Below are 72,089 nucleotides of genomic sequence, written 5' to 3'. Positions count from 1 at the left end.
AAGGTTGCCCAGGTTTCCAGGTCCCGCATCAGCACCTGGATCCTTCAATGTCAACGGCTTCAAAGCAGACAACACTTTCTTCAATAGCTCCAAGAACCCCTACTCAAGGGAAAGAATATCTTCTGATCGGTTCTGGAGCTATCCGCAGCGAAGCTATTACTCCTGCATTCTGTACAATCAAGGTCGCATCTTCCCACATAAGCGTCTTGACACCGAAGCAATAGCTGGTCTGCCCTGTCTGGAAGAAGCTCTGGATTGCTTCAAAGAGGTTGGACTGTTGCCGTTTGTCACCGACCAAGAGCACTGGAATGAAGAGTTGCTGCTCCAATTCTATGCCACACTTCACATCCGTGGGTACAACAGAGATCCGAAGACTTGGGTCCTGGAGTGGATGACAGGAAATGTTCATCATGAAGCCAAAGCCTTTGATATCATTGAGCTCACTGGTCTGCCCACTCCTGGCGATCTCTACGAACCTGGCTGTCAGCTTCACAGTGAAGCTATGGAGAGCATCTTTCAGAAGTCTGAACCAAACATGAGTCAGATGCTCAGTATGATGAAGCCCTTGCCACAAGATGCTACATATCCTAAGGAGTTCTTTGTTGAAGACCTTGAGTATCTTCCAAGGACTATTTATCACATCATAAGACGAACTCTCTGGCCCATCAAAGGACATTCTCCACATGCCAAGCTGGAAGGTGCAATGAAGACTTTGGTCTTCTATATTCTTCATGGCAAATGCTTCAATGCACAGGACTTCTTCATCCGCCAACTTGCTGCATCAGGCTCTGATCTTTTTGGCTTGAAGTTCTACACTCCATGGATAATGCTACTGATTAAACTCCACTCCGCTATCTCATATCAGCCATCTGCTCGCAATCATCGGATCTTTCTGCCTGATGTGGATATGTCCATTGAAGCCATTTATCTTGAGCCTGCCAAGGAGCCTCTTAGTCTTCAGAATGCGGAGCATCAAAGTTTCTCTTAGAACATTGAAGGAGTTGAAGTAGTCACTCGTGTTTATCCTCTGGCTGGAACTACACGTGCACCTCATCGTGCCCTTACTAAAGCCATCGAAAGCACTATTGCCCAACAACCCAAGAAGCGATCTCGTGTTCTCAATGACCGAGAGCTTCTGGTGGCTCTTCATCAGAAACAGGATAGGCATCATGACTGGCTGAAGCGCCAAATGCAAAGCCTCTTGGTGGATGTTAACCGAATTCGCAATCTTGCCACCAAGAATGCCTTTGTTGCCCATGAAACCTCTTGACGCACATGGAAAGGGCTGACGCTTATGTGCTCTGAAGATGATCTTCACGAGGATGGCTTCTCTGAACGCTTCAAGTTTGACTCAACACCTCCTCGAAGGGCAGTGCTGTGACGAACTCCATCTCTTGAAGACTCTGAGTTCTCTTCCTATGCGGCAACTGTGAATGCCAGAGTGATCGAGGATGAAGACGATGCTACTTCACCGCCCCCTCCTTCAGCACACTTCGACACTGCTCCAAGTTCTTCTGCACCGCCGAACACCACCGACGACCCTGCTGCTTCACCTACTCTTCATGGGAACGAGTAGATGCTCTATGTCTTCAAACCTTTTTGGTCTTTACTGACAAAAGGGGGAGAAGCATATGAGTTTGATAGTCTTCAAGCGGGTCCATATGGGCGGTTGCTTTATATTTTGCCTAGTGTTTACAACTCTCGTTTTGATACATTTGGTTCTTTGAGTTGTAACACTTAAACTCGATGGTCGTCTGCTACTTATTTGCCACTTTGTGATGCGATGATAAATTCCGCATGTGCGACAATAAATTCCGCACTTAGATCATTTTGCAGACGTCCATTTTCTTTTATGCATGTCATTATCTTCACATACCTTCACATGCATAATGAATTTTCATCATAAGTTGAAGAGGATCTCCACAGTACAACCTGCCATGTGCATTTGTATTCCAAAAGCAAATTACTCATATGCACATCTTCAGGGGGAGCCCTTGCAACTTATGAAGACAATTCCTTATCCTTTACAATTTCACATATTATATTCCCCGTTGAAAACTTCAACTAGTTTGTCATCAATCACCAAAAAGGGGAGATTGTAAGTGCATCTAGTGCCACCGCTAGTTGGTTTTGGAGTACTGACGACAAACCTAGTTGAGGGACTAATGTGTTTGTGAGAATTGCAGGATAACACAGGTAGAAGTCCCTCATTGATTCGTTTTTCCTATCAGAGATGACCCCTAAAAATATATGAAGACATTGAAGTCAAAGGTGGTATGTGAAGATATTCACATTGAAGACTATGACAAGAGAAGACATCGCATGAAGCCTATGGATCTCGAAGACTTAGATCTTTCGTAGTTCTTTTTCTTCTTTGTTGAGTCATAGGAACCACCGTACTGTTAAGTGGGGTCCAAGAGAACCAGTCAGAATGACTGAAGTGATGCTTAACCAAAACCTATGTCTTCGAGTGAAGACTATGAGAGCGAATCTTGTCCAGAGTCGGACAAGTCAGCTTTGCTTGTAGCCCAAGTAAAGTTGCCGTGTGTGTTTGAAATCTGACCGTTGGAATACGTGTTAGTTCCTTAGTGACACAGGGTCATTTCGGACAAATTAGGTCGGGTTGCCTAGTGGCTATAAATAGCCCACCCCCTACAACCATGAACGGTTGGCTACTCAGAGTTAAAGTACGGCTTTTGTCATGTGAGAGCAACCCACCTCGAAGCCTTTGAGAGAGAATTCCTTGCGAGGATAAAGCCCTAACCACCCAGAGCCAAAGAGTGTTAGGCATCACTTAAGTCTTCTTGTCTGTGTGATCTGAAGACTTATTACACTTGAGGACTGTGAATCCTCCAGCCGGTTAGGCATCACGTTCTGAGCATCCAAGAGTCATTGTGGATCGCCGGTGAACGAAGTCTGTGAAGGTTTGGGAGTCTACCTTGAAGACTTACCAAAGTGATTGGGCAAGGTCTATGTGACCTTAGCTCAAGGGGAATACGGTGAGGACTGGGTGTCCTGAGCCGCATGTTCAGGACTGGGTGTTCGGGATTGTGTCTCCTCAGGTTTAAATACCTAGCCTCCCTAACCAGACGTATAGTTGTCACACAAACTGGAACTGGTCCAACAAATCATTGTCTTCAACGAGTCACTGGTTTCATCCTTCCCTTCCCTTTACTTACTGTTGGTCCTTGTGAAGTCATCGTATGATTGCACTATCTTTTGTCTTCACTGAGTGACTTCTTGTTCTGATTAGCTTCTCAATATCTTCCTACCTGATCCTTACTACCTAGCTGCTATTAGTCATTGTGCTTTCACTTCATTGAATACTTGACTATGGTTTGCCTAGTGTAGTCTACCTTCCGCTGCATGGTAATAGGTTTATTTCTATCATTTGTCTTCGAAACTTCCACGTTTTAAAGACTTTCATAAAAATCGCCTATTCACCCCCCTCTAGTCGATATAACGCACTTTCACATTGCTTAGGTGCTTGCTTCAGGCCATATAAAGATTTCAGCAACCTACACACCTTTCTTTCCTAACCATCTATCACAAAGCCATCTGGCTATTGCATGTAGATTTCCTCGTTTAGCTCTCCATTCATAAAAGCCGTCTTAACATCCATCTGGTGGACGAGAAGACCATGCGAGGCAGCCAACGAGAGTAATACTCGAATGGTGGTCAGTCTAGCCACAACACTACTGGAATTAGCTTATTTGCCGTCTGCCAGTTCAAGCGAACGGCAAAGAAGGTCTTTTCCGTCATCTTAAGGAAAACGGACGGCAAAGAACTGGCAGACGGCAAAGAAGGTCTTTGCCATCAGCCTGTTCTTTGTCGTTCGTTGGCTGACGGCAAAGAGAGAGCTGGCCCCACTAAACGAGTTAATTGAGGAAAATTTAACGGCCCCCCTCTTTGCCGTCTGCTAGCAGACGACAAAGAGGAAACAAAGCAGACGATAAAGGGTGGACGGACGACAAAGATTCTTCCTAACTAACGGCCGAGCCCCACCCCGCCCCTTCTCTCTGTTTCTCTTCGTCTCTCCTCCCCGACGCCCCCGCCGCTCACCGCCACCCCCACTACCCGCTGCTGCCCCCATCACCCCGCCGTCCCCCACACGCCGACACCTCGTCGCCCCACCACCCCGGCGCCCGACCGCCCGACCGCCCCGGCGCCCCCACCACCTTGGCGCCCCCTCCACCCGCCCAACACCCGGCGCCACCGTCGCCCCCGACGCCACCGCGGCCCCATCGCCCCCGCCTCCCTGCCGGCTCGGCGCCGCCGCTCACCGCCCCGGCGCCACCGCTCGATCCGGTGAGTTATTTTTTTCTGTTTTTTCTTTTTTTTGCTGTTAGATTTAGTGTTAGATTCAGTTTAGTTTTAGTGCTAGAATATGTAGAAGGGGAAGAAGAAGAAGAAGAAGAGGGGAGAAGGGAAGAAGAGGAGGAGGGAGAAGAAGAAGAAAGATCCGATCGCTGTGTACTTGCATAACTATCGCATAGCTCCTGATTAGTTTGTCTCATCTTGCGCTCCATTCTCTTCTTTCTCCACAAATCTTTGAAGAACTCATTGTCACCTTAGAGGTGACTACGAACCGTGTATGTAAAACGAGGATCCACTTTCCGGCCAAATAAAATAATCCAGCCTGTAAACGACGTTTGCCGTATGTTCTAATTGCACCGTTTAACAGACGAGTCAGCCTTCCAATGGTTTCGACATTTCTCCTGAAAGCCTCCCATGTACGAACCTGATATACACGGTATGCCCACATGATCTTCCACTTCTCTGTACGAAGTTTTATTTCATGTCGTAGTGATGTTGATTTTAGTATAACTGTAGGTTTAGCCATTGTTCTCATGCCAAAGTCATCAAGAATACATAGCCTAAGCATCTTCTTTGGCCCAAAAACTTCGTCTTCTCCGTGACTAGAGATCCAACCTTCTGTTTGAAAAGAAAGAAAAACCTCCTCGGATTCTTTGGTTGCTTCATCCTAGGTTATGAGATGAGCTTCAAAAAGTTAACTCCTCAAAAAGTATCCAATAATAACACTACCACTATGTTGAATAAACCAAAAAGGGATAACTAGAGTTATACATATAACACAATAACGCATGATGCTGATGATATCACACACACACACACACACACTGCTGTCCTAACTTCTACACGACCAAAGGAAGCTAATCTATGCCCGACAACATTTTGATGCCTGCTTACATGAGTAATCGAACACTCCCTTTCACCAAGAAGCTCTTTGACTTCATTGATCACCATCGCGTTCAGCGATTTGTCCTCCGTCTACGCACGGATGGACTCCACTGCAAGGAGGCAGTCCAGCTCCACATCGACCGGAAGCTGGGACCATTGCATGGCAAACCGCAGGCCCTCTAAGCAGGCTAAGAGTTCAGCCTGGATCGGGCTCGCGTAGTTCGGAAGACTCCTACAGGCCGAGAAGATGATGTCCCCCCTGTCGTCCCGTAGCACCATGCCCGCCCCCGCTTCTCCCGATTCATGATAGAAAGATCCATCCACATTCAGCTTCACTCTACCTTGGACGGGCGGCTGCCACCAAGGCCTTGGGGTCTGGTCACCATCAGCATGCGGTAACGGCCTCTTTGGGCCTCCGGACAGCGGCATCTTCCCCTTAACGAGGTCGTCATTGGGGTGTATTTTGATGGCCAGAATTGATCCCTCGTAGCTGAGGAGGAAGCTAGTCGAGGCATCGGTCGGGGGAGGTTTTTTGTCATGTACAATCTCGTTCCTCACATGCCATGCACGCCAAAGAACCATAAGCATCCTCATACGATCATCCTCATTCATATTAGCCAACACATCGAAGATCCACTCCTCTCCTGTCGGCCGGACAGTAGCAGGATCCGGCAGGCTCTAGAAATTGCACATGTTACGCCAGAGTTCCACGGCCCGAGGGCATCGACAAAATGCATGGTAGGTGTCCTCCCGTTCCATTCCACATAGTGGGCACACATCAGTGATCTCCAAGGTCCTCGCCTTTTTGTTCGCCCAAGTAGCTAGAGAGTTAGATGCCAACTTCCACGCAAATATGTGTACCTTTGGGGAGTAGGGCATTTCCAAATGAAAGCCCAGGCGGCATGTTGCCCGTCCGGGGCCCTGCTTGCAGCGGCAGATGATGGTAAGAGACGTTCATCCAAGCCCAGATGATACACACTCTTCACAGAGAATGAGTCGTTTCGCTCGGCTGCCCATGCAACACAATCTTCATGCCGCGGGGAAGCCTTGATCTTGAGAATCTCCAAAACATCAATATGCAGGAAGTGTTGGTTCAGCAGCGCCACCCTCCAGTTACCATACTCATCCAGGAGCTGGCTCACCCGCCGAAGTCTGCACCGGCCCTAGACAGAGATCGGTCCACGGGCCAAAGGATGATGGATCCATTGATCTCTCCATGTATGTACCGAGGCCCCATCACCTATGCGCCAGATGAGCCCTTTCTTAAGCAGCTCCAAGCCATGCACAATGGATTGCCACGTAGTTGAGGCATTACCTGAAAATACGGTGTCTTCCAGTCAACCTTCCGGGTAGTACCTTGCCTTTAGCACCTGCACACACAGACTGTCAGGGTTAGAGATGAGGCACCAAGCTTGCCTTGTGAGCAAGGCTTGGTTGAAAATGCGGAAGTCACGGAACCCAAGCCCTCCTTTTTCCTTTGGTTTGATCATGGCATCCCATGCCCTCCAGTGTGTTTTCCTCTTGCCTTGCTTCGACCCCCACCAGTACTTTCTGACCATCCGTGTAAGATCATCACAGACGCTCCGGGGTAGGCGGAACACCCCCATGAGATAGGTCGGCAGGGATTGTGCAACCGCTTTGATCAAGATCTCCTTGCCTCCCTGCGATGCACTATCTCCCCATGCTAGAATCCTCTTGGTGAGCTGTTCCTGGAGGCTTTGAAAGTGTCCTTTCGACATGCGACCAGTAGGGGTTGGGAGCCTGAGGTAGCATTCCTCAAAGTTCAAATTCTGGACCTCTAGGACATGTGCAACAGAATTTTGGTCCGCCGGTGGGCATCTTTGTCCAAATAGGATAGAACATTTCTCTGTATTGATGAACTGTCCTGTACACCTCTCATAGGTAGAAAGAACATCACGGACCACCATTGCTTCGGCTGCCAAGGCGCGGAAGAAGAGGAGTGTGTCGTCCGCGAAGAGCAGATGGGAAATGCCCGGCGCCCTCGGGCATACCCGCAAGGGGGTGATCAAACCCTGCTGCACTTTCTGTTATAGCAATGCGCCTAACCCATCCACCACCAACAGGAATAGGAAAGGTGAGAGTGGGTCTCCCTACCATAGCCCTCGCGACGGGACGAACGAATCTGAGTTGGCTCCATTCACTTTGACAGAATATGTCACCGAGGTTACACAAGTCATGATCCACTGCACCCACCGGTGATCAAAGCCAAGTTGTTGCATCATCCGTCTTAGGAATTCCCAATCCACCCTATCATACGCCTTGGATAGGTCAACCTTATAAGCACAAGCAGTCCTGTCTGGATCCTTCTCCTGTTTTATAGAGTGAATACACTCAAAGGCAATGAACGCATTGTCTGTTATGAGCCTACCTGGTATGAAGGCACTCTGTTCCGATGCTATGATATCATCCAGGATCGGTCATAGCCGGTTGACAAGACATTTAGAGATTATATTGTAGACGATGTTGCATAGGCTAATGGGTCGAAATTCAGCAAGCCTTTTTGGGTCCTTCACCTCCGATATCAAAACTATAGATGTAGCATTCACCCCCTCTAGCATAATACCTGTCTCAAAAAATAGCTTAATTGCCGCGATTATCTCCTCTTTAAGAGTACCCCAATGTCGCTGAAAAAATCTTGCTGGAAAGCCATCCGGGCTTGGGGCCTTCAGAGGGCCTATCTAAAATAGCGCATCACTAATCTCTTTATCAGAGAAAGGAGAACACAGTTTATCATTCATATCACCAGTCACTTTTGGTTGAAACAATTGGATGATCTCCTCCGGGTCAATGCCAGGGTCAGCCGTAAACATGTGCTGAAAATATTCCTTGGCCATCTTCTCCATAGTCTGTTGCTCCTGTTGCCACACCCCTTGTGCATCCCTAAGCCCCTTGATTCTATGCTTCCTTACTCTCCAAACCGCCTTCCGGTGAAAGAATTTCATATTTCTATCCCCCTCTTTGAGCCATGCAATACGTTAGCGTTGGAGCCATAGCATCTCCTCCCAGTATAGCAACTCATTCATAGCATCCATCTCTTTCCGTATCTCCGCTCTGTCTGCATTCATATTCATCAACTCCTCGAGACATGACTTGGATTTTTCCAATTCTCTTGTGACTTTCCCATTAGCTTGCCAAGTGCTAAGTGAACATCTCTGAGGTTTCTCTTGCTACCCTCAGCTCTCCACGCCTCAGCGATCACCTCATCAAGTGCAGGCTCACGCTCCCACATAAGCTCATACCGTCGACAATGTTGTGGTTTGGGCGCCGTGTCCTAGACACACCGGACAAGGACTGGGCAATGGTTGGATCGTGGCGACACCAAATGAACCACCGCCGTATCCGCGAAGAAGTCACGCTATGCATTAGTGGCCACCTCCCGGTCCAGCCGCACTTGCACATTGGCCCGACTGACCCTCCTGTTATCATATGTGAAGGGGTACCCTGCAAAACCCAAATCAATAAGACCACAACTTTCAAGAGCATCTATGAAAATAAGCATTTGCCCTGGGGCTCTCGGGGTTTCTGATAAATGCTCGTAGTCCCACATTGCTTCGTTGAAATCTCCGACAATCATCGACGGAAGATCACTAATTCCATGGCGGCGACGCAAAGAGTCCCACATGAGATGCTTGTTCTCAACCCTAGGTTCACCATAAACAAAGGTAACCCGCCATTGCGGATCATTATTTGACACCCTGACATACACATCAATCCATCTTTTATTGACTTCTTGGACTTGAACTGATACAGACTCGTCCCAAAATAAAGCAAGACCTCCACTCATGCCTTCACTACTAATTCCCTCAAAATCCGAAAGACCTAAACGAGAACAAAGACGAAACATTTTATCTCTAGGATGTCTAGTTTCACACAAAAAAACAAATTTCAGGGAATGGGCGGCCACAAGGGCCGCAAGATCGCGAACTTTTTGAGGGTTCCCCGCCCCTCGACAATTCCAACTTAAGCAATTCATTGCTCTTGACGGGGCACCACACTTGGCCCCGTCGGTTCACCGGTGGCCCCATGGCCGGTTGCCTCCTTATTGTGGTCCTCCTCCCTGTTAAGCATGTCCTCCACCTCAATCACATCTCCTTGCTTGTCCTGAGATGCAGCTTCCAGCCTCCCTTTTTTCTGCACTCCTTCACTTGGCCTATCCACAAAAGGCACAAGGGCCTTATTGCCATTCACCACTTTGGTCTATTGATACATCAGCTCACCTTGCCTCTTCCCAAGAACGGAATCATTGAAGTCCATGGATTCTGAGACCGAACTCAAGGAGTCCCCGGATGCACTAAGGTCTCGCAATGCCAGAATCATATCCTTTTGGCTTGGGGTATTGTCATGGATAACTAGCGGCCCAGCCTTCCTACTAGCCGGTTTCTTCGCAATTGCCGCCCCCTTCTTCCTCAGCTGTTTCTGTGCCGACGCTACCCCCTTCCCAGCAAAGTTGGCTTCAAACTTACTTGTCATTTCCTTCACTTTGCTTGATTCCGGCTTCTCTCCTGATAGCTTCATTTGAAGGCTCGCTATTTCAGCTGCAAGTGCATTATCATCCTTTGGAGCCGCTTGTTTCTCCTCATCCTTGAACCCATCATTAGCATCCACCCTCGGTGGAATCATGTCATGGTGTTGTACCGGGGTATTGTAAGAGCTCGTGTGGCTAGTTGCACTTCTTGTATCGGGTGCCGCTGTTCCAGTGCTTCCCAAATTGAAATTCAGGTCCCTTCTGGCCCTTGACTGCCCCGGGGAGGGGTATAAGCAGCCCTGAACTCGAACTTTTTAAAAGGTGAACATCTCATAGTCGAGTCATACCCCTTCGATGCAATCCCATAGATCTTCTTCTCACAGACATCCTTATCATGCCCCATGAAACTGCAATGAAAACAAAAGTGTGGCACTCGTTCATATCTAATTTTAAACGTGGCCTGCTTGATCACACCCTTAACCGAATATTCCAACGTCACCTCCTTTTGCAATCTCCTGTTGTAAGGCAGCATCACCCGCACCCTCAAGAATTCTCTGGTTCCATGTCCGCCCTCCGGTACATCTACAGCAAGTACCTCTCCCAAAGTGCTACCCAAAGCCTGGCCATAGGCCTTGTTCTGCTTTTTGTATGGGACATCAAACACCCTAGCCCAGACCGGAACTGCATCCAGGGTTGATTCTGAAGGCCTCGCCTCATCATCAAAAGGTTTAACCAGCAGGGCATCACCATTGAAAATCCATGGGCCTCCACGAGCGACAAAACGGTAATCTCCCTCTGATCCAAAAGTGATCGTGAAGTAATTCTTCCCCATGGGTTTGAACTCGACTCCAGTCCGTAGCCGCCAGACACCCTCAAAGTGACCCCACAACATTTTCGCAGAGGGTTTCTTCTGAGATCTATAGAGCCCCATAAGCCGCCAGAGAGGCGAGGCTGGCACCTCCTCCTCGTCATCATCACTGAAATCTACCGCCAACGCAACATCATCCACATCCACTTCACCTCCAAGCTGTGAATCAACCGCATCCGGCAATCCATCCTCCGAGTCCTTTGCGTCCCAGTTACCTGCCGATGGTGTATCCTCCTCCCACCCGTTCTCCAGAGTCGCTTCACGTGCATGCACTAACACCCCGCCGCCGGGACGCTTGGGGTGGGCAAGAACCTCATCGGTTCCCCCATAATCACCCCCACCTCCGGTGACGGATTGTGAGCGCTGCATCCTTGGCTTCTCCAGTTACAGGCTAGGGTTTCTCACGTTGGGCTGCTGGCGAGGGGTGTGATCCCGAGTCACAGCGCCCCCGCTATTTGTAGATCTGTTCCCAGCCGACCAGACTCCCAGATCGCCCTGGGTGGCAACCCTAGACGTCCTACCAAGACTCGTAGACATCAGAGACTTCGCCGGCGTAGCCAGGAGGGACTCCTTGGCACTTGCCGATGGACTCGCGCGGTGGGTTTTTGGCGGCGGAGCAGGGTCGCCCATGGTCGCTGCTAAAACCCTGACCCTAGCGCAGCCAGACCTCCTCCTGACTTTGTTCCGTTTATATAGATTTTCATACGATGCAAAATCCAGCGGTCGCTGCACTTTGAGTCCAACTCACGTAGGAATCTCCACGCGAGACACCGTTTTGTCCGGCCGCGTCTATTTGAGGCCAAATGAACAGACGTCAATCTATTTTTTTGTCCGTTATCAATCCATTTTCGGTTCAAATTTAGGTCGTGTTTGTGCCGAAATGAACAACGGGCGGAGACACATGGGCCCTTTTTTGTCCTCCCGTGGCTTGCCCATCCGTAAAACAGTCCCCTTTTTTCCTTGCCCTGCGAGGCTCGCCCCTCCACCCCCCCTCACCCCCCGCCCCCATCATAGCCGTCACTGCCCGTTTACCGGCCACTCTGTCATTGTCCAGGTCGGCCGCCCAAGCCCCGACGCATCCACACAAATCCCACCGCCCCCCGTCCGTTTTTGGAGTTCTTGTCGGCGTTTGTGGGCTTTTGTCACCGCCTCTCGTACTAGAGAAACCACGGCCGTCGGCGACGCCCATCGACTCCAACACCGTTCGCCTAGCGCCGGCCGACAACGCTTCTACACGCCTACTGTCTGTGCGGGGAGGCAGAGGTGCTCTTCACCAGTTGCGTCTCCACCATGACTGCAAGGTCTTTATCACTTTTCTCGCAAGGTACCATGGATAGTGGAGATGAGTATTTTTTTTCCAACAACTTCATTTGTTCATCCGATGATTCATCATCGGATGACAAAGAAGCTATGCCGAGGGTGCTGAGGTTGTTATACAGGCTTGCGACGGCCGGCACACAGATGGCGACCGACGCGGTGGGGGCGACGGCCACCGGAGGCCGCCGGCTCCTGGTGAGCACGAGGTTGAGGTGGCACAGCGCGTACTGCGCAAAGCAGTTGAGGTGGAGCAGCAGGACGATGATCGCCATGTGCTTCCTCTCGCGGGGCTTGACGGTGCCACCCTTGCAGTACGTCTCCCAGAGCGCGGGCATGTCACTGCCATTTGGCGGGTAAGGAGCGCTACGACCTTCTCTGTCTCCTGCTCCCCCGTTCTGGTATTTTAAGCTAACAGAATCACAAGTAGCGTAACAATGACATGAGACCTATTTGATGTGACATTATCTTCCACAGTTCGTTGTGTTATTTAATCCGCCAGAAAAGGTATGGATGCGGCACAAAGACTCCAACGATACACAGGAATACTCGATGATCACCGATGATTTGTTAACAAAAATCCATGAGAGAAAAAGGTGATCTCAGCCAATTTTCCTTTTCTTAAGTTCTTTGTCTTTTTCGGTTAGATTTATGTTCTCAAGAACAAGAAATATATTTGTCGGTTTTTTTAATGAAGACTAAAAAACCCATAAATATAGCCGTGCATGTCTGACAAATATGTAACTGCAGTTGCACACGGCCGGTAGACATGTTGTTGCACAAGTTTGACAGACATGCAAATGCAGTTGCACATGATCGGTTGCATGTCCATCGGTGATCGTGCAACCATAGTTGCCATCGATGGATGTGCAACTCACCGGCGGAGCTATGTTGAGGCCAGGTGGCGCTGCCCCAGTTTTAGGAAAAACACTGAAGAAAAATATATTTGAAGGGTCTATATAATGAAAAAATTAGCCTTTTGCCCCCATAGATTTTTGTTTAGCTCCGCCATTGGTGCAACTGTAATTGCATATCACCGATGAAGATGTGAATATAGTTGCGTGCAGGTGCGCGGGCATGCAATTGCAGCCGAGTGCGGAGCGGTTCACATGGAAATATAATTTGCGCGCCCTTGCATCAACCTTGCACATGTCAGTTGGCAACTGCGCTGTCGACAAGTGTTTGGCTACGCAACTATAGTCAACATGTAGAGTGAAAAAAATCATAAAAAAGCTAAAACATATAAAAATGATAAGTAGAAATAGAAAATGAAACTAAAAACAAAAGGAAAAAAATATCAACACAGATATCCGCATAAAATCTGACCGGTATAGTAAGGAAGCCCTTCCTTTTGCCCGACTGATTTTTACCAGAAATTAGCCTTGTCAAGGGATCGCCACGCGTCCCCGTGTGGGCATAGGAACCGCACAACCTCCTCTACCTTATCTCATGCAGCGAAACACATTCACTCGTTCTTCTTCCACCCCCACGCGTTGACTTTTTCTTTTTGAATCTCATCCGTATGTCTTCATCTCTACTTCGGCACTCCCTCCACGACGCCCCGCGCACCCCTCCGCCACCACTCCCCACTCTGACCGGCGTGCATGCATGTACCACAACGAGACTTCCGCTGCTACAAACCACATTACGGTGCTTTTGAGTGGAGGAAACCCACTTTTGCGAGCGTTGTGACACCGCTGTGAGCCGACGGTTGGCGGTGCTGACCGGGAGTGATGGCTGGAGCCTGGAGGTGAGACGTCACGGTGAGATGCTGCTGCGAACGAACGGGTGTTGCAACCAGGGGCTCGCGATGCTACCATGAAGCATCCCCGGTCCGCCGTTTTGCTGTGATGGAGCATCGCCGGGCCGCCAGAACATCGTCATCGCTGCAATGGAGTTTTGCGGAGCATCACCGGTGTTGTTATGGAGCGTCTTGGGGCTACCGGAGCATCATCAGTGCTGCGATGGAGCATTGTCGGGTCCGTCGAAACATCACCGTTGCTGCAATGGAGCATCTCTGGGCTGCCGGAGAATCGCCGATGCTGCAACAAAGCATCAGCGGTGTTGTTTTGGAGTATGGCTGGGCCGCCGGAGCATCGTTAGTGCGTCAATGGAGCATCACTAGTGCTTCAAGGGATGGTCGTAGCAGCGCCCTTCTTGCAACCCGGCGCTATAGCCGTGGCCGTGCATGGTGAGCTCGTCGGCGTTTTCATGTGAGATGTGTTGGAAATATGCCCTAGAGGCAATAATAAATTGGTTATTATTATATTTCCTTGTTCATGATAATCGTTTATTATCCATGCTATAATTGTATTGATAGGAAACTCAGATACATGTGTGGATACATAGACAACACCATGTCCCTAGTAAGCCTCTAGTTGACTAGCTCGTTGATCAATAGATGGTTACGGTTTCCTAACCATGGACATTGGATGTCGTTGATAACGGGATCACATCATTAGGAGAATGATGTGATGGACAAGACCCAATCCTAAGCATGGCACTAGATCGTGTAGTTCATATGCTATAGCTTTTCTAATGTCAAGTATCATTTCCTTAGACCATGAGATTGTGCAACTCCCGGATACCGTAGGAGTGCTTTGGGTGTATCAAACGTCACAACGTAACTGGGTGACTATAAAGGTGCATTACAGGTATCTCCGAAAGTGTCTGTTGGGTTGGCACGAATCGAGACTGGGATTTGTCACTCCGTGTAAGCGGAGAGGTATCTCTGGGCCCACTCGGTAGGACATCATCATATGCGCAATGTGACCAAGGAGTTGATCACGGGATGATGTGTTACGGAACGAGTAAAGAGACTTGCCGGTAACGAGATTGAACAAGGTATAAAGATACCGACGATCGAATCTCGGGCAAGTACAATACCGCTAGACAAAGGGAATTGAATACGGGATTGATTAAGTCCTTGACATCGTGGTTCATCCGATGAGATCATCGTGGAACATGTGGGAGCCAACATGGGTATCCAGATCCCGCTGTTGGTTATTGACCGGAGAGTCGTCTCGGTCATGTCTGCATGTCTCCCGAACCCGTAGGGTCTACACACTTAAGGTTCGGTGACGCTAGGGTTATAGAGATATTAGTATGCGGTAACCCGAAAGTTGTTCGGAGTCCCGGATGAGATCCCGGACGTCACGAGGAGTTCCGGAATGGTCCGGAGGTAAAGAATTATATATAGGAAGTGCTATTTCGGCCATCGGGACAAGTTTCGGGGTCATCGGTATTGTACCGGTACCACCGGAAGGGTCCCGGGGGTCCACCGGGTGGGGCCACCTGCCCCGGGGGGCCACATGGGCTGTAGGGGGTGTGCCTTGGCCTATATGGGCCAAGGGCACCAGCCCCAAGAGGCCCATGCGCCAAGAGAGAGGAAAAAGGGGAGAGTCCTAAAGGGGGAAGGCACCTCCGAGGTGCCTTGGGGAGGATGGACTCCTCCCCACCCTTGGCCGCACCCTTCCTTGGAGGAAGGGGCAAGGGCTGCGCCTCCCCCTCTCCCTTGGCCCTATATATAGTGGGGAAAAGGAGGAGCAAACCAATCTAAGGCCTGGCGCCTCCCTCTCCCTCCCGTGACACATCTTCCTCCTCCCGCAGCGCTTAGCGAAGCCCTGTTGGAATCCCGCTACTTCCACCACGCCGTCGTGCTGCTGGATCTCCATCAACCTCTCCCTCCTCCTTGCTGGAACAAGGCATGGGAGACGTCTCCATTCCGTACGTGTGTTGAACGCGGAGGTGCCATCCGTTCGGCACTAGGATCATCGGTGATTTGAATCACGACGAGTACGACTCCATCAACCCCGTTCTCTTGAACGCTTCCGCGCGCGATCTACAAGGGTATGTAGATCCAATCCTCCCTCGTTGCTAGATGACTCCATAGATTGATCTTGGTGACACGTAGGAAAATTTTGAATTTATGCTACGTTCCCCAACAGTGGTATCAGAGCTAGGTCTATTGCGTAGATTCTATGCACGAGTAGAACACAAAGAAGTTGTGGGCGTTGATTTTGTTCAATATGCTTGCCGTTACTAGTCTTATCCTGATTCAGCGGCATCGTGGGATGAAGCGGCCTGGACCAACCTTACACGTACTCTTACGTGAGACCGGTTCCACCGACAAACATGCACTAGATGCATAAGGTGGCTGGCGGGTGTCTGTCTCTCCTACTTTAGTCAGATCGGATTAGATGAAAAGGGTCCTTATGAAGGGTAAATAGCAATTGGCATATCACGTTGTGGTCTTTGCGTAGGTAAGAAACGTTCTTGCTAGAAACCCATAGCAGCCACGTAAAACATGCAAACAACAATTAGAGGACGTCTAACTTGTTTTTGCAGGGTATGCTATGTGATGTGATATGGCCAAAAGGATGTGATGAATGATATATGTGATGTATGAGATTGATCATGTTCTTGTCAAGGGAATCACGACTTGCATGTCGATGACGAGACAACTTCAAGAAGACACAATGATGGAGATCATGATGATGGAGATCATGGTGTCATACCGGTGACAACATGATCATGGAGCCCCAAGATGGAGATCAAAGGAGCTATATGATATTGGCCATATCATGTCACTATTATTTGATTGCATATGATGTTTATCATGTTTATACATCTTATTTGCTTAGATCGACGGTAGTAAATAAGATGATCCCTCATTAAAATTTCAAGAAGTGTTCTCCCCTAACTGTGCACCGTTGCTACAGTTCGTCGCTTCGAAGCATCACGTGTTAATCGGGTGTGATAGATCCTTTCGTTCACATACAACGGGTGTAAGCAAGATTTACACGTGCAAAAACACTTAGGGTTAACTTGACGAGCCTAAGCATGTGAAGACATGGCCTCGGAACACAGAGACCGAAAGGTCGAACACGAGTCGTATGGAAGATACGATCAACATGAAGATGTTCACCGACGTTGACTAGTCCGTCTCACGTGTTAATCGGACATGGCCTGGTCGACTCGGATCGTGTAATACTTAGATGACTAGAGGGATGTCTAATCTAAGTGGGAGTTCATAAGATGAACTTAATTATTCTGAACATAGTCAAAAGGATTTTGCAAATTATGTCGTAGCTCGCGCTTTAGTTCTACTGTTTAGTTGTGTTCCTAGAGAAAAAAATTAGTTGAAAGTTGATAGTAGCAATTATGTGGACTAGGTCCGTAAACTGAGGATTGTCCTCATTGCTTCATAGAAGGCTTATGTCCTTAATGCACCGCTCAGTGTGCTGAACCTCGAACGTTGTCTGTGGATGTTGCGAACATCTGACATACACGTTTTGATAACTACGTGATAGTTCAGTTAAACGGTTTAGAGTTGAGGCACCAAAGACGTTTTTGAAACATCACAAAACATATGAGATGTTTTGAGGGCTGAAATTGGAATTTCAGGCTCGTGCCCACGTCAAGAGGTATAAGACCTCCGACGATTTTCTTAACCTGCAAACTAAGGAGAAAAGCTCAATTGTTGAGCTTGTGCTCGGATTGTCTGAGTACAACAATCATTTGAATCAAGTGGGAGTTGTTCTTCCAGATAAGATAGTGATGTTTCTCCGAAGTCATTACCACCAAGCTGCTAGAGCTTCGTGATGAACTATAATATATCAGGGACATATATGATGATCCTTGAGTTGTTCGTGATGTATGACACCGCGAAAGTAGAAATCAAGAAGGAGCATCAATTGTTGATGGTTAGTGAAACCACTAGTTTCAAGAAGGGCAAGGGCAAGAAGGGATACTTCATGAAACGGCAATTCAGCTGCTGCTCTAGTGAAGAAACCCAAGGTTGAACCCAAACCCGAGACTAAGTGCTTCTGTAATAAGGGGAACAACCACTGGAGCAGAATTACCCTAGATACTTGGTAGATTAGAAGGCTGGCAAGGTCGATAGAAGTATATTGGATATACATTGTATTGATGTGTACTTTACTAGTACTCCTAGTAGCACCAGGGTATTAGATACCGGTTCGGTTGCTAAGTGTTAGTAACTCGAAATAAAAGCTACGGAATAAACGGAGACTAGCTAAAGGTGAGCTGACGATATGTGTTGGAAGTATTTCCAATGTTGATATGATCAAGCATCGCACGCTCCCTCTACCATCGAGATTGGTGTTTGCGTTGAGCATATACATGATTGGATTATGTCTATCGCAATATGGTTATTCATTTAAGGAGAATAATGGTTACTCTGTTTATTTGAATAATACCTTCAATGGTCTTGCACCTAAAATGAATGGTTTATTGAATCTCGATCGTAGTGATACACATGTTCATGCCAAAAGATAGTAATGATAGTACCACCTACTTGTGGCACTGCCACGTAAGTCATATCGGTATAAAACGCATGAAGAAGCTCCATGTTGATGGATCTTTGGGCTCACTCGTTTTTGAAAAGTTTGGGACATGCGAACCATGTCTATTGGTATATATGCATGAAGAAACTCCATGCAAATGGACCGTTTTGTACTCGCTTGATTTTGAATCACTTGAGACATGCAAATCATACCACATGGGCAAGATGACTGAAAGCCTCGTTTTTCAGTAAAATGGAACAAGAAAGCAACTTGTTGGAAGTAATACATTTTTGATGTGTGCAGTCCAATGAGTGCTGAGGCATGTAGTGGATATCGTTATGTTCTTACTTCACAGATGATTTGAGTAAATGTTGAGTATATTCACTTGATGAATCACGAGTCTGAATTATTGAAAGGTTCAAGTAATTTCAGGGTGAAGTTGAAAGATCGTCGTGACAAGAGGATAAAATATCTATGATATGATCATAGAGATGAATATCTGAATTACGAGTTTGGCACAGAATTAAGACATTGTGGAAATTGTTTCACAACTGATACAGCCTGGAACACCATAGTGTGATGGTGTGTCCGAACATCATAACTGCACCCTATTGGATATGATGCATACCATGATGTCTCTTATCAAATTACCACGATAGTTTATGGGTTAGGCATTAGAGACAACCACATTCACTTTAAATAGGGCACCACGTAATTCCGATGATATGACACCGTATGAACTATGGTTTAGAGAAACCTAAGCTGTCATTTCTTAAAAGTTTGGGACTGCGACGCTTATGTGAAAAATTTTCAGGCTGATAAGTTCGAACCTAAAGCGGATAAATGCATCTTCATAGGACACCCAAAACAGTTGGGTATACCTCCTGTCTCAGATTCGAAAGCAATAAGGGATTGTTTCTAGAATCAGGTCCTTTCTTGAGGAAAAGTTTTCTCTCGAAAGAATTGAGTGGGAGGATGGTGGAGACTTGATGAGGTTATTGAACCGTCTCTTCAACTAGTGTGTGGCAGGGCACAAGAAGTTGTTCCTGTGGCACCTACACCAATTGAAGTGGAAGCTTATGATAGTGATCATGAAACTTCAGATCAAGTCACTCCCAAACCTCGTGGGATGACAAGGATGCGTACTACTTCAGAGTGGTACGTAATCCTGTCTTGGAAGTCATGTTGCTAGACAACAATGAACCTACGAGCTATGGAGAAGCGATGGTGGGCCTGGATTCCGATAAATGGCTCGAGGCCATAAAATCCGAGAGAGGATCCATGTATGAAAACAAAGTGTAGACTTTGGCAGAATGGCTCGATGGTCGTAAGGCTGTTGAGTACAGATGGATTTTAGAAGGAAGACGGACAATGATGGTAAATGTCACCATTAAGAAAGCTCGACTTGTCATTAAGATGTTTTCTGACAAGTTCAAGAAGTTGACTACGGTGAGATTTTCTCACTCATAGCGATGCTAAGAGTCTGTTAGAATTATGTTAGCGATCACTGCATTATTTATGAAATCTTGCAGATAGGATGTCAAAACATTGTTTCCTCGACATTTTCTTGAGGAAAGGTTGTATGTGATACAACCGGAAGGTTTTGTCAATCCTGAAAGATGCTAATAAGTATACAAAGCTCCAGCAATCCTTCTAAGGACTGGAGTAAGCATCTCGGAGTTGGAATGTATGCTTTGATGAGATGATCAAAGATTTTGGGTGTATACAAAGTTTATGAGAAACTTGTATTTCCAAAGAAGTGAGTGGGAGCACTATAGAATTTCTGATGAATATATGTTGTTGATCGGAAATGACGTAGAATTTCTGGAAAGCATATAGGGTTATTTGGAAAGTGTTTTCAATGGAAAACCTGGATTAAGCTACTTGAACATTGAGCATCAAGATCTATAAGGATAGATCAGAACGCTTAATGGTACTTTCAAATGAGCACATACCTTGACATGATCTTGAAGTTGTTCAAGATGGACCAGTCAAAGAAGGAGTTCTTGCCTGAGTTGTAAGGTATGAAGTTAAGACTTAAAGCTCGACCACGGCAGAATAGAGAGAAAGGACGAAGGTCGTCCCCTATGCTTAAGACATAGGCTCTACAGTATGCTATGCTGTGTACCGCACCTGAAGTGTGCCTTGCCATGAGTCAGTCAAGGGGTACAAGAGTGATCCATGAATGGATCACAGGACAGCGGTCAAAGTTATCCTTAGTAACTAGTGGACTAAGGAAGTTTCTCGGTTATGGAGGTGGTAAAAAGAGTTCGTCGTAAAGGGTTACGTCGATGCAAGCTTAACACCTATCCGGATAGCTCTGAGTAGAGATACCGGATACGTATAATGGAGCAACAATTTAGAATAGCTCCAAGTAGAACAGTTATTTGGAATAACTCCAAATAGAGCGTGATAGCTGCATCTAGGAGATGACATAGAGATTTGTAAAGCACACACGGATCTGAAAGGTTCGGACCTGTTGACTAAAACCTCTCTCACAAGCAACATGATCAAACCTAAAACTCATTGAGTGTTAATCACATAGTGATGTGAGCTAGACTACTGACTCTAGTAAACTCTTGGGTGTTAGTCACATGGCGATGTGACCTGTAAGTGTTAATCACATGGCGATGTGAACTAGATTATTGACTCTAGTGCAAGTGGGAGACTGTTGGAAATATGCCCTAGAGGCAATAATAAATTGGTTATTATTATATTTCCTTGTTCATGATAATCGTTTATTATCCATGCTATAATTGTATTGATAGGAAACTCAGATACATGTGTGGATACATAGACAACACCATGTCCCTAGTAAGCCTCTAGTTGACTAGCTCGTTGATCAATAGATGGTTACGGTTTCCTAACCATGGACATTGGATGTCGTTGATAACGGGATCACATCATTAGGAGAATGATGTGATGGACAAGACCCAATCCTAAGCATAGCACTAGATCGTGTAGTTCATATGCTATAGCTTTTCTAATGTCAAGTATCATTTCCTTAGACCATGAGATTGTGCAACTCCCGGATACCGTAGGAGTGCTTTGGGTGTATCAAACGTCACAACGTAACTGGGTGACTATAAAGGTGCATTACAGGTATCTCCGAAAGTGTCTGTTGGGTTGGCACGAATCGAGACTGGGATTTGTCACTCCGTGTAAGCGGAGAGGTATCTCTGGGCCCACTCGGTAGGACATCATCATATGCGCAATGTGACCAAGGAGTTGATCACGGGATGATGTGTTACGGAACGAGTAAAGAGACTTGCCGGTAACGAGATTGAACAAGGTATAAAGATACCGACGATCGAATCTCGGGCAAGTACAATACCGCTAGACAAAGGGAATTGAATACGGGATTGATTAAGTCCTTGACATCGTGGTTCATCCGATGAGATCATCGTGGAACATGTGGGAGCCAACATGGGTATCCAGATCCCGCTGTTGGTTATTGACCGGAGAGTCGTCTCGGTCATGTCTGCATGTCTCCCGAACCCGTAGGGTCTACACACTTAAGGTTCGGTGACGCTAGGGTTATAGAGATATTAGTATGCGGTAACCCGAAAGTTGTTTGGAGTCCCGGATGAGATCTCGGACGTCACGAGGAGTTCCGGAATGGTCCGGAGGTAAAGAATTATATATAGGAAGTGCTATTTCGGCCATCGGGACAAGTTTCGGGGTCATCGGTATTGTACCGGTACCACCGGAAGGGTCCCGGGGGTCCACCGGGTGGGGCCACCTGCCCCGGAGGGCCACATGGGCTGTAGGGGGTGTGCCTTGGCCTATATGGGCCAAGGGCACCAGCCCCAAGAGGCCCATGCGCCAAGAGAGAGGAAAAAGGGGAGAGTCCTAAAGGGGGAAGGCACCTCCGAGGTGCCTTGGGGAGGATGGACTCCTCCCCACCCTTGGCCGCACCCTTCCTTGGAGGAAGGGGCAAGGGCTGCGCCTCCCCCTCTCCCTTGGCCCTATATATAGTGGGGAAAAGGAGGAGCAAACCAATCTAAGCCCTGGCGCCTCCCTCTCCCTCCCGTGACACATCTTCCTCCTCCCGCAGCGCTTAACGAAGCCCTGTTGGAATCCCGCTACTTCCACCATGCCATCGTGTTGCTGGATCTCCATCAACCTCTCCCTCCTCCTTGCTGGATCAAGGCATGGGAGACGTCTCCGTTCCGTACGTGTGTTGAACGCGGAGGTGCCGTCCGTTCGGCACTAGGATCATCGGTGATTTGAATCACGACGAGTACGACTCCATCAACCCCGTTCTCTTGAACGCTTCCGCGCGCGATCTACAAGGGTATGTAGATCCAATCCTCCCTCGTTGCTAGATGACTCCATAGATTGATCTTGGTGACACGTAGGAAAATTTTGAATTTATGCTACGTTCCCCAACAAGATGACCTATGACGGGGTTGCCGCAACCTAGGAAATGAGGATGTTGAGCACATATCTAATGGCTGGCTAAAGTCGCTGCGGGAGAGAGATATGTGTATTGGGATGGAAGTGATGTTATGGTCCACAGATCAGGCGGCCCAAATCAACGGAAATCAACGGCTGGCAAGGCGTTTTAAAAATCCCTACCATCGGCCGGTTTACGGCGCAGTGGCCATATAGTATTCATAGAGATTGATCAAAGCCAAAAAAATAAATACTTCAAGCTCTATTGACAAACGTAGCAGTAGTACCGAGTCCACCCGAAATAACACTTGTTTATATATCTCTACTCCTAATGGACGAGTTGGTTGAATGGTACGGTTTATTTTTGTCCCACCACTTTCAACCGTTTTTTTCGCTGGTTTTTTTTCGTCTCCGCTACCCCGCAAACGCACCAAAAAAACCCTCACGATTCCCGTCCCTACGAGACATCGAATTCCCTCCAGTACATACGACATCCTTCGCCGCCGCCATGTCTGCGATCTCCTTGCCGCCGACCCTTGCGTCCGACCACGGAGGGACTTCGATTCGTAGATAAGCCGCCATCCGAGACGCCGCCGCTGCGCCTCCAGGGCGGGGCGGTTTGATCCCCTGCCATCGCCGGTTTGATCCCCTGCGGTCGCCGACGTACGTGTGTCGCCGCCGACGTACTGGATCGACGCCGTCGTCGCCGTCCGAGGGCAGTGCGCTTTCAAATATCAGGTATGCTGCCTAGATCTCATCTGCGCTTTCAATATCAGGTATGCTGCCTAGATCTCATACGGGGCCAACACGTCTGTTTGTCTTGGGTAATCATTCTGTACAAACTTGATTCATCGTGGTCATGACCTGGACGTAATAAACTTTATTCGGTCAAAACGGCACCTGATGGATTACATCTCAGGATGCCATAAACTTTAGCCTGGCACGAGGTTGGTCGTCTTGGACATCCGTATCTAATAAAACACTTTGTATGTGGGCATTGCCAGTTCCCAGTTGATAGTTTGATCCACTTCCCCAACTGAAGACTTCCATTCCAACTAAAATGGAAAAAGGTAAGGAGGATTTGTAAGCGCATCCTACATAGTTATAGACAAATTAACTGTCTCCGAAACAGAAGAGAGGCATGCTACCTGAATTGGGAGAATCCCCATTAGCCTGTGATACAGGGGCAGAGAGAAGATCAAATAGGTATACGACCCTTGGTGTCCTCCAAATTTAGCTTGGAACGACGACGGATGGCCTCGGCTGCGACCTCGTTAATGCTGGTGCAAATTGGCCATGAGGTACAGTGGTGCAAATTGGTGACCCATCTTCTCAGCCGCCATGGAGGAAGCCAAAGGAACCACCAGAGATGGGGAAGCGGTGCTGGGGTAGATCTCTTGTGCTGGAAAAGGACAGGAATACTAATTCAGGTTACCTAGAAAACTGAATGTATACTTCAAGCGAAAAATCAGGTGTGCTTATTATACTTCAAGAGGAAAATCTGGGTACCCAGAAAACTGAATGCAAACAGGTAAGTAATTCATGCAAGTACCCAAGCAAAATCAGGTGTGAAAAATCATCTCTACTCCTAATGGACGAGTTGGTTGAATGGTACGGTTTATTTTCGTCCCACCACTTTCAACCATTTTTTCGCTGGTTTTTTTCCGTCTCCGCTACCCCCGCAAACGCACCAAAAAAAACCCTCACGATTCCCGTCCCTACGAGACATCGAATTCCCTCCAGTACGTACATTCCCTCCAGTACGTACGACATCCTTCGCCGCCGCCACGTCTGCAATCTCCTTGTCGCCGACCCTTGCGTCCGACCATGGAAGGACTTCAATTCGTAGATAAGCCGCCGTCCGAGACGCCGCCGCCGCGCCTCCAGGGCGGGGCGGTTTGATCCCCTGCCGTCGCCGGTTTGATCCCCTGCGGTCAGCCGACGTACTGGATCGACGCCGTCGTCGCCGTCCGAGGGCAGTGCGCTTTCAAATATCAGGTATGCTGCCTAGATCTCATTATTGGGGATCGTAGTAGAAATTTAAAATTTTCTACGCATCACCAAGATCAATCTATGGAGTAATCTAGCAACGAGGGGAAGGAGAGTGCATCTACATACCCTTGTAGATCACTAAGCGGAAGCGTTCAAGTGAACGGGGTTGATGGAGTCGTACTCGTCGTGATCCAAATCACCGATGATCCTAGCGCCAAACGGACGGCACCTCCGCGTTCAACACACGTACGGAACGGAGACGTCTCCCACGACTTGATCCAGCAAGGAGGAGGGAGAGGTTGAGGAAGAGAGTCCAACAGCAGCACGACGGCGTGGTGGTGATGGAGCTCGTGGTTCTCCAGCAGGGCTTCGCCAAGCACTATGGAGGAGGAGGTGTAGGAGGAGGGAGGGCTGCACCAGATTCAAGGGTGCGGCTGCCCTCTCTCTCCCTCACTATATATAGGGGGAAGGGAGGAGGGGGAGGCGCCCTAGGGTTCCCTAGGGGAGGGGCGGCGGCCACAGGGGAAACCCTAGATGGGTTTGGGCGCCCCCACCCCCTAGGAAACTTGCCCCCCAAGCCGGGAGGGGCGACTGCCCTAGGGGTGGCGCCCCCACCTCTCCTGGTTACGTGAGATGGGGTGGGAGGGGCGCTCAGCCCCTTAGTGGGCTGATGTGCCCTCTCCCCTTGGCCCATAAGGCCCCCAACGCTTGCCGGGGCCTCCGAAACCCCTTTCGAACACGCTGGTCATCACCTGGTACCCGCGGAACAATTCCAGACTCCAATACCCTTCGTCCAATATACCGATCTTCACCTCCGGACCATTCCGGAGCTCCTCATCATGTCCGGGATCTCATCCGGGACTCCGAACAACCTTCGGTAACCACATACTATTTCCCATAACAACTCTAGCGTCACCGAACCTTAAGTGTGTAGACCCTACGGGTTCGAGAACCATGCATACATGACCGAGACAACTCTCCGGCCAATAACCAATAGCGGGATCTGGATACCCATGTTGGCTCCCACATGTTCCACGATGATCTCATCGGATGAACCACGATGTCGAGGATTCAATCAATCCCGTATACAATTCCCTTTGTCCAGCGGTATTGTACTTGCCCGAGATTCGATCGTCAGTATCTGATACCTTGTTCAATCTCGTTACCGGCAAGTCTCTTTACTTGTTCCGTAACACATCATCCCGTGATGAACTCCTTGGTCACATTGTGCACATTATGATGATGTCCTACTGAGTGGGCCCAGAGATACCTCTCCGTTTACACGGAGTGACAAATTCCAGTCTCGATTCGTGCCAACCCAACAGACACTTTCGGAGATACCTGTAGTGTACCTTTATATCCACCCAGTTATGTTGTGACATTTGGCACACCCAAAGCACTCCTACAGTATCCGGGAGTTGCACAATCTCATGGTCTAAGGAAATGATACTTGACATTAGAAAAGCTTTAGCAAACGAACTACACGATCTTTGTGCTAGGCTTAGGATTGGGTCTCGTCCATCACATCATTCTCCTAATGATGTGATCCCGTTATCAACGACATCCAATGTCCATGGTCAGGAAACTGTAACCATCTATTGATCAATGAGCTAGTCAACTAGAGGCTTACTAGGGACATGGTGTTGTCTATGTATCCACACATGTTTCTGAGTTTCCTATCAATACAGTTATAGCATGGATAATAAACGATTATCATGAACAATGAAATATAATATAATAATAACTAATTTATTATTGCCTCTAGGGCATATTTCTAACAGTCTCCCACTTGCACTAGAGTCAATAATCTAGTTCACATCGCCATGTGATTAACACTCACAGGCCACATCACCATGTGACCAACATCCAAAGAGTTTACTAGACTCAATAATCTAGTTCACATCACTATGTGAATAACACTCAATGAGTTCTGGGTTTGATCATGTTATGCTTGTGAGAGAGGTTGTAGTCAACGGGTCTTGCCATATTCAGATCCCTATGTATTTCACAAAACTTTATGTCATATCGTAGATGCTGCTACCACATTCCACTTGGAGCTATTCCAAATTGTTGCTCCATTATACATATCCGGTATCTCTACTCTGAGCTATCCGGATTTGTGTTAGGCTTGCATCGACGTAACTCTTTATGTCGAGCTCTTCATCACCTCCATAACCGAGAAACATTTCCTTATTCCTTTAAGGATAATTTTTGACCGCTATCTGGTGATCTACTCCTAGATCACCTTTGTACCCTCTTGCCAGACATATGGCAAGGCACACATCAGGTGCAGTACTTCAGCATGGCATACCGTATAGAGCCTATGACAAAAGCATAGGGGATGACCTTCGTCCTTCCTCTTTCTTCTGCCGTGGTCAATCTTTGAGTCTTACTCAACTTCACACCTTACAACTCAGGTAAGAACCCCTTCTTTGACTGATCTATTTTGAACTCCTTCAAAAAACATGTCAAGGTGTGCGTTCTTTGAAAGTATCATCAGGCGTCTTGATCTATCTCTATAGATCTTGATGCCCAATATGTAAGCAGCTTTATCCAGGTCTTCCTTTGAAAAACACTCTTCAAACAACCGTTTATGCTTTCCAGAAATTCTACATTATTTCAGATCTACAATATGTCATCCACATATACTTATCAGAAATGTTGTAGTGCTCCCACTCACTTTCTTGTAAATATAAGTTTATAACAAACATTGTATAAACCTAAAAGCTTTGATCACTCCATCAAAGCATATATTCTGACTCCGAGATGCTTGCTCTAGTCCATAGAAGGATCGCTGGAGCCAGCATACCTTTTAGCATCCTTAGGATCGACAAAACTTTGATTGTATCACATACAACTCTTTCTTACGAAAACTTGGTAAGAAAACTTGTTTTGACATCCATCTGTAAGATTTCATAATCAAAAAATACAACTAGTGCTAACATGATTCCGACGGACTTAAGCATCGCTACGGGTGAGAAATTCTCATCGTAGTCAACTCCTTGAACTTGTGAAAAGACTTTTTCCCACAAGTCGAGCTTCATAGACGGTAACATTACCGCCCACGTCCGTCTTCTTCTTAAAGATCCATTTATCTCAATGGCTTGCCGATCATCGGGCAAGTCCACCAAAGTCCATACTTTGTTCTGATATATGGATCCTATCTCGGATTTCATGGCTTCTAACCATTTATCGAAATACAGGCCCACCATCGCTTCTGCATAGCTCGTAGGTTCATTGTTGTCTAACAACATGATATCTAAGACAGCATTACCGTACCACTCAGGAGTAGTACATATCCTTGTCGACCTACGAGGTTCGATAGCAACTTGATCCGAAGCTTCATGATCACTATCATTAACTTCCTATTCAACAGACGTAGGCGCCACAGAAAACATCTTTCTGTGTTGCGTCACTCTCTGGTTGAAGTAAAGGTTCGACAACCTCATCAAGTTCTATCTTCCTCCCACTCAATTCTTTCAAGAGAAACTCCTTCTCGAGAAAGGACCCGTTCTTAGTGACAAACAATTTGCCCTCGGATCTGAGATAGAAGGTATACCCAACTGTCACCTTTGGGTATCCTATGAAGATGTGTTTGTCTGCTTTGGGTTCGAGCTTCTCCGGCTGCAGCCTTAAGCATCGCAGCCCCAAACATTAAGAAACGACAACTTTGGTTTCTTGCCAAACCAATGTTCATACGACGTCGTCTCAACGGACTTAGATGGTGTCCTATCTAAAGTGAATGCAGCTGTCTCTAACGCATAACCTCAAAATGAAAACGGTAGATCGGTAAGAGACATCATAGATCGCACCATATCTCATAAGGTTCGATTACGACGTCCGGATACACCGTTACCCTATGGTGTTCCAGGTGGCTTCAACTGCGAAACAATTCCACAATGTCTTAAGTGATTGCCAAACTCATAACTCAGAAAATCCCCTTTTGATCAGATCGTAGGAACATGATCTTCTTTGTTATGATGATTCTTAACTTCACTCTGAAATCGCTTGAACTTTTCAAACGTTTCAGACTTGTGCTTCATTAAGTAGATATACCTATATCTACCCAAATCGTCAGTGAAGGTGAGAAAATAGCGATATCCACCGCACGCTTCAATTCTCATTGGATCACACGCATCAGCATGCATGATTTCCAACAAGTCACTTGCCCGTTTCATTGTACCTGAAAACGGGGTCTTAGTCATCCTGCCCATGAGGCATGGCTCGCATGTGTCAAGCGATTCAAAATCAAGTGACTCCAAACATCCATCGATATGGAGTTTCTTCTTGCATCTTACGCCAATATGACCTAAGCGGCAGTGCCACAAGAAAGTGGTACTATCATTATTAACTCTACATCTTTTGGCGTGAACATGTGTATTACCACGACCAAGATTCAATGAACCATTCACATAGGGTGCATGACCATGAAAGGTATTATTCATGTAAATAGAATAACCAGTATTCTCTAACTTAAATGAATAACCGTATTGCAATGAACATGATCTAATCATATTCATGCTCAACGTAGACACCAGATAACATATATCTAGGTTGAATACTAATCCCGAAGGCAGATGGAGCGTGCGATGGTGATCTCATCAACTTTGGAAACACTTCCAACACACATCGTCACCTCGCCAGCCAGTCTCCGTTTAGTCCGTAGCTTTTTGCTTCAAGTCACCAATAATAGCAACTGAACCGGTATCCAATACCCAGGTGCTACCAGGAGTACTAGTAAGGTACACATTAATAACACGTATATACTTTGTTGAAGTTGCCAGCCTTCTTATCTACCATGCATTAGGGGTAATTCCGCTACCAGTGACCATTCCCCTTACAATAGAAGCACTTAGTCTCGGGTTTGGGTTCAACCTTGGGTTCCTTCACTGGAGCGGCAACTGGTTTGCCATCCATGAAGTTTCCCTTCTAGCCCTTGCCCTTCTTGAAACCAGTGGTCTTGTCAAACCATCAACACTTGATGCTTCTTATTGATTTCTACCTTTTGCGGTCTTAAGCACCGCGAACAGCTCCGGGATCAACTCCATCCCTTGCATGTCATAGTTCATCACGAAGATCTAGTAGCTTAGTGATAGTGGCTAGAGAACTCTATCAATCACTATCTTATCTAGAAGTTTAACTCCCACTTGATTTAAGTGATTGTAGCACCCATACATTCTGAGCACATGCTCACTAGCTGAGCTATTCTCCTCCATCTTGTTGGCAAAAGAACTTGTCAGAGGTCTCACACCTCTCAACACGGGCATGAGCCTGAAATCCCAATTTCATCTCTTGGAACATCTCATATGCTCTATGGCGTTCAAAACGTCATTGGAATCCCGATTCTAAGCCGTAAAGTATGGTGCACTAAACTATCAAGTAGTCATCATGATGTGTCTGTCAAGTGTTCACAACATCCACATACGACGTTGTAGGGGTTTTCACATCAAGCGGTGCATCAAAGACGTAAGACTTCTGTGTAGCAGTGAGGACACTCCTCGGACTACGGACCCAGTCTGCATCATTGCTTACAATATCTTTCAACTTAATCTTTCTCTAGGAACGTATTGAAACAGGGAGCTACAACGTGAGCTATTTATCTACAACATATTTGCAAAGACAATTTAGACTATGTTCATGATAATTGAGTTCATCTAATCAAATTATTTAATGAACTCCCACTCAGATAGACATCCCTCTAGTCATCTAAGTGAAACATGATCTGAATCGACTAGGCCGTGTCCGATCATCATGTGAGACGGACTAGTCATCAATGGTGAACATCTCATGTTGATCGTATCTTCTATACGACTCATGTTCGACCTTTCAGTCTTCCGTGTTCTGAGGCCATGTCTGTACATGCTAGGCTCGTCAAATCAACCTAAGTGTTTCGCATGTGTCCCAAGGCCATGTCTGTACATGCTAGGCTCGTCAACACCCGCTGTATTCGAACGTTAGAATCTATCACACCCGATCATCACGTGGTGCTTCGAAACGACGAACCTTCGCAACGGTGCACAGTTAGGGGGAACACTTTTCTTGAAATTTTAGTGAGGGATCATCTTATTTAAGCTACCGTCGTTCTAAGCAAATAAGATGTAAAACATGATAAACATCACATGCAATCAAATAGTGACATGATATGGCCAATATCATTTTGCTCCTTTTGATCTCCATCTTCGGGGCTCCATGATCATCATTGTCACCGGCATGACACCATGATCTCCATCATCATGATCTCCATCATCGTGTCTTCTTGAAGTTGTCTCGTCATCTATTACTTCTACTACTATGGCTAACGCTTTAGCAATAAAGTAAAGTAATTACATGACGTTTATGTTGACACGTAGGTCATAAATAAATTAAGACAACTCCTATGGCTCCTGCCGGTTGTCATACTCATCGACATGCAAGTCGTGATTCCTATTACAAGAACATGATCAATCTCATACATCACATATATCATTCATCACATCCTTTTGGCCATATCACATCACAAGGCATATGCTGCAAAAACAAGTTAGATGTCATCTAATTGTTGTTGCAAGTTTTTACGTGGCTGCTATAGGTTTCTAGCAAGAACGTTTCTTACCTACGCCAAAACCACAACGTGATATGCCAATTTCTATTTACCCTTCATAAGGACCCTTTTCATCGAATCCGATCCGACTAAAGTGGGAGAGACAGACACCCGCTAGGCACCTTATGCAACTAGTGCATGTCAGTCGATGGAACCAGTCTCACGTAAGCGTACGTGTAAGGTCGGTCCGGGCCGCTTCATCCCACGATGCCGCCGAATCAAGATAAGACTAGTAATGGCAAGCAAATTGGCAATATCGACGCCCACAACTGCTTTGTGTTCTACTCGTGCATAGAAACTATGCATAGACCTAGCTCTGATACCACAGTTGGGGATCGTAGTAGAAATTTAAAATTTTCTACGCATCACCAAGATCAATCTATGGAGTAATCTAGCAACGAGGGGAAGGAGAGTGCATCTACATACCCTTGTAGATCACTAAGCGGAAGCGTTCAAGTGAACGGGGTTGATGGAGTCGTACTCGTCGTGATCCAAATCACCGATGATCCTAGCGCCGAACGGACGGCACCTCCGCGTTCAACACACGTACGGAACGGAGACGTCTCCCACGCCTTGATCCAGCAAGGAGGAGGGAGAGGTTGAGGAAGAGAGTCCAACAGCAGCACGACGGCGTGGTGGTGATGGAGCTCGTGGTTCTCCAGCAGGGCTTCGCCAAGCACTATGGAGGAGGAGGAGGTGTAGGAGGAGGGAGGGCTGCGCCAGGTTCAAGGGTGCAGCTGCCCTCTCTCTCCCTCACTATATATAGGGGAAGGGAGGAGGGGGAGGCGCCCTAGGGTTCCCTAGGGGAGGGGCGGCAGCCACAGGGGAAACCCTAGATGGGTTTGGGCGCCCCCACCCCCTAGGAAACTTGCCCCCCAAGCCGGGAGGGGCGGCTACCCTAGGGGTGGCGCCCCCACCTCTCCTGGTTATGTGAGATGGGGTGGGAGGGGCGCTCAGCCCCTTAGTGGGCTGATGTGCCCTCTCCCCTTGGCCCATAAGGCCCCCAACGCTTGTCGGGGCCTCCGAAACCCCTTTCAGACACGCTGGTCATCACCTGGTACCCGCGGAACAATTCCAGACTCCAATACCCTTCGTCCAATATACCGATCTTCACCTCCGGACCATTCCGGAGCTCCTCATCATGTCCGGGATCTCATCCGGGACTCCGAACAACCTTCGGTAACCACATACTATTTCCCATAACAACTCTAGCGTCACCGAACCTTAAGTGTGTAGACCCTACGGGTTCGGGAACCATGCAGACATGACCGAGACAACTCTCCGGCCAATAACCAACAGCGGGATCTGGATACCCATGTTGGCTCCCACATGTTCCACGATGATCTCATCGGATGAACCACGATGTCGAGGATTCAATCAATCCGGTATACAATTCCCTTTGTCCAGCGGTATTGTACTTGCCCGAGATTCGATCGTCGGTATCCGATACCTTGTTCAATCTCGTTACCGGCAAGTCTCTTTACTTGTTCCGTAACACATCATCCCGTGATCAACTCCTTGGTCACATTGTGCACATTATGATGATGTCCTACCGAGTGGGCCCAGAGATACCTCTCTGTTTACAGGGAGTGACAAATCCCAGTCTCGATTCGTGCCAACCCAACAGACACTTTCGGAGATACCTGCAGTGTACCTTTATAGCCACCCAGTTATGTTGTGACGTTTGGCACACCCAAAGCACTCCTACAGTATCCGGGAGTTGCACAATCTCATGGTCTAAGGAAATGATACTTGACATTAGAAAAGCTTTAGCAAACGACACGATCTTTGTGCTAGGCTTAGGATTGGGTCTCGTCCATCACATCATTCTCCTAATGATGTGATCCCGTTATCAACGACATCCAATGTCCATGGTCAGGAAACTGTAACCATCTATTGATCAACGAGCTAGTCAACTAGAGGCTTACTAGGGACATGGTGTTGTCTATGTATCCACACATGTATCTGAGTTTCCTATCAATACAGTTATAGCATGGATAATAAACGATTATCATGAACAATGAAATATAATATAATAATAACTAATTTATTATTGCCTCTAGGGCATATTTCCAACACTCATCTACACTTTCAATATCAGGTATGCTGCCTAGATCTCATCCGGGGCCAACACGTCTGTTTGTCTTGGGTAATCATTCTGTACAAACTTGATTCATCATGCTCATGACCTGGACGTAATAAACTTTATTCGGTCAAAATGGCACCTGATGGATTACATCTCAGGATGCCATAAACTTTAGCCTGGCACGAGGTTGGTCGTCTTGGACATCCGTATCTAATAAAACACTTTTTGTATGTGGGCATTGCCAGTTCCTAGTTGATAGTTTGATCCACTTCCCCAACTGAAGACTTCCGTTCCAACTAAAATGGAAAAAGGTAAGGAGAATTTGTAAGCGCATCCTACATAGTTATAGACAAATTAACTGTCTCCGAAACAGAAGAGAGGCATGCTACCTGAATTTGGAGAATCCCGATTAGCCTGTGATACAGGGGCAGAGAGAAGATCAAATAGGTATACGACCCTTGATGTCCTCCAAATTTAGCTTGGAACGACGACGGACGGCCTCGGCTGCGACCTCGTTAATGTTGGTGCAAATTGGCCATGAGGTACAGTGGTGCAAATTGGTGACCCATCTTCTCAGCTGCCATGGAGGAAGCCAAAGGAACCACCAGAGATGGGGAAGCGGTGCTGGGGTAGATCTCTTGTGCTGGAAAAGGACAGGAATACTAATTCAGGTTACCCAGAAAACTGAATGTATACTTCAAGAGGAAAATCAGGTGTGCTTATTATACTTCAAGAGGTAAATCTGGGTACCCAGAAAACTGAATGCAAACAGGTAAGTAATTCATGCAAGTACCTAAGCAAAATCAAGTGTGAAAAATCAAGTTTGCTTAGTATACTGCCATAGGAGACTCAGTCTACCCAGAAAACTGAATGCAAACGGATAAGTTATATGAAGTCTATATGAAGTACTGAAATTTCACATGAAGCGTATATGAAGTACTGAATGCAAACGGGTAAGTTATATGAAGTCTATATGAAGTACTGAAATTTCACATGAAGTGTATATGAAGTACTGAATGCAAACAGGTAAGATATATGAAGTCTATATGAAGTAACTAAGCAAAATCCCTACTGAAAATGGTGACAACCAAAATTTATATATGAAGTACTATACACACATCAAGTGTTTGTGCTCTTCAGCAACCGTTGGCAATTTGTACTTACCTGTTTGCAATATCATAAATAAGAAAGTCCATTCATAAAAATCATATCACAAACCAGTAGCCATCTTGAAGTAGGATGGCACGATCTGATGAATCTCTATTCATAAAAATTTATATATGAAGTACTATACACACATCAAGTGTTTGTGCTCTTCAGCAACCGTTCGCAATTTGTACTTACCTGTTTGCAATATCATAAATAAGAAAGTCCATTCATAAAAATCATATCACAAACCAGTAGCCATCTTGAAGTAGGATGGCACGATCTGATGAATCTCTATTTTTTTGCTGTGAGTTCATAGGTATATATGGGGAATCCACAAAGCAAAGCAGCGGAACAAATGACTTTGTCAGATGTACCTCCAGGTATAACTTCGTCTATAAAACTTGCTATACATGTCAAGCACTATCCCGCGCTGCTTTGCTGATGAGTAATGAAGTTGTTGCAGATCAGATGGAGGGGACAAATGGTCATGAGATTTACCCAAGTAGTCCAGGTATGATTTTGTGCGGATATATTAATCTTAAGTTTATGCTTTTAATGTGATCTATTATACCCACGGTTGTACGAACATCCTTCAGAACAAAGGATACTTGAACAGACCGAACAACCGGTTCTTCCCCAACCCACTGATGGTGATACCACAAATGTTCAACGACCTTCCCATCTGATTTCAGGTGAGTATTAAACATAAAATGCTTAATTGACACTCTTCAGTTAGCAGTACAGTGACTCGTTCTGTCCAATAACTGTTATTTTTACATCAAGCAGACAGCCCTGCAAAACGGGAAGAACCTTCGTTTGTGCCTCCCAGTTGTCTCACACAAGTTTGTGCCACAGATGTAGCACAAACTTCAAATGGTATTAACTGACGACGGTGTTTCTATGTAAACCGTATATCATGCCCACAGGGGTATCAACCCAGCTTATGGCTTTTGTGTTGTTCCAGTAGCTCTAGATGCGTCTCATATAGATGGAGGAAGACATATGGGGATTAATGCGTCAATGCGTTATGCCTTACAAGTTTTACCCGTGTCCAATGCAACATCCGATTACATGACTACAGCATCTGGAGTGAATATCGCCAAACAGACTATGAAAGGTAACTTGTCTGACGAAAAAAGGGATCAGATAAATGCCAAGAGACGAGCTGCTTATCGGAAGAAAAAAGAGGATGATGCGGTCAAACTCCATGGTAACATTCAAACTTCCCTTACAATGTCAGGTATGAATGTTTGTTTTTAATCAATACAGATGAACAATTAATACATCATGCTTTTTTGGTTCGACATGTCTCACATGTTGCTCCTTCAATGACAATTAACTAGCTAGCATGCAACATAATAACAATGAAAAGAGGGAGATAATAAACACGCGGAGGTGGGCTGCTTATCGGAAGAAAGAGGTTACCGTTGATCTTGAAGCAGTTGTGCAAAATGTTCTCCGGGCCCCTCTCGGTGATATCACTAATGGATATCAACCAACCTCTGTGGACCTTGACGAAAAAAAAGGAGCAGCTAAAAGCTCGGAGGCGAGCTACTTATCATAAGAAAAAAGAGGACGCTGTCGTCAATCATCTACATGAAAATCTGCCTGCCCTTGCAATATCAGGTATGAATATTGTATGTTTCAGCAGTACGATGATATATATAAGCCCGCCTCCGCAAACTATAAGCTTAGTATCGGAAGATAAATGACGAGTGTACCACCTTCAATATACAAAACATATGTGCAAAATGTTCCACGGCCCGCTCTCAGTGATATCACTAATGGGTGTAAACCATCTTCTGTGGACCTTGACGATAAAAGGGAAGAGATAAACGCTCGGAGGCGAGCTACTTATCGAAAGAAAAAAGAGGAGGCCGCCGTCAAGCATCTACATGAAAATGTGCCTGCCCTTACGATATCTGGTTAGAATGTCTTCTGTTTCAGCACTGCGATTATATTACATACCCGCTCTGTTTCAGAATATATGGTTAATATATTTTCATTAAACTCAAACATTTGAATCTTTTTCCAACATTATAAAATAAAACAACAGATGAAACAAACTTTGTATTGTCAATATTGATATTTGTTGAGATTATACTAGCTTCGTTCTTGTTGACCAATGAAGTTCTGATTATGTTTTCACACTGCTATATTACCAGCGAACCCAACTGGGTCGAGCAATACATCATTGTCACATGATGATGCAGTATTGCCTCATTCCACCACACTCACATCTGGTGTCTTAACAAACGAGCAAATTGAGCAGAGAAACGCGCGGAGGCGAGCAAGTTATCGAAAAAGTGGGTGACGGAACGATCGATCTTCAAGAAAGAAATCAAAAGCTGCGAGAATGGCGCATGCAACACCCTAAAACCATGACTTCGGATGAGAGGGGGGAGTCAAGTGCAAAGAGAAAGGCAAAGTATGCTGCAAAGAAAAACACCACGCGTGCTGAATCGATCGCAATGCCACGTCCAGATCTAACTAGCACATTGTCAAAACCTCATGCACATTGTCCGACTCTCGCGCTTTCAACCCTCACGCAACAATACAGTGAACAAACACAACATGCTCCTGTTGTCAATGCGGCCCCCACCTACATGAGCAACACGGAAACCGATGGTAGTTATCCTATCAGCCGTCATGTTTCATCATGTAATCATTCATCAGATATTTGTAATGATTCGATATTGTTATAGGTGCATACCTAAGCAGAACCTTCGGTGATGGTGCTGTAGATGGCGACCTCATCGAAATCAATGAGCACCTACAAAGTACCGACCAGCAAACCAGTGATCTGGTAACAATAGCGGATAATGGAGCGGACGAGCAGAGTCATGAGTCCAGAGCTCGGCGTAGGACAAGAGAGCGAGCTTGCAAGGGCAGTATGGCGGCGAAGAAGCGTCAGGAGAAAATTGGCAAGCAAAAAACATGTACGCTGGTACCACGTGGTGAGAGGAATGCTCTACTAGATCGGCGTAATGAAAGGTTTGCAGGTAGGGTGAAGACCCCAACTGTCAGGTCCATCTCCAAACCGGACATGACCGAGATCAAACAACCTACCGGAGTTGAAACACACGGTGCCTCGACCTCATCTAGCACACCGGAGTACACGATCAGAAGTGAAGGTAACACTCTCATCCTTACTCTCCTTGCGTCCCTTGAGACTGAACCCTCATTTATTGGTTTCGCAACTGAGCAGACGACATGGACGCTTACCTTAGTCATCTCATGAATGATAATGTCAACCCTGACAGCCTCTTTGATGATGAGTATTACCTGTTTGCTGGTGAAGGTATGTACACCCACTTGAGCAACATCCACCTGTTGGGAATATAACACTAATTATAAACATTGTTGACAGGCTCAGATGCTGATGACATGGAGCACGACGAATTGGAAGACTCATGTCACAATACCTATGTCGACCATGATCCATTGGACTATGTCTACTCAAACCTCCCAGGCCACACACACATCCCGAAACACGCCGCAAATTGCGATCACTGCAAGGCCAAGAAGTTTGTGTCCGAGGCCCCGGGATTCTGCTGTCGCAGTGGGCAGATCCAGCTGAAGCAACCGGAGCCCATCCCGGAGCTAATGAGGCTTTGGTCTAGCATGGATGCGGACTCAAGGCATTTTCGGGAGAACATACGGTTCTTCAACGGCAACTTCTCCTTCACAACCCTCAGCGTCAGCCTTGATGAAAGCTACACAAACATGAAGTCTGGGGTGTACACGTTCCGGGCGCACGGCACCATCTACCACAACATTCATTCCTTCGGGCTAACATCACATCCAGATCATCTACAGTTGTACTTCTACGACGACGACCCAGGCCTAACCCATCGCAAGGCTGCCACCGAGCAATTAGACCAGGATGTCGTCAGAAAGTTAGTGGACATACTCAGGGAAAACCCATACTCCCAGCAGTTTAGGAGTTTGGGTGCGCACAGGGACAACCTCGACGATTATAGGATAGACCTCAACACTGACCAGAGACTAGACCAACGGAAATATAATAGACCTCTGTCATCTGAGGTCACTGCAATTTGGGTGGAGGGCACTGACCTAGCGAAGAGGTTCGATCGTAGGATTACACTTTGCGGGAATGACAACCAGAGGCACAGTATACATGTGACGGCTGGCTCGTATGACCCGCTCTCTTACCCACTCTTCTACCCAAGGGGGGAGCTCGGTTGGCACCCGAAACTTCCTAAATGTGATGTCCCTTGGCCGGTTGTGCAACAACCAAGAGGTAGACGTGATGATGATGATGATGATGAGGATGCAGGTAAGCCTTATGCGTATTATGTCATTTAGATGAGTTGTATACTTCTCATATCAATCCTAATGTCCGTGTTACTCATCCTGTGCAGAGGGGAATAGCAGGTTATGCGTCTCAGTGAGAGACTATTACTGTTACATGCTCCAGACACGACCTGGGATATTCAATCCCATACTCTGTGGAGGACGATTGCTCCAGCAATGGGGGGTGGACATGTACATCAAGATTGAGAGTTGTAGGTTGAAATGGTATAGGAAGAACCAGACAAAGATCCGTGCCGGCCTGTATAAAGGAGTTGTTGATGCAATTACATCCGGGGAGACCCGGGAAAGCGTTGTTGGAGTAAGGATAGTGCTCCCTGGAACGTACCCAGGTGGCGACCGCGACATAAAGCGGAGGCATATGTATGCCATGGCAATTGTCCATACCTACGGGAAGCCTGACATCTTCTTTACCATGACCTGCAACCCTAACTGGGAAGAGATAACGAATGAGTTGTTTCCTGGTCAGGCAGCGCAAGACCGACCTGATCTTGTGGCTCGTGTGTTCCATGGCAAGCTAGAGGCTAGGAAAGAGATGTTGTTCAAGAAGAATATCCTGGGTGTTGTTGTCGCACATGTATATGTAGTCGAGTTCCAGAAGAGGGGCCTCCCCCACGCACACTTTTTGTTGATCATGGATTCTGCCTATAAGCTTGTCGTTCCGGAGCAGTACGACCGACTCATTTCTGCTGAGCTCCCAGACAAGCAGAAGTATCTTGAACTCCACGCCTTGGTGGTGAAACATATGATGCACGGACCATGCGGTGCTCTCAACTCCAAAAATGTGTGCATGCAACAGAACGAGTGCAAGTGCAGATACCCGTGGCCGTTCAATGAAAACACGACACAGGGCAAGGACTCATACCCAGTTTATCGTCGTCGAGATAATGGTCGGCAGGCTAAGGTCCGGGGTAAAATGTTGGACAACAGATGGGTTGTGCCGTATAACCCTTACCTTCTGCGGATGTTCAATTGCCACATCAATGTTGAGGTTTGCTCCAGCATAAAGGCCGTCAAATACCTTTACAAGTACATATACAAGGGCCATGATAGGGCTTCTTTCAGCATCGACCAGCCTGACGCCGATGGTAACATTGATGAGATCAAAAGATACGTAGACGCGAGGTGGGTTACTCCTCCAGAGGCGATGTGGAGGATATTTGGCTTCCCCTTGTGTGCCAATGACCCGCCTGTCCTACAGTTGCCTCTTCATCCCCCGAATATGCACAGGGTGGCATTTAATGAGCAAGCTCACTTGACCGACGTAGTCGCCTCTGAGAATGCTTCCAAATCCATGTTGACAGAGTATTTCAAAGCTAACCAAAACCACTCGTGGGCTAGGAATATATTGTACAAGGATTTTCCTGGAAGGTTCACATGGCAGAAGGGTAAAAAGTATTGGAAAGAGCGGGTGGAGCGTTATCAGATAGGTTGAATTGTGTCTGCCAATCCTGCCGAGGGGGAGCGATACTATATGCGTGTGCTGCTAAACCATGTTGCTGGCAACACATCCTATGAGGACCTACTCACCGTGGACGGTAGGCTATGCGGGAGCTTTAGAGAGGCTGCCAAAAGGTTGGGACTCATCGAGGCAGATAACACGCTCGACGACTGTCTTACCGAGGCAGAGCAGTGGGCGATGCCATGTTCGCTCAGGAGGCTCTTCGCAACAATTTTGGTGCACTGTGAGCCAGGCGACGTGTGTGGTTTATGGTATAGGCACTTCGAGCCTATGCCTGATGACTATCGGCGATCACACACGTGCCCGATTGAGGTGGAACAGATGGTGTTGCTTGACATTAGGGGTATGTTGCAGTCCATGGGCAAAGACATAGCTGATTTCGCTCTTCCATGCATTGACGATGCGTTCGACCCAACCGAGGGCGAGGCCAGAGAAGTGATCGAGGAATCCAACGTCGATTTTGACATCAACGACACTAAATTGGCTTCGTCGCTAAACCCTGAGCAGAGGGTTGCATACGACGAGATACTAGCTTCTGTTGAACGCGGTGATGGGGGTGTGTTCTTTGTTGATGGCCCGGGACGTACAGGGAAGACCTTCCTGTACAGGGCGCTGCTCGCCAAGGTTCAAAGCGAGGGAAACATCGCTATCGCTACCGCGACGTCAGGCGTCGCCGCTTCCATCATGCCTGGAGGCAGGACTGCCCACTCGAGGTTCAAGATCCCATTGAGCTGTGACGATGGTGCCTCATGCACCTTCACGAAGCAGAGTGGTACCGCCAAGCTACTGAGGATGGCCTCATTGATACTGTGGGACGAGGCCACCATGACTAAGCGACAGGCAGTCGAGGCACTGGACAACAGCATGCGCGACATCATGGGAAGATGGGACCGACCCTTTGGAGGAAAAATTGTTGTGTTTGGTGGGGACTTCAGGCAGGTGCTTCCGGTCGTCAGGAGGGTTCCCGGGGTCAGATAATCGATGCAACCCTCTGAAGTTCACACCTCTGGAAGGGTATGCGCTAGCTAAGGCTCGTCACCAACATGAGGGCTCATAATGACAGCTGGTTTGCGGATTACTTGCTAAGGGTAGGCAATGGCACCGAGGAAGTTGATGATCAAGGGAACATACGACTCCCTGAAGATATTTGTGTGCCATCTACAAGCGAGGGTGACGACCTAGAGAAGCTGATTGACCATGTGTTTCCGAGACTAGATGACAACATGTCCGATCCGAATTACATGACTTCATGCGCAATCCTCTCCACCACGAACGACAATGTTGACAAGATAAACATACACATGGTAGAGCGTTTTCGGGGAGAAGTAATCTACCATAGCTTTGACAGTGCAGAAGACGACCCGTATGGCTACTACGCTCCCGAGTTCCTAAATGGATTGACTCCCAACGGTCTGCCTCCGCATGCACTCAAATTTAAGCTCAACTGCCCTGTCATACTTCTGAGGAATATTTATCCGGCTAATGGTCTGTGTAACGGGACGAGGCTTGTGGTGCGAGGTTTTGAGAGGAACGCCATCGACGCAGAAATCGTGATCGGACAACACGCAGGTAGGAGGGTATTCCTTCCTCGAATACCCCTATGCCCGTCTGACAACGACATGTTTCCATTCAAGTTCAAGAGGAAGCAATTTCCTGTAAGGCTTAGCTTTGCTATGACGATTAACAAGGCTCAAGGCCAGACGATTCCGATTGTTGGCGTGTACCTACCTAATCCAATGTTCTCTCATGGTCAACTCTATGTCGCATTGTCTCAAGCAACCGCAAAGAGAAATATAAAGATCCTCATTGAGAAGGAGAAGGAGAAGGAGAATGCCAAGAAGCAAAGCGGTAAATCTAAGAAGTGAAAAAGACCTGCCTTGTCCTTACAGACCTCGATGAAGAACATCGTCTATAAGGAAGTCCTTACAGGCTGAAGTCCGCTCTTAAATATGTGAGAGGATTTACTCTTATGCTATAGGTAATTTGGTGCTCTTTGGTGTCTTTGTACATATCTCTATCTTTTGATGTTTGCAATTGAACTTTATTATGTTTATACTACAAGGCAAGTATTAATAATATTGCCTCGGATTTGTGACTTTGCAAGTTGCCAAATTTTGCTGTATGTGACATTATTTATCGTTTTGCTGGTTTGCTTATGTATATTATTCTTTTGTTGTTTTGTAATCAATCATCTACTACATCTAAACCCGGCTTTGTTTTCCTGCACAAATATTGCACACTGCCTTGATCACTCCGTTCTTGTAAAACTAGACCCCACTGGAGTGTTCTACATTAGAGAAATATTTATGATGTGGCCCCAAATCAGGCACAGTCAATGTTATTTATTTTTGTTTACTATGTCATTTTTTGACCGATGAGTATCTTGGTATTAGAACTCCAGTTACACCAATTTGGTTATTTGCATCTCAAGTTAAATTAGTCACTGTTAATCAAAATGAAATGTGGCCATTGGTTCTTCAATAATTGATGGTACAGATGGTCAAAGCAATAATGATATACCCCACTGGATTAATGGTATAGAAGTAGCTTATTTATGTTTGTTCCCTTTCCTTTACTCCTGGGCCATGAACAGATGAGGGCATGAACAGAAGTGCTAGGTGCATATAAATTCAGAGGGCACTTTGCTCAAGTTATATGCACGGTGCGCCAGCAAAGTTCTTCTACAAGTACTCCTAGCAGTTCAGAACTGCAAATACTCCTACTGCAGACAAAATTCAGTAAATTTCAGTCCATCTACTGCAAACTAAATTCAGTGCATCAACTCCATGTACTCCTAGAGTACTCTTTCTTTGAAATTCAGTGCATCTACTGGAAAGAAAATTCAGTAAATTTCTAGCAACTACTCCTACTGCACAAAAAAATGAGTGAATTAAGCATGCAGACATACCTGATGCTCCAGGGGCATAAAACGATAATCTTCAGAGATGTTGCAAATTGGATCAGAATCCAATTCTCAGTGTCAATCCCATATTTAATCATAAAATCCTTAAGAAGAAGGTGCAAGAATTTCAAATTTTCCTTTTTACGCAATTCGATTTGATGCAAGCAATGAGCTTCTTTAAGAATAATCTATAACCTGGATAAAGAGGAGCATTTGCTTTAGGTGAAAAAAACAAAAATAAAGGTTAAAAATTTCTAGAAGGTGGTACAGCGCTGAATATAACAAAATGAGGTTCTCAATTGTCAACTTACAGTATGGTATGTCTATGAAAATAAAGTACACAATAAGTCAAGAAATCTTAGCGTCGCATAACCAAAGGAGATTTATTAATGCTTGCTATAGAAGATGAGAACAGTAGGAAAGAAGATAAAGTACTAACATTGACAAGGGAGAACATCAACTTGTGAGAAATAAGGAAGGGCAAGAGGTAAGCTCACCGTCTCGAGCTTGCAAGTAATGCCATGTTGATGTAAGAATATCGTTGAATCTTCAGTAGGGTCTGATAGTCTTTTAGGCGATAAAGTACGCATGGGCTTCTTCTGAGTGCAAATTCTCATCTCACAATCCGGAACGTCAACATGCAGACATGTTATTCCCTGAAAAATCAAATCGTGATCAATATATTGTTCACCCTGACAAGCAACAAGAAAGCTTATAAAGTTATACTAACCAAGTTCTTTTCAATTATTACTTTACATTCAGTACACCCTACAACTAACTTCTTCTCATAACCACACAAGTCGATGAGCCTCTTGGCCAGGTGATCGTCAATAGCATTATTAGCTATGTCAACTCGGGAGGGCACCGTCTCATTTCATTGAATTCTTTTAGACTCTGAGAAATAAACACAGAAGATAATTAAGAAGCTTGTCAAATACAGTATAACGCAAGTGTCTAAATCATGAAAGGAGTCAGGATCATTGATTAAAAAATGGGAGCGTTACTAACAAGCGGTGGCAAGCATTACCAAAAGTCCTGTTGAAAAAGCAGAGTAATCGATTAGATGATCTTGAGTTTTTCATTGAGGACAGCCAAATCTTAAGGAGCATCAGTAAGGAAAAAATAAGAACCTTTGATGGATCATTGAGGTAGTCCCCATCAAAAGAGAAAATTGCAATGCCAACGGGTGCTTCATATAGCAGCACAATAGTCATGTCTCCTGTCGGGAAACCAAGTAAAGTACGCACGGGATTCATCTGACTCCAAATTATGATCTCACAATCCGGAACATCAACATAAAGACAAGTTATTCCTTGAAAAAGTAGGTGGTGGTCAGTACTGTTCACCCAGACAGAAGCAACAAGAAAGCTTACAAAGTATACTAATGTAACGCCCCGAGACCGATGTGCCAGGTGTCTACCAGTTATTCGTTGTTGTTTGCCTTGTCTTTTCTTGCGTGTTGCATCTTGTCATGTCATCATATGCATTGCATCATCATGTTTTCAAAACTTGCATCCGTCCCGGTCTCCTCGTTCCTTCTGTTGTCCGTTCTGAGCCCAGACACACTTGCACGCGCCCGCGGCATGTCCGATATATTATTTTCTAAGTGGCTGGAAAATGTTCTCGGAATGGGATGAGAGTTGACGTGTGGTCTTATTATAGTGTAGATAGACCGCCTGTCCAGTTTCATCGCATTCGGAGTTCGTTTGATAGCCCAACCGTTAAACTATAGCGGCATTATAGCCGGTTTTTTCGTCGGACGTTTTCGGTCTCCGGAAACAGTCGTCGGGTCTCTCTCTTCTCTTCTCTCAGCTCGAGACCGTCTACACAACCCACTTCTCATGAAGCTGAAGACTTTCCAGCAGCTGATCCCATCGCTACTGAAGACATTGGTCACCATGACCATGTTGAAGATGATGATGTCCTTCCTCAGCTCGAGCACAGCGAGCTCATCAGCATTGGTCGTCCTCTGACGCCAATTGCTCAGGATGCTTCATGGGCTGATCGCCCACAAGAGGAAGAAGACTTTGAGGCCCAGAAAACTCCAACTACACAGGCGTCGCCAGCGTTGCGCAGGCTTCGCAAAGGACCAAGGCCTCCAATCTCTGGGTCTGAAGCTAAAGCTGCTAAAGACATTCCGGCTGCATCAGCCGATGAAGAAGAAGCCCCACAAGCTTCTACTCCCTTGTCCCACCAAAAAGCGGTTCTCGAGGAGAACGTGATTGTGACTGACCCTCCAGCTCGTCAAGTGGAGGTTCAAAATCTTGAGGCTACCACCACCAACACCAATGAAGCCACTGATGTTGTCATGGCTGAAGCTAATGTGGAGCCCGCACCAACAAAAGCACCAGAAGTCAGCGAAGCCACTAATCCCACTGCTTCTGTTCCTGCGCCTGCTGTCGCTCCTCGGTTCAACTATCATGTTGAGCACAGGCCTCAGGTACAGAAGCCAATCCCAAGATTGCCCAGGTTCCTAGGTCCTGCATCAGCACCTGGATCCTTCAATATCAATGGCTTTAAAGCAGACAACACTTTCTTCAATAGCTCCAGGAACCCCTACTCAAGGGAAAGAATATCATCTGATCGGTTCTGGAGCTATCCGCAGTGAAGCTATTACTCCTGCATTCTTTACAATCAAGGTCGCATCTTCCCACACAAGCGTCTTGACATTGAAGCAATAGCTGGTCTGCCCTGTCTGGAAGAAGCTCTGGATTGCTTCAAAGAGGTTGGATTGCTGCCGTTCGTCACTGACCAAGAGCATTGGAATGAAGAGTTGCTGCTCCAATTCTATGCCACACTTCACATCCGTGGGTATAACAGAGATCCGAAGACTTGGGTCCTGGAGTGGATGACAGGAAATGTTCATCACGAAGCCAAAGCCTTTGACATCATTGAGCTCACTGGTCTACCCACTCCTGGCGATCTCTACGAATCTGGCTGTCAACTTCACAGTGAAGCTGTGGAGAGCATCTTTCAGAAGCCTGAACCTAACATGAGTCAGATGCTCAGTGTGATGAAGCCATTGCCCCAAGATGCTGCATATCCCAAAGAGTTCTTTGTTGAAGACCTAGAGTATCTGCCAAGGACTATTTATCACATCATAAGGCGAACTCTCTGACCCATCAAAGGACACTCTCCACATGCCAAGCTGGAAGGTGCAATGAAGACTTTGGTCTTCTATATTCTTCATGGAAAATTCTTCAATGCATAGGACTTCTTCATTCGCCAACTTGCTGCATCAGGCTCTGATCTGTTTGGCTTGAAGTTCTACGCCCCATGGGTAATGCAGCTGATCAAACTTCACTCCGCTATCTCATATCAGCCATCTGCTCGCAATCATCGGATTTTTCTGCCTGATGTGGATATGTCTATTGAAGCCATCTATCATGAGCCTACCAAGGAACCTCTAAGTCTTCAGAATGCAGAGCATCAAAGTTTTTCTCATAACATTGAAGGAGTTGAAGCAGTCACTCGTGTGTATCCTTTGGCTGGCACTACACGTGCACCGCATCCTGCGCTCACTGAAGCCACTGATAGCACCATTGCCCAACGACCCAAGAAGCGCACTCGTGTTCTCAATGACCGAGAGCTTCTTGTGGCTCTTCGTCAGAAACAGGATAGGCATCATGACTGGCTGAAGCGTCAAATGCAAAGCCTCTTGGTGGATGTTAATCGCATTCGCAATCTTGCCACCAAGAATGCCTTTGTTGCCCATGAAACCTCTCGACGCACATGGAAAGGGCTGACGCTGATGTGTTCTGAAGATGATCTTCATGAGGATGGCTTCTCTAAGCACTTCAAGTTTGACTCCGCACCTCCTCGAAGGGCAGTGCTGCGACGCACTCCATCTCTTGAAGACTCTGAGTTCTCTTCCTCTGCTACAACTGTGAATGCCAGAGTGATCGAGGATGAAGACGATGCTACTTCACCGCCACCTCCTTCAGCACGCTTCGATAATGCTCCAAGTTCTTCTGCATCGCCGAACAGCACCGACGACCCTGCTGCTTCACCTACTCTTCATGGGAACGAGTAGAGGCTCTATGTCTTCAAACCTTTTTGGTCCTTACTGACAAAAGGGGGAGAAGCATATGAGTTTGATAGTCTTCAAGCGGGTCCATATGGGCGGGTGCTTCATGTTTTGCTTCATGTTTACAACTCTCGTTTTGATACATTTGGTTCTTTGAGTTGTAAGACTTAAACTCGATGGTCGTCTGCTACTTATTTTCCATTTTGTGATGCGATGATAAATTCCGCATGTGCGACGATAAATTCCGCACTTAGATCATTTTGCAGACGTCCATTTTCCATTATGCATGTCATTATCTTCACATACCTTCACATGCATAGTGGATTGTCATCATAAGTTGAAGATGATCTCCACAAGCACAACCTGCCATGTGCATTTGCATTCCAAAAGCAAATTACTCATATGCACATCTTCAGGGGGAGCCCTTGCAACTTATGAAGACAATTCCTTATCCTTTACAATTTCACATATTATATTCCCCATTGAAAACTTCAACTAGTTTGTCATCAATCACCAAAAAGGGGGAGATTGTAAGTGCATCTAGTGCCACCCCTAGTTGGTTTTGGAGTATTGATGACAAACCTAGTTGAGGGACTAATGTGTTTGTGAGAATTCCAGGATAACACAGGTAGAAGTCCCCCATTGATTCGGTTTTCCTACCAGAGATGACCCCTAAAAATGTATGAAGACATTGATGTCAAAGGTGGTATATGAAGATATTCACATTGAAGACTATGACAAGAGAAGACATCGCATGAAGCCTATGGAGCTCGAAGACTTAGATCTTTCGTAGTTCTTTTTCTTCTTTGTTGAGTCATAGGAACCACCGTACTGTTAAGTGGGGTCCAAGAGAACCAGTCAGAATGACTGAAGTGATGCTTAACCAAAACCTATGTCTTCGAGTGAAGACTATGAGAGCGAATCTTGTCCAGAGTCGGACAAGTCAGCTTTGCTTGTAGCCCAAGTAAAGTTGCCGTGTGAGTTTGAAATCTGACCGTTGGAACATGTGTCAGTTCCTTAGTGACCCAGGGTCATTTCGGACAAATCAGGTCGGGTTGCCTAGTGGCTATAAATAGCCCACCCCCTACAACCATAAATGGTTGGCTGCTCAGAGTTAGTGTACGGCTTTTGTCGTTTGAGAGCAACCCACCTCGAAGCCTTTGAGAGAGAATTCCTTGCGAGGATAAAGCCCTAACCACCCAGAGCCAAAGAGAATTAGGCATCACTTAAGTCTTCTTGTCTGTGTGATCTAAAGACTTATTACACTTGAGGACTGTGAATCCTCCAGCCGGTTAGGCGTCGCGTTCTGAGCATCCAAGAGACATTGTGGATCGCTGGTGAACGAAGTCTGTGAAGGTTTGGGAGTCTACCTTGAAGACTTACCAGAGTGATTGGGCGAGGTCTGTGTGTCCTTAGCTCAAGGGGAATACGGTGAGGACTGGGTGTCCTGAGCTGCGTGTTCAGGACTGGGTGTCTGGGACTATGTGTCCTCAGGTTTAAATACCTAGCCGCCCTAACCAGATGTACAGTTGTCACAACAACTGGAACTGGTCCAACAAATCATTGTCTTCAACGTGTCACTGGTTTCATCCTTTCCTTCCCTTTACTTACTGTTGGTCCTTGTGAAGTCATTGTATGATTGCACTATCTTTTATCTTCACTGAGTGACTGCATGTTCTGTTTGGCTTCATAATATCTTCCTACCTGATCCTTACTACATTGCTGCTATTAGTCATTGTGTTTTCACTCCATTGAATACTTGACTATGGTTTGCCTAGTGTATTCTACCTTCCGCTGCATGGTAATAGGTTTACTTCTATCGTTTGTCTTCATAACTTCCACGTTTTGAAGACTTTCATAAAAATCGCCTATTCACCCCCCTCTAGTCGATATAACGCACTTTCAATAGGCGAAGTAGCAAACTTAGGATCACATTTCATTCTAGCATTCAGAGATTTTTCTTTATACTTGTGTAGTAATTTCACTTGATCATCTATACCATTGCAAGCAAGAATATCTCTAGTTGTTTCTTCACGCATAACATACCCTTCCGGTACCTTAGGCAATTCATATCTAGGAAGGCTAGTTCTAGCAGGTGTTTCAGGAGATTTAGTTTCAAGCTCATCATCAGATTCGACAACATCATGTTGTATAACTCTAGCAATTTTTTTATCAAGAAACTCACCAAGTGACACATCATCATTATCAAGCAAGGTACTAGCATCATCATAAGCATCATTCATAGTAGTAGTAGCATCATCAATAACTTGCGACATATCAGAATTAATAGCATGTGGTGGTGTTGCAAGTTTATTCATAATAGAAGGTGAATCTAAAGCAGAAGTGGATGGCAGTTCCTTACCTCCCCTCGTGCTTGAGGGAAATATCTTAGTCTTAGGATCCTTTAGATTCTTCATAGTGATAATATGATAATAATCCCAAGTGACTTGACAAATATAGCTATGATCCCCGGTAGCGGCGCCAGAAAAAGGTCTTGATAACCCACAAGTATAGGGGATCGCAACAGTTTTCGAGGGTAGAGTATTCAACCCAAATTTATAGATTTGACACAAGGGGGCCAAAGAATATTTGAAGGTATTAGCAGCTGAGTTGTCAATTCGACCACACCTGGAGATTAATTATCTGCAGCAAAGTGATCAGTAGCAAAGTAGTTTGATAGTTTTGATAGTAGTGATAGTAGCACTAGTAACAATAACAGTGATAGCAGTAATTTTGTAGTAAGTGTAACAGTGATGATAGCAGCAGTAACTTAGCAGAAACAATAATGAGAAGTTCGTAGGCATTGGATCGATGACTTGTTGGATGATATTCATCATGAGACAGTTATAACCCAGGGCGATACGGCACTAGCTCCAGTTCATCGATATAATGTAGGCATGTATTTCGTAAATAGTCATACGTGCTTTATTAAAAGAACTTGCATGACATCTTTTGTCCTGCCCTCCCATGGCAGCGGGGTCCATATTGGAAACTAAGGGATATTAGGGCCTCCTTTTAATAGAGAACCGGAACAAAGCATTAACACATAGTGAATACATGAACTCCTCAAATTACGGTCATCATTGGGAGTGGGCCCGGTTGTTGTCACTCCGGGATTGCCGGATCATAACACGTAGTAGGTGACTATAACTTGTAAGATCGGATCTAGAACATGGATATAATGATGATAACATAAACGGTTCAGATCTGAAATCATGGCACCCGGGCCCAAAGTGTCAAGCATTAAGCATAGCAAAGTCATAGCAACATCAATCTAAGAACATAGTGGATACCGGGGATCGGGCCTTAACAAAACTAACTCGATTACATGATGAATCTCATCCAACTCCTCACCGACCAGCGAGCCTACGAAGGAATTACTCACTCCCAGTGGGGAGCGTCATGGAATTGGCGATGGAGAAGGGTTGGTGATGACGAAGAACGAAGATCCCCCTCTCCAGAGCCCCAAACGGACTCTAGATCTGCCCTCCCGAGGAAGAACAGGGCTTGGCGGCGGCTCCGTCTCGTGGATCACGATAATTCTTTCTCCCTGATTTTTTTCTCTCTGAAAATAGGAATTTATTGTGTCAGGGTTGAGGTCTGTTGGGCCACCAGGTGGGTACAACCCACCTGGGCGCGCCAGGAGAGGGTGGTGCGCCCTGGTGGGTTGTTCCCACCTAGGGGCCCCTCTCCGGTAGGTCTTGGCTCCAGAAATTCTTATATATTATATAAAAATTCGTCGCAAAGTTTCGTTCCATTCCGAGAACTTTTACTTCTGCACAAAAACAACACCATGGTAGTTCTGTTGAAAACAGCGTCAGTCCGGGGTTAGTTTTCATTCAAATCATGCAAATTAGAGTCCAAAACAAGAGGAAAAGTGTGAAAAAAAGTAGATACATTGGAGATGTATCACTACAGTAGAGAATGATAAGGTTGTGCATTGGTTTATACTAACTTATCTCACGAGTTCTTGTTGAGTTTTGTGTGGATGAAGCTTTTGAGATTTAGGAAAATCATGATATGAGAAGAATTAAGGAGACACAAAAGCTCAAGCTTGGGGATGCCCAAGGCACCCCAAGATAATATTTCAATAAGTCTCAAGCATCTAAGCTTGGGGATGCCCCGATAGGCATCCCACCTTTCCTCTTCAACAATTATCGGTTAGTATTAGTTGAGCCTAAGTTTTTGCTTCTTCACATGATGTGTGCTATTCTTGGAATGTCATTTTGTTTTGTTTTGCTTGCTGTTTTAATAAAATACTTAGATTTGAAAGTTTTTTAAAAAAATAGAGTCCTCAAATAGTTGCCAGGGAGGCTAAGTAAGCGGCACGCACATCCCGTCATCGAAGCTCTTTTCTATGGAATTTCTCTAGTGCTTCACTTATATCTTTTTGAGCATGGTGTGATTTAGTATTTTTTTGAATAAATTCTCTCTTGCTTCACTTAAATTAATTGAGAGGAATAAATATTATGCTCATGATCTTCATTTATATCTTTTTGGAGTAGCTTGTCATTTACTCTTGTGCTTCACTTATATCCTATGAGTAAATTGTTGAAAAAATTAAATATCATGAAGTTGAAATCATATCATGCCTAGTGGTAGCTTCACATTGGGTTTATAAAGTGAAATCTTTTGAGGCTTGACAATCACAATATTGGTCATACAAGCAATTCATGAATAAATAGTATAAGGAAGAGAACTTTCACATGCAAATACACTATCTTGGAAATCTTTTGTGATTGTGAGCCCCCATCAAAATATTATATGCCAAAATTGTTGACGTTGGACAAGGAAGACAATGTAATGGTTTATGTTTGTTCATATTCACATAGAATTTATATTTTCATAGATCCTTCAACATGTGGTGCTTGTCCCCCATCTTTGCTAGCCAAAAATTCTGCACCAAGTAGAGATACTACTTGTGCATCCAAAACCCTTAAACCCAAATCTTATTTTCAAGAGTCCACCATACCTACCTAAGTATCGAGCAAGATCCTTGAAGTAAGTTGTCATCGGTGCAATAAGGTAATAAAAATTGCTTCTAAAAGTGTGAGATCATTTAGTGTAAGAGAAAATTGAGCATTGTACGAACTTGTGATGGTAAAGAATAAAAGTGACAGACTACATAATAAAGGTTGCCATCACAAGGGGCAATACAACGTGATGTTCTTTTGCACTAAGGGGTTGTGCATACAAACAAATAAGCGCATGGAAACCTATGCTTCCCTCTGCGAAGGGCATATCTTTTACCTTTATGTATTTACTTTTATGCAAAGAGTCAAAGTTCTTCTCTCTATTCCTTTTTATTTTTCTCTTTTGGCAAGCATCATGTGGTGAGGAAAGATCTAGGCACATATATCCAGTTGGATATGGGTAGCATGAGTTATTATTGTTGACATCACCCTTGAGGTGAATACGTTGGAGGCGAAATTATAAGTCCCTATCTTTCTATGTGTCCAGTTGCAACGTTTTGCTCATGTGTATGCGGTGAGTGTTAGAAATCCTAGAAGACTATAAGATGGTTGAGTATGTGGAGATCTTATTAAACTCCATTGAATAAGTTGAATTGCAATTGCTTGGTGAATAAGAACATATGTTGTTGAGTTTCAAGAGAATTCATCATTTGAACCTTAACATGTGAATTGGTTGCTACTTTAATATGAGAAGTTTTATAAGAAATAATTGCTGTTATGATGCTAGGAAAAGTGATTGAAATTATCATTGATCAAACTTATGCACTTTGCTAGCATTCACACTTCATAAATTAATTCTTTTATCATTTACCTACTCGAGGACGAGTAGGAATTAAGCTTGGGGATGCTGATACGTCTCCAACGTATCTATAATTTATGAAGTGTTCATGCCAATATATTATCATTCTTGGATGTTTTATAATCATTTTATATTAACTTTATATCATTTTTTGGGACTAACCTATTGACCCAGTGCCCAGTGCCAGATGCTATTTTTGCTTGTTTTTTACATCATAGAAAATCGATATCAAATGGAGTCCAAACACCGCGAAACTTTTTGTGAATTTTTTATGGACCAGAAGACATCCAACGGGTCAGAGCAGCACCTGGGGGGTGCCCCGAGGGGGGCACAACCCACCAGGGCGCGCCTGGGGGCCCGGGCGCGCCCAAGTGGGTTGTGCCCACCTCGGTGGCCTCCCACACCCTCTCTTTACCCTATAAATTCCCAAAAAATCCAGAAACCCGGGGTTAACCTAGATCAGAAGTTCCGCCACCGCAAGGCTCTGTAGCCACCGAAAACCAATCTAGACCCTTTCCGGCACCCTGCCGGAGGGGGGAATCATCTCCGGTGGCCATCTTCATCATCCTGGCGGCCACCACGATGAGGAGGGAGTAGACCACCCTCGAGGGTGAGGGTTTGTACCATTAGCTATGAGTTTAATCTCTCTCTCTCTCGTGTTCTTGAGATGTCACGATCTTGATGTATCGCGAGCTTTGTTCATATAGTCGGATCATATGGTGTTTTCCCCCTCTCTATCTTGTTATGATGAATTGAGTTTTTCCCTTTGAGATTTCGTTGTTATCGGATTTAATACTTTTGTGGATTTGAGAACACTTGATATATGTCTTGCAATTGAATACTCGTGGTGACAATGGGGTATCGTATTGATTCACTTGATATATGTTTTGGCACTCAACTCGCGGATTCCTGAGGTGACATTGGGGTAATCTATGAATAGGGGTTGATGCACGTTCTTGTCTTTGTTTCTCTACTAGAAATCTTGGGACACTCTTTGAAGTTCTTTGTGTTGGATTGAGTATTATGAATATGAATTTGCTTTGGTGTTATTTTAGTACAAACTCTAGGATAGATCGAACGGAAAGAATAGCTTTGTGTTATTTTAGTACGAAATCTTGAATAGATCGAACGGAAAGAATAGCTTTGAGGTGGTTTCGTACCCTACAAACAATTTATTCTTATGTTCTCCGCTAGATAGGAACTTTGGAGTGATTCTTCATCGCACTTTGAGGGATGGTTATATGATCCAATTATATTAGCATTGTTGAGAGGTTGCACTAGCAAAAGTACGGACCCTAGGCCTCATTTTCAAGCATTGCAATACTGTTTTTGTGCCCGTTTACTATTTGCCACCTTGCTGTTTTTATTTATTCAGATTATAAAAATATATTTCTATCATCAATATTACACTTTTATCACCATCTCTTCGCCGAACTAGTGCACCTATACAATTTGCCATTGTATTGGGTGTGTTGGGGACACAAGAGATTTCTTGTATTTGGTTGCAGGGTCGTTTGAGAGAGACCATCTTCATCCTACACCTCTCACAGATTGATAAACCTTAGATCATCCACTTGAGGGAAAATTGCTACTGTCCTACAAAACTCTGCGCTTGGAGGCCCAACACGTGTCTACAAGAATAAAGTTGCATTGTAGACATCAATGAGCTCAACTACGACTCATTTTGGCATCAAGATATGGAGCAAGAGGTGACCGGGGAAGAGGATGAGGCCGAGGAGGAGGCTAAAAAGGTGGTGGACGATGAGGGGTTGGCTGAGGAAGAGGAAGTTGTTGAGGTCACCGGAGCAAGCACGAAGGTGCCAAGGTCCCGCGCTGCCAACTACAACCAAAAGGAGGATATTGCTCCTCGTGATGCTTGTTGCACGATCTCCATGGATGCAACGATCAGAATGGATCAAACCAAGACCATGTTTTGGGAAAGAATTATCGAGCACGACAACAACTTTGTCGATGTGTGATCAAGCCGTACGCAAGGTTCTCTTGGATATCGTTGGATCACCACTCAATACCAATGCAACTGATTGTCCTGTTGCATCAACTAAGTGAATCATTTACCACCGAGAGGTGTGCAAGTGTCAGAGTATGCCCCTACATCCAAGAACTATTCAAGCATAGAAACACCAAGTTTGGCCACAAGCCCTTCACATTACATCATTGCCACAAAAGAGCTATGCAAGAACGAGAAGTGGATCCAAAGAATCGCGGTGACCACTCCAAAGAGATAAAGGTTGAGCATATCCATTGAGGAGGAGGATGATGTTGACGAAGATGCCAACAGTAGACCAGAAGGAAACAAGATTGCAAAAGAAAGAAAGAAGAAAAATGCATTCGGCGGCACTTACAAAGAAGAACTTGTGGCAATGATCAAGACCAAGAAGGTGTTGACAGCCGAACACAAAGAAGAGAAGATGGCGAGGTGGAATTAGCTCAAGATATTGCAGGATGAGAAGTGGAAGGCCAAGTTGGCGGCTGAAGAGAGGAAGGGTGAAGGTGGAGGAGGGTAGGCTTGCACTTGAGAAGGAGAGGATTCATGATGCCAAGAAGGCTAAATAACATGATACGATGTTCACGAATCCAAAAACAATGGATGGAACAGCAAGAAAGTATTGGGAACTCACTCGCGGGGAGATCTTGAAAACCTCTCTTCAGAGTGTTGGTGGTGGCCGAGGGAGTGGTGGCGATGATGGTGGTGATGGTGGTGGTGTTGATGGTGGTGGCTTACGGGGTGGTAGTGTTGATGGTGGCCGAGAAATGGTGGAGTTGATTCTTTGCCGAGGACCTCGTTTGAGTGGTGGTGGTCGAGGGGGTGGTGGTGCATGCCATTGGTTGGCTCGATCCATAACATGTACACGCTATGTTTGTGGTGATTTTTGATCAAACATTTGTGTTTGAAGTGAGGTCTTTTGGGTGAACTTTGCATGTTTTAATTTGAAAAACGTGATGATGAAACTGCATGTTATGAAGTTTATGCTATGCATTCTTTATTTTAAATGTTTTTATGATATGTGTCATGTAGTGTTTGAAGTTCATGCGGCTAGGACACAAAATCAACACAATTTTGTTTTTACTCCACTAACTATAGGGGGTCGACTAGGTGCGGCCACCGTTAGTGGAGTAAAAATTTACTCCACTAACTTTACTCCACCGGATACTCCCTTAACTTTTAGGGGATCGATTAGAAATGCCCTTAGCCACTTGAATATTGCTAAGATGTAGATCAGTCACCGGTGCAAGAGCCTCGCGGCATGCCATAACCTCTCACACCTATATCTTAGTTGTAGGTTAATTGTAGTACGGGATGTGTCCAACTAGAGACACACAAATGTCATCCTTTCTGTTCTCTGCATTTTAACTTGTCATGGCCTTCTTCTTTTGACCCCGCCTTTCTTTTTGCCCATGGACTCAAAACCCAGCCACACAAAAACTCAATCTAACAAAGGGCAAAAAAGTATACAAAATATATTGTAAAGAAAAGGTCAACCCAACAAGGATGGGCAAAAGCCTACAAGATGGTATCGAGAACAAATTAATTCTCATATGTTTCTTAAAATATCTAATTCTCATCTCTTTCTCTCAATAGAACATTATGATCGTAATAGTGGCATATATTGGCTCCAAGTAATTCTCACAAACCTCCAATGATGTGTGAGTAATTATTTTGCTGGTATAAAATGTGGCAAATGTGGCACTAGCGGGAAACACACAGCTACTTGATGTCTTGGCTCAAAATGGTGTAGGAGTTAGGTGAGACTTAGTTATGTCTCATTCAAATAAGAATTGGACACACCCATATACATAGGTGCGTACCTAACCTAAGTACATGGTTCCACATCGTTATATTGATCCATCTGCTTCTACATGCACTAATCAATTATGCATGCATCCAACTGCTTGCCCTTGGTTGATAAGAATTTATCCTGCCGATTGCATTTCCATCCAGGTCCTTGCAATTTGGTACCCAGATCAGTCAGATATTCTTCACGGCTTCGATGTGATAAAGTCATCCTTCTAGAGTTGGTTCTCACTCGCCAAAATAGAGTCATCCGCCCCGAAGACATCACACCAAAAATATTCTAGCTATCCAGGAAGAAGCGTGGTACTGTTGCTTCGGCCCTCGCAGATGACAACTGGGTAAATTTGATCGACACGAGCGCGGGATTATCTCCTGTTCACCTCGAACAGTTTGTTGCTCCTTGGAACAAGCTCTGGTCTGTCAATATCCAACCGGGTGTCCCGGACACCATCCTATGGAAGCTCTCAAGCGATGGGTTTTACTCTGCCAACATGGCCTACTTGGCGCAATTTGTTGGCCTTGTTCAATCCAACTTGCAAACTATTGTCTGGAACGCTTGGTCAACCCCAAATGTAATTTTTTTGCATGGTTGGTCACGCAAAATAGGATCTGGACGGTGGATAGACTTCAGTGTCGTGGGTGGCCAAACTGTGATTGATGCCCACTTTGCAATCAAGTGCATGAGTCCATGGCACACCTGTTGTTCAAGTGCCACTTCTCCATTCGGGTCTGGATGGAGGTCCTTGCATGGCTACACCTGGATGTCAATACCATTATTTGGATGAGCTACGACACGGCGAGATCTTGGTGGGATGGGATCCTCACCAACTATCCGTAGCCAAGGAAAGCCTTGGCCTCCTTACTCCATCTTGCGGGCTGGGAGATTTGGAAGGAACGGAATGCACGTGTGTTCACAGCAAAGGCGGCGCCTGTGTTGGTGATCATGCATGCTATTAAAGAAGAGACGTTTATCTGGGCTCTGGTGGGCGCTAGACATTTGTGTAATTTGATGCCGCGAAAGTAGGCATTTGTCCCTTTCTCGCTTTGGCGGGGCTGTAATGTTGAAAAACTTACTCTTCTCCTTAATCAATGAAAATGGCAAATCCTTTGCCTTGTTTCAAACAAAAAATATAGTCATCCTTTTTCATGCGTGTGTTGGTGTTTTTCTTAAAGGCAAATCTTTGTCTTGTGTATCAGTAATTAAGAAGAAACTTTGCCCAGTTAAAAATTCATGCAAAAACAATACATCCAGGGCCAAGCTCACACTCGCCAATGACATGTCAAACTCAAACAGAAGCATAATGTGACACCCCCGATTCAATCGTACACTAATCATACACGCAAATGTGTACGATCAAGATCAGGGACTCATGGGAAGATATCACAACACAACTCTAGACACAAACAAAATAATACAAGCTTCATATTACAAGCCAGGGGCCTCGAGGGCTTGAATACAAGCTCGATACACAAGCGTCAGCGGAAGCAACAATATCTGAGTACAGACATAAGGTAAACAAGTTTTGCCTCAAGAAGGCTAGCACAAACATCAACGATCGAAGAGGCAAGGCCTCCTGCCTGGGACCTCCTAACTACTCATGGTCGTCGGCGGGCTCCACGTAGTAGTAGGCACCCTCAAGGTAATAGTAGTAGTAGTTGATTGGGGTGGCATCTGGCTCTTGGGATCCACCCTCTGGTTGCATCCACCGGAAAGAAGAAAGAAGGGGAAAAGGGGCAGCAAAGCAACCATGAGTACTCATCCAAAGTACTCGCAAGCATTAGATCTAAACTAAGTATGCATTGGTATCAAATGGAAGGGTTGTGTCTGTGGACTCAACTGCAAAATGCCAGAATAGGGGGAAGGCCTAACCTATCAAAGACTAGCATCTTCAAGTAGCTCCAAGCATCTTGTAGCATGTAGAAGAGTAAAGAATAGTAGTTTATAATTAACAAGCATGTTGTAGTATTAATGCCCAGAGGTCCTTCCTCGACTCCCTGCGAGAAAGCAATCCCGGAGCCACATATCTCAAGTATCCATTTCTAGATATAATAGATCAAGATATAAGTCTGAACATCCATTACTGTGGAGACGACTATTAATAGATAATCTTCCCTATATGGGTGCACCATGTTTTCCAACACGCTTGATTACTCTGGACGGACACACTTTTCTAGGTCAATGCCCGGCCTCAGAAGATCAACATGTCATAGCCCTACCTAGGCTCAGCAGAGAGGTCCCTGCCAGTCTACATCCTAAGCACTCCCGGGTCTGGGCCCATCGCCCGTTGCACTCCGGGTCGTTGCGTGCAGGACGGGTCCAGGCTTGACCACTACAGGATGGTACCGGCCCAGTCTTACCCCAATGCTGAACTAGACGTCTGACAAAGCTTCGGCTGATACTACGTTGTCAAGGCCCATAACTATTCTCGCGTGGTGGTTAGTGTGTAAAGGCCATAGGCCAACTCAGAAAAAATACCCAAAACCATAGTGTATTATTAGCTTGCGGTGACGAGCAGAGACTCACGATCGATGTGACCCCATCGCCCCGTCTTGTGGACTTACGGCAAGGGCACAGAATTCCCAGATGTGCCACGTAATTATCTTGCGGGTGCTCTCCGGGCCCGCCCGACTTTTACAAAGGTCTCAAGTAAAGTCAAGGTAACAATGTGTCCAAACATCAAGGGGAAAACCCGAGGAATCACCCTTGGTGGATTCCACTCGATGTAATCATCAAGGCGAACATAAGAGGAACCACCCTCGAGGTTCACACTTGAGGGTTTGCACAACAGAGTCATATCGGAAGTGGTTAAGGAGGAATCACCCTCGATGACCATGACCGAATAGCTACACTACAGAGATCTCATCAGGAGTGATGTATGAGGTATCACCCTCGGCACTCGATGGTAACTCTGCAGAGTCGAGCAACAAAAGGGGTGTGATGTGAGGTGTCAGGCTGTGGTCGTCGATCATGTTGCTCGAGTCGTCGATGATGAAGCAGTGACAACTAGGATAAGGTGGGGGTCACTGATGGATCACTAATCAACCTATACTAAGCAGTTTAGGATAAGCAGGTAGGTAACAATAATCAGGTTACAAAAGCAGGCTATGCATCAGAATAGGAGCAAACAATAACAGTAGAAAAATCTAATGCAAGCATGAGAGAATGGAATGAGCGATATCGGGATGATCAAAGGGGGGCTTGCTTGGTTGCTCAGACGAGAAGGAGGGGTCGTCGTCGACCTAGTCGATCACATCAGCATCGGCAGCTATCACAGGGTCTACCGAAGAGAAGAGGGGGGACAAACAGTAAATACATAGCAAGCAAGTGCATAACATGACACGGGCAGAGCTAGACGTGTTCTAACGCGGTGCTACACGTTACCGGCGAAAGGGATAACATCCGAGAATGCTTTCCGGAAGTTTGGCATTTTTGGACAAACGAACCGGAGGGGCACAGTTACAGGTTTGCTATGCTAGGGTTGAGTGGCAAACGAACGGACCGCGTACTCGGATTTGTCTCGTCGTTCTGAGCAACTTTCATGTATAACACTTTTTCATCCGAGTTACGGATTAATTTCAACGATTTTTCAAAGTTTTAAAAATATTTTGGAATTATCTTTAATTCAAAACAAAAATGTGAAATTGCTATGTGCGCCCAGCAGAGTGCACACAGCAGGGCCACCAGAGGCTGATAGTGGACCCCGTTGACAAAGTCAACTGTTGACTGGTCAACTGGGTAGGGGACCCTCATGTCAGTTTCTGTTAGTGCTAACTAATTAACTACTTAGATAATTAGACTAATTATGTTTAAATTAATTAAGTTAATTAATTATTTTAACTAACTTTTTTCGTTTCTTTTTTTAGGGGCTGGGCCCCTCAAGTCAGTGGCCCCCGGGGGGTAGCGAGCGTGCGATGTAGCGGTTAATGAGGCGGGCGCCCGCACGATTGGCCGGACCCGGGCGCGGCATGACGTATGGGCACCAGAGCGCGCCGCGGCCACAACGGGCAGCACGGTGGGGTCGGGCCGGAGGCCATGCCGGATGCGTTCCGGACGGGGAGGCGGCCGCGCGGGGAACCAGGGGTGTGGGCCGGCGCAAGAGGAGTGGCGCACGACAGCTGGGGGTCGCGAGCGCGCGCGGCGGAGGCTAGCGGAGGCGGGCGGCAGCCGCGGTGAGGGCAACCAAGGGGCGTGGCCCTGGCACACTAGGCCGCCGCAGGGAAGGTGGCCAGCGCAGGCGATGGCGATGCAGAGGCAGCGGGGCGACCGGGGCAGCGGCGACGGCAGTAGTATGCGGCAGCGGTGATGCGGGTAGGGGCGCCCAGCAGCGCGGGTGCACGCGTTGTTTAAGGCGTGACCAAACCAGGGCAGCGCGAGGCCGGGGCGCGAACCGGGCGCAGCGAGCAAGGGGCTCCGGCCGCGACCATGGCGAAATGCGGCCATGGCAGCCAAGGGACGTCGCGGACAGGCGCCTACGGGGACTAAACAAGGGAATGGGAAGAGGGTGATCACAAAGGAGCTCACAACGAATCTGTAGGGAAGGGCAGCGGGCTCGGGGTGGGTCGACGGCGCGGGAAACAACGGCGCACGGGTCAGGTCCGGAGGTTGAAGACGACCTCAAACAGGGCGCCGAGCTCGAACGGGGTGAGGTAGTTGACGTAGGCGAGGAAGAGAGAGCTCCTGGACGCTCTGGTATAGCCCAGGGTGGCGCCGGAGCGTGTTGACGGTGGTGGCGCGATGAGCTCCTCGCTCGGGTGCGGCGGATCTGGAGGCGAGAGGAGCGAGAGGGAGAGGGTTGGGGAAGGGCTAGGGTTTGACAGGGGGGTCAATGGGGTCAAGTAGGCGCCGGGGGCGAGGGATGCCCGACACGTGCACCTCCCAGCGATGGTGCCGGTGGATGGTCACCACGACCTCCCTATGAACAGAAAAGGGAATGAGGGGGAGTTGGGCTAGGATGTGCACTATGCACTAGAGCCCAGTCCATAACGAGTTCTTTTCTCCCCTTTTTTAAAATTTGGTTTCTAATTTTCTTTCACTGTTTTGCATTTAGTTGGGACACCAAATGATTTTCGCTTTGAACAAAACTTGGAACATAATTTTAACACAACATCTTGAGATGGCACAAAAAGTTTGGGGCCAAAAGGAGTTGCCTAACAAATTTTTTTAGAAACTAAAAAGGACAACTTAATTGCTGTTGGACCACTAAATTAAAACCCAGGGGCATTTTGGGAATCCAAATGAGGTTGGTTTCAACATGACAATGATCAGGAGAATTTATAGAATATTGTGAACATTTTAGCTTTACTGGTTGCAGAAATAACTTGTTTGACTTTATTTTAAATTCGAATTTGGAGTGGATTCGAACCAACACGAGTTTAGCAACAGTAATCATAATGACATGGCATCATTAGTAGGGAATTTCTGTAGCTTAATTATCCGGACATCACAATTCTCCTCCACTACAAGAAATCTCGTCCCAAAATTGAAGGGGTGGAGTAAGGGGGAAAGACTCGGGAAGGACAGAGCTCAACACAAGATAGGTAGCTGGGGGCTATCTCGGTGAACGTGGCATAGACGCACCTCTCGAGTTGTGATTCACGAAAGCCATCGAGAGCAAGGTAAGGAGGTGCAATAAGAAGCTTCAACCAGTTAGGCAATCGTTCGTTGCCTGAAACAGGGGGGGTCAGAGCAATGGGAATAAGTATTGCGTTTGATACCAGAATAGATCGCTAGGAAGGTGGCTCATGAATTGCATACGAAGCCAAGTGCGAGGAAGAGTTTTGGAGAACAGGGATGTACATGAGAGTCAGGTTTCGATCCTGTGGAACTGTGGGTTATGGGCCCACCATGTGAGTTAAAAGTAGAAAGGCGCTAACATTTTGCACGGCCATGATGGCAGGGTAGGTCAGAGGATGGCCTGTCAATTATGTTGGCAACAACGTCGGTACCAAGGGCGAGGGACGAAGAGAACCATTTTCCTGCTCGTTAAATGAGGCGGACCAATAGGCAAAGTTCTCATCCATCGGTGGTTACCGGGATATCACCCACAATAGTAATAGAGTCTTTATGACCGAGTTGAACACCAAGGCGTTTACATAAGCAGGGAATTGTCACTGCTCAGATATGTTAGGTTACAAGAAGGGTTAAACAAAACAATGGAAAGGAAAGTGTAGAGTCAAATGAGGTATCAGTGTTCTCGAGTGTCTAACAACTCAGAACCCATGGAAAATTTGAGTCTGCGAGAAATAATAGTTGATGAAGAACTCATAAGAAATTATGTAGTTCCATGATATCCTTGAGATACTAGAGGGTAATACTCGAAGGTAGAAAAGGATAGAGGTTGGACAGGTGAAAATATCTGCAGAAGACAAGTATTTTAACTTGTCCGAGAAATGTAATCAAAGGAGAACAATCATGGTCGGAACCACGGTTGAAAAGGACCAATTCACAGATACTGGATGATATTATATCAAGGAAATAGTTATTATTTCAAGAAGCTTCCATGATAGGATCTACATCGTTTCCATGGGCATGAACACAAAGTTCAAGGTCGACTCCCACTTCTCCACTGCATAACCTTTCATTCACGTCTCATTTTCGACGACGTTGAAGAGGTCAAAATTTATCCGAAGAAACGCCAGTAGATATAACTCGCATCTTCGGCTTCACACTGATTAGGGAAGGCGTAGGTTCAACCCACTAGGGAATCTTATGAACATATACCACAAAGTTCATGAGTAAATAACTCAAGCTCAAAAGTAGAGCATGGTTGAGGAAACAGAGGGTACAATTTACCAAAGGCACTATGTATTCGAGGAAAGGCTCGCAAGGTGATCTGAATATGAAGGACGCTGTCAGATAAAATCCAACAAAGGACCTTGTGGTCCACAAGGGATCTGATGTGAGTATCGGTACTCACCCAGAAGAAGAAAGAATGCAAGAGATCAGATTATACAAACAACGAACTAATTCAAAGCTCAAATGTAACGGAATTTTGAATTCCAAATCGGGGGATCAGAAGCAGAGGCTCAGATCGAAGACAAGTAAGTTGAATAGAAATAGATCGACAATCAATCAAGGTTTGATTTGTCGACCACCAGCTCATGTCCGGGCTGATGTCTGAGCCGGAAGGACAATTCCAGGTAACAAGATGATTGCGTGCATTCACACACATGTTGAAACAATAGGGTAAGGATGTCAATGCACACAATCATCCTTAATGTAAGCAGGTAAGGAGGAACATCCGGGATTTTGCACGCAATCATTCACACACATGGTCACACACATGTTGAAACAATAAAGTAACCATAATGTAAGCAGGTAAGGAGGAACAAGAGTAATAGGCTAGTAAGGATTTTCGGAATATCGAATAGCATTCCGAAGAATGTTGCGAAACAAATGAACAACTGTGAACGAATGGATACTCGGCAAGCGCGAGTAATTATCCGTAGGGGTATTCATGCGGCAAGGAACTACAGGGTAGTAAGCATAAAGGGTTCTCGGAACATCGGAGAGTATTTCAAGACATCTTGTAATAACAAGAGCAACTGGGGATGAAGGTATGAACGACAATGTAGGTAGGAACCCATAAGGATTTATCGATGGTAGGGATCACAATGCGATGGGCACAAGGGTTTCGGGAAAACATCGGAGAGTATCTTCAGAATCTTCTGGTGCACCCAGAAATCATCTAGAGTGAGGGGCTCTCCGGGAGAAAGTATTTACGAGAACCTAGAGTTAGAGTTAACAAAATCATTTAACCCGAATAGAAGAGAGATCAGAGTCACAGAGTATAGATGAGGAGTAAAAGATCCTAATACCACCCAATGGTGACGTGGGCCCGTAAGGCACACTGCCATGTTAGTAAATAAGTTTTTCAAAGACTAGACTCAACTTCGGCCAAGGAGTTGGAAAGGAGGATCCTATAGGTAGTCGGCTCTGATACCAACTTGTGATGCCCCCGATTCAATCGTACACTAATTATACACGGAAATGTGTACGATCAAGATCAGGGACTCACGGGAAGATATCACAACACAACTCTAGACAAAAATAAAATAATACAAGCTTCATATTACAAGCTAGGGGCCTCGAGGGCTCGAATACAAGTTCGATGCACAAGCATCAACGGAAGCAACAGTATCTGAGTACAGACATAAGTTAAACAAGTTTTGCCTTAAGAAGGCTAGCACAAACATCAATGATCGAAGAGGCAAGGCCTCCTGCCTGGGACCACCTAACTACTCCTGGTCATCGGCGGGCTCCACGTAGTAGTAGGCACCCTCGAGGTAGTAGTAGTCAATTGGGGTGGCATCTGGCTCCTGGGATCCACCCTCTGGTTGCATCAACCAGAAAGAAGAAAGAAGGGGGGAAAGGGGTAGCAAAGCAACCGTGAGTACTCATCCAAAGTACTCGCAAGCATTAGATCTAAACTAAGTATGCATTGGTATCAAATGGAAGGGTTGTGTCTGTGGACTGAACTGCAGAATGCCAGAATAGGGGGGAGGCCTAGCCTATTGAAGACTAGCATCTTCAAGTAGCCACAAGCATCTTGCAGCATGTAGAAGAGTAAAGAATAGCAGTTTATAATTAACAAGCATGTTGTAGTATTAATGCCCAGAGATCCTTCCTCGACTCCCTGCGAGAAAGCAATCCCGGAGCCACATATCTCAAGTATCCATTTCTAGTTATAATAGATCAAGATATAAGTCTGAACGTCCATTACCGTGGACACAACTATTAATAGATAATCTTCCCTGCAGGGGTGCACCACGTTTTCCAACACGCTTGATTACTCTGGCCGGACACACTTTTCTAGGTCAATGCCCAGCCTTGGATGATCAACACGTCGTAGCCCTACCTAGGCTCAGCAGAGAGGTCCCCGCCGGTCTACATCCTAAGCACTCCGGGGTCTGGGCCCATCGCCCGTTGCACTCTAGGTCGTTGCGTGCAGGACGGGTCCAGGCTCCACCACTACAGGATGGTGTCAGCCCAGCCGTGCCGCAATGCTGAACTGGACGTCTGACAAAGCTTCGGCTGATACTATGTCATCGAGGCCCATAACTATTCTCGCGTGGTGGTGGTTAGTGCATAAAGGCCAGCGGCCAACTCAGAACAAATACCCAAACCATAGTGTAGCATTAGCTTGCAGAGACGAGCAGAGACTCACGATCGATGTGACCCCGTCGCCCCGTCTCGTGGACTTACGACAAGGGCCCAGAATGCCCGGCCATGCCACGTAATTATCTTGTGGGTGCTCTCCAGGCCCGCCAACTTTCACAAAGGTCTCAAGTAAAGTCAAGGTAACCGTGTGTCCAAACATCAAGGGGAAAACCCGAGGAATCACCCTCGATGGATTCCACTCGATGTAATCATCAAGGTGAACGTAAGAGGAACCACCCTCGAGGTTCACACTTGAGGGGTTGCACAGCAGAGTCGTATCGAAAGTGGTTTAAGGAGGAATCACCCTCGATGACCATGACCGAATAGCTACACTACAGAGATCTCATCAGGAGTGATGTATGAGGTATCACCCTCGGCACTCGATGGTAACTCTACAGAGTCGAGCAACAAAAGGGATGTGATGTGATGTGAGGTGTCGGGCTCTGGTCGTCGATCACGTTGCTCGAGTCGTCGATGATGAAGCAGGGGCAACAAGGACAAGGTAGGGGTCACTGTTGGATCACTAACCAACCTATACAAAGCAGTTTAGGATAAACAGGTAGGTAACAATAAGCAGGTTACAAAAGCAGGCTATGCATTGAAATAGGAGCAAACAATAACAGTAGCAAAATCTAATGCAAGCATCAGAGAATGGAATGAGAGATATCGGGATGATCAAAGGGGGGGGGGCTTGCCTGGTTGCTCAGCCGAGAAGGAGAGGTCGTCGTCGACATAGTCGATCACAGCGGCATCTGCAGCCGTCACGGGGTCTACCGAAGAGAAGAGGGGGGAGAAACATTAAATTCATAGCAAGCAAGTGCATAACAGGACAACAGGCAGAGCTAGACATGTTCTAACGCAGTGCTACATGTTACCGGCGAAGGGGATAATATCCGGGAATGCTTTCCCGAAGTTTGGCATTTTTGGATAGACGAATCGGAGGGGGGTAGTTGCAGGTTCGCTATGCTAGGGGTGTGTGGCCGACGAACGGACCATGTACTCGGACTCGTCTCGTCGTTCTGAGCAACTTTCATGTATAACAATTTGTCATTCGAGTTACAGGTTAATTTCTACGATTTTTCAAAGTTTTAAAAATATTCTTGAATTATCTTTAATTCGAAACAAAAATGTGAAATTGCTATGTGCACCCAGCAGAGTGCACACAGCAGGGCCACCAGAGGCCGACAGTGGACCCTGTTGACTATATCAACTGTTGACCAGTTGACTAGTCAACTGGGTAGGGGACCCTCATGTCAGTTTCTGTTAGTGCTAACTAATTGACTAATTAGATAATTAGACTAATTATGTTCAAATAAATTAAGTTATTTTTTTCTTTCTTTTTTTAGGGGTTGGGCCCCTCAAGTCAGTGGCCGGGGGGTTAGCGGGCGTGCGATGCAGTGGTTAACGAGGCGGGCGCCCGCACGATGGGCCGGACCTGGGCGCGGCATGGCGTATGGGCGCCGGAGCGCGCCGCGGCCACGGCGCCCAGTCGCCGGGCAGCACGGCGGGGTCGGGCCGGAGGCCGTGCCAGACGCGTTCGGGGCAGGGAGGCGGCCGCGCGGGGAAGCAGGGGTGTTGGCCGGCGCGAGATGAGTGGTGCGGGGCAGCTAGGGGGCATGAGCGCGCGCGGCAGAGGCTAGCAGAGGCGGGCGGCAGCCACGCAGAGGGCAGGCCAGGGGCGTGGCCCTGGCACACTAGGCCGTAGCAGGGAAGGCGGCCAGCGCGGGCGATGGTGATGCAGAGGCAGCGGCAGCGCGGCTGCAGCGGGGCGACCGGGGCAGCGGCGAGGGCGGAAGTACGCAGCAGCGGTGATGCGGGTAGGGGCGCCCAGCAGCGCGGGTGCGCGCGCTGTTTAAGGCGCGCCCAAACAGGGGCAACGCGAGGCCAGGGCGCGAGCTGGGCGCAGCGAGCACGGGGCTCCGGCCGCGACCATGGCAAAATTCGGCCATGGCGGCCACGGGACGTCATGGACAGGCGCATACGGGGATTAAACGAGGGAAGGGGAAGAGGGTGATCACGGAGGAGCTCACAATGAATCTGTAGGGAAGGGCAGCGGGCTCGGGGTGGGTCGACGGCGCCGGAAATGACGGCACACGGCGTCAGGTCCGGAGGTTGAAGACGACCTCGAACGGGGTGTTGCGGCGGCACTGAGCTCGAACGGGGCGAGGTAGTCGACGTAGGCGAGGAAGAGAGAGCTCCTAGATGCCCTGGTGCAGCCCAGGGTGGTGCCGGAGCGTGTTGATGGTGGTGGCGCCACGAGCTCCTCGCTCGGGTGCGGCGGATCTAGAGGGGAGAGGAGCGAGAGGGACTGGGACTGGGGAAGGACTAGGGTTCGACAGGGGGGTCGATGGGGTCAAGTAGGCGCCGGGGGGCGGGGGGGGGGGGGGGGGGGGGGGGGTTCGAGGGATGGCCGGCACGTGCACCTCCCGGCGATGGTGCCAGTGGATGGTCGGCACGACCTCCCTGTGAACAGAGAAGGGGATGAGGGGGGAGATGGGCTAGGCTGTGCACTATGCACTAGAGCCCAGTCCAACAACGAGTTCTTTTCTCCCCTTTTTCTAAATTTGGTTTCTAATTTTCTTTCACTGTTTTGCATTTAGTTGGGACAATAAATGATTTTCGCTTTGAACAAAACTTGTCACATAATTTTAACACAACATCTTGAGATGGCACAAAAAGTTTGGGGCCAAAAGGAGTTGCCTAACAATTTTTTTAGAAATTGAAAAAGGCCAACTTAATTGCTGCTGGACCACTAAATTAAAACCCAGGGGGATTTTGGTAATCCAAATGAGGTTGGTTTCAACATGACAATGATCAGGGGAATTTATAGAATATTGTGAACATTTTAGCTTTACTGGCTGAAGAAATAACTTATTTGACTTTATTTTAAATTCGAATTTGGAGCGGATTCGAACCAACGCGAGTTTAGCAACAGTAATCATAATGACATGGCATCATTAGCATGGAATTTCTGTAGTTTAATTATCCGGATGTCACACACAACAACCTCACAAACACAAGCAAAACGGGAAATCTGTTCCGCTGAAACTAACTAACCTCCCACCATTGCGAGAGAGAAGAAGTTGAGACTGCTATGGGAGAAGACCTGAACTCTTAAGCATAGGTTGCAAAGCAAGCATCCTCCAAAGACCATGTGCCAAGTGTCCCGCCTGACACGCCGATGACCAACTTTGATGGCAACCTCGTTGCTCGCACGACACAAGGACAATTCCCTTGAAGTTGCAGAAACTCTCAGCGTAGCCGCCCCGACATGCACCACTCCATTGCGCCTGACGCAATCCGCGAACACCAACTTTCGGGGCCGCCGCGGCGACATACCACCAATCGCCTTCGAGTTGCAATGCCGTAAGACCTGACCGATGTAGCCCAAGCTACACGGGGAAGCCGCACATAGACCACGATCGTCGCACGAACTCATCCGGGGTCGCCACCCGACATAAAAAAGACCACACCCTTTGGGTTGTGTCAATCGGGCCGACAAGTCTGTCATACTCGCAGCACAAGATTGCCACCCAGGCCATCGCCAAGACGTTGCCCTGTCCCATGGAATCACCGAATGATTCCGAAGGCTGCCGCCTTGGTGCAACAACATCAACAACCCGTGTTGCCTCCTCGACATCCACTACTCATGATAACATGGGGGAACTATGGACGTAGGCGCGTGCAAACTCTCCAAGATAACACCTCCCAAGAGGACACAATGTAGTCGTAGCTATCGCCCACACTGACAACTAGAGATAGGATTTCTCCTGAAGAGCCCACCCTCGAAAGGGATGGAGAAGAGCTTAACATCTCCAAGGAGGAATTTTTGTTGAAAGGACCAACACTTGCTGGCTATTTCATTAGCATTAGCAGGAAGCTGCAAGAAAACAATAAGGTGACGAGTATCCAAAGACCAAGATAAAAAGGAAAAGAAAAGGGAAACAAAACAGTTTGGGCCATAGCAACACAAGTTGCCGGCCAATAGTCTAGCCTGTTCTCATGGTGATTCCCCGAAGGGATGCTCTAAACATTTTGCTCCTGCAACTCTCCATATGTCGATGGAGTTTCTGATTTCTCTTGTGATGTTTGAAGACGAAGGTGCCTTCCCCCTGAAGGTGCACTTGTTTCGCTCTTGCCAAAGCTCCCAGCAAGCTAACAGCAGCATCGTTTTTGTTCCACTCTGTTGGGCATGCTCCGCTGTGTTGATGCTCGCCCTCACAATTTCCAGCGATTGATTGTGGTCCCAAGCTTCAATAGGAGCCGGATGGTGGGATCCCCTCCACTGCCCGAGCCAGCTCCAAACCTCCCTTGCATCTGGGCGGTTTCGGAATAGGTGTTGGGTTGTTTCCAGGTTGCAGTAACACAGCTGGAGAACTAACTGTTTACCCATCCTCGTCGCTGCGGCCCGTCGTTGCACCAGAGGTGATTTTGGAACAACAACCAGGAGAACATCTTGACTTTCCCCGGTGCCCATGTCCTACAAATGAGTTTGTCGAAGTTTGATGAGAGCCTCCCCTGGAATCGCATTGCATAAGCGGAGCGAACAGTGTATATACCCTTTTCTTCCTGGTTTGAGCAAATAGTGTCCCTAAGGGCATGGCCAGTGGTCCAGCTTGGACAGATGCCCCGTGATTCTACGTTGGATGAATGCTGCCATGGAGAAAATTGGTAGAAGAGACTATAGCTTGCAGAGGCTTGGTGTAGCTTGTAGAGGAGCTAGCTTCTTGAGCCAAAAAGTGTGGTCCTCCATGAAAGAAAGGAGAGGGAGAGAATGTGCCGTGAGGAAAAATCGATCTACATGCAAATAAAGTTGATGATAGGAGAGTCATCGTGGGACCCAGTAAAATATATGAGACCATCCCATGCGTTGGGTAAGTTTTGTAATGCATGTAGCTTCAGATTTTCTTTATCTTATTGGCAGATGGGGCAGTAGCAGGGTACTACCTCCATTGTACATGCCCCTTAATGTTGCTTCTGATCTCAGTGTCCGCCCAAGGAGAAAAATGACGTCAGACCAAACGCCACCACTACCGGCACCGACCAACGGTCGGGCAAGACTTTCGGCCGAACCTCCTCCACATAAATCGCCGGAGCACACACCACGCAGCACGACAGCCCTCCATTGAGGTCCACCAAACACCAACCTGCAACACATTCACCTCGCCGACAAGAGGTCCGACCTCCGTTTCGGGGCCGCGTCCTCAAAACCCCATATCTGCCCATCAGGGTGCCATTAGGCAGGACCCAGATCCCGCTCTTGCCGCCCTCGCAGACCAGAGCCGCAGCCATGCCTCCCCTCGCCTGGAGTCACCGACGCCTCTGTCCGCACCAGCCCTTGCGGGATGAGCGGATCTGCAGCCCGCAAACAGCGGATCGAGACCCAGCCTGTTCCTCCACGGTCACCGCGCCGCAACGCCGGCACCACGACCCCTCCGCGTCGCCCAACATCTTGCGCTTCAGCACGGCTCGTGCCTCGGACTTCCATCGCCACCGCACGCGCGCTGCAGGCCACCGATCGTCTGCTTCCCTGTGCACAGCGACAACGCGCCCTCCGACGTGCCCCACGCAACCTCGCGTGAGCTCCCGGTCGCTGCGCCGCTGACGAACAGCCGCAGCAGCACGAACGGAACGGCCATGGCTCTGCGTGTACGCGTGTGCTGTTCTGGTCTCTTGTGTTGGATGCGCCACGGCCCCACGTGTGTGCGTTGGTTTTCTAGTTTCAGTTTTCCTGTTCGTACACGTCCTGTGATTCTCCTATCGCAGGCTTCCGTACAAAAAGAGAACTAACATATCACGCGCAGGCTTCCGTACCAGATCCTTGATGTGCTTCTAATCCGACTCATCTGATTGAAAGTAACGGATCAATAGTCTGATTCGGGCGTATGTGCCCTTCCTTAAATATTAGAGAGGCAAGAACAAAACGTGTTATTATAACACAAAAGGGCTTCTTAATTAGTCCTCCGTTCTCCCCCGAGAAAAAAATAGTCCTCCATCGATTCGCCGGCCGGGTTCTCAGATGAAGACTACTGCCTTCGTTGGCAGCTGCAGGTACATAAAAACAAGGGTTGTTTATTTGTGCTTTTATATTTTTTTGAGCTGTTCATGCATGTATATTCCAGTACGCCTTTTTCTTGCCTATTTACTACTGGCTCGTAGGGGTCTTCTTTGAGAGATCATTGGATGTTAATTTAGAATGTTCATGTCATACACAGGACCAAACGCCAACCGAAG

The 72,089-nt window shown here is 46.6% G+C and overlaps 3 protein-coding genes, 1 long non-coding RNA gene and 1 pseudogene across 5 annotated transcripts; 4 read left to right on the top strand and 1 right to left on the bottom strand.

The window, feature by feature from the left end:
- Positions 1–37,490: 37,490 nt before the first annotated feature.
- Positions 37,491–38,712, top strand: LOC147986023 (uncharacterized). The gene is made up of 2 exons (XM_087541838.1): positions 37,491–37,684; positions 37,754–38,712. The coding sequence occupies exons 1-2, from the start codon at positions 37,597–37,599 to the stop codon at positions 38,710–38,712; spliced, it is 1,047 nt and encodes a 348-aa protein (XP_087397964.1). The 5' UTR covers positions 37,491–37,596.
- Positions 38,713–38,890: 178 nt separating this feature from the next.
- On the top strand, positions 38,891–40,153 carry LOC147986022 (uncharacterized). Its single transcript, XM_087541837.1, has one exon. It carries the CDS (start codon positions 38,891–38,893, stop codon positions 40,151–40,153), a length of 1,263 nt encoding a protein of 420 aa, XP_087397963.1.
- Positions 40,154–41,223: 1,070 nt separating this feature from the next.
- On the top strand, positions 41,224–42,045 carry LOC147986021 (uncharacterized). The gene has a single exon (XM_087541836.1). It carries the CDS (start codon positions 41,224–41,226, stop codon positions 42,043–42,045), a length of 822 nt encoding a protein of 273 aa, XP_087397962.1.
- A 12,533-nt stretch (positions 42,046–54,578) lies between these two features.
- On the top strand, positions 54,579–55,744 carry LOC125537328 (uncharacterized; annotated as a pseudogene).
- Positions 55,745–57,952: 2,208 nt separating this feature from the next.
- On the bottom strand, positions 57,953–68,222 carry LOC147986020 (uncharacterized). Of its 2 annotated transcripts, none has more exons than XR_015616977.1 (3): positions 67,886–68,222; positions 66,551–66,625; positions 57,953–58,388 (listed from the first exon to the last, which is right to left on the bottom strand). It is a non-coding gene; the product is annotated as an uncharacterized LOC147986020 (long non-coding RNA). The 2 variants fall into 2 exon arrangements; XR_015616978.1 differs by lacking the exon at positions 57,953–58,388 and adding an exon at positions 64,768–65,028.
- Between the last annotated feature and the right edge of the window lie 3,867 nt (positions 68,223–72,089).

Source organism: Triticum urartu, chromosome 2A (genome assembly GCF_056163025.1).
Source record: "Triticum urartu cultivar PI428250 chromosome 2A, HENAU_Tu73, whole genome shotgun sequence".
Classification (NCBI taxonomy): Eukaryota; Viridiplantae; Streptophyta; class Magnoliopsida; order Poales; family Poaceae; genus Triticum; species Triticum urartu.
This window is presented reverse-complemented; position numbering and strand designations above follow the sequence as displayed.

Excerpts from the sequence above, each read along its gene's own strand:
- LOC147986023 (XM_087541838.1), top strand. The coding sequence starts at position 37,597 with ATGGACGCTTACCTTAGTCATCTCATGAATGATAATGTCAACCCTGAC. Across the intron at positions 37,685-37,753 it reads TTACCTGTTTGCTGGTGAAG|GCTCAGATGCTGATGACATG; the intron begins GTATGTACACCC and ends CATTGTTGACAG.
- LOC147986022 (XM_087541837.1), top strand. The coding sequence starts at position 38,891 with ATGTACATCAAGATTGAGAGTTGTAGGTTGAAATGGTATAGGAAGAAC.
- LOC147986021 (XM_087541836.1), top strand. The coding sequence starts at position 41,224 with ATGAGGGCTCATAATGACAGCTGGTTTGCGGATTACTTGCTAAGGGTA.